General features: G+C 40.4%; 1 protein-coding gene across 7 annotated transcripts; it reads right to left on the reverse strand.

The window, feature by feature from the left end:
• Nucleotides 1-8,200: 8,200 nt before the first annotated feature.
• Nucleotides 8,201-58,407, reverse strand: fign (fidgetin). Of its 7 annotated transcripts, XM_066641155.1 has the most exons (4): nt 57,897-58,229; nt 56,845-57,022; nt 11,539-11,642; nt 8,201-10,868 (listed from the first exon to the last, which is right to left on the reverse strand). In XM_066641155.1, the coding sequence occupies exon 4, from the start codon at nt 10,858-10,860 to the stop codon at nt 8,632-8,634; it is 2,229 nt and encodes a 742-aa protein (XP_066497252.1). In that variant the 5' UTR covers nt 10,861-10,868; nt 11,539-11,642; nt 56,845-57,022; nt 57,897-58,229; the 3' UTR covers nt 8,201-8,631. The 7 variants fall into 7 exon arrangements, 4 of the variants coding, with proteins under 4 accessions (XP_066497252.1, XP_066497253.1, XP_066497251.1 ...); XM_066641156.1 differs by lacking the exons at nt 56,845-57,022; nt 57,897-58,229 and adding an exon at nt 58,313-58,407; XM_066641154.1 differs by lacking the exon at nt 57,897-58,229 and having other exon boundaries at nt 56,845-57,158.
• Between the last annotated feature and the right edge of the window lie 13,682 nt (nt 58,408-72,089).

The following is a 72,089-nucleotide window of genomic DNA, read 5'->3' on the forward strand; positions in this document are numbered from 1 at the left end:
ATTGCACATTTAAGGCTACTTAAGGAAAATTATCACTTTGCATATTTTAATTGTTATGAAGGAAGTGATTTGAGAGAGGTCTGTGGCTCATCCTCTTGAGCGGTGCTGTGTGTGTGTGTGTGTGTGTGTGTTATGATGTGGGCGCTGGGCGCTGTGGTGTCGCAGATAACCCCCAAGTTCACACACATCCACTCGACTTTCATCAGAATGCTAATGAGGAAGCTAACACTAGGACAAGTGGATCTTTGATATTTACAAAATAGGCACTAATAACCAGAGTGTAATTTGTTTGACACAACTTTATTTTCCTCTTTTCTTATCGGGAGCAGATTTTTTATTTTTTTTGTGGTGAGTAAATTGCTTTTGTTCGGAAACAGAATGAAACACAAAGGTCCGTTTATAGACTAGACACATTCTCATTCTCTCTCTCTCTCTCTCTCTCTCTCTCTCTCTCTCTCTTACACACACACACACACTTCAGTGCAGACGAATCAGATAATCAATAACAAAGGAAAGGAAGTAGTCTGTGTCTGTATGAAGCAGACAAACAAAATGAGGTGTAAATAAATACATCCCACAGTAGTTTTCAGTGGGGGTTCTCTTCAGCCAGGTGCTGTTTAGTCTGTGTTTATTGTTTCTCACTCTCAAAGGATTTGCTTTATTTCTCTTCAATATTTGCCCATAAAGCATTTACATTTCCCCTTCATTGCGGGCGTACTGTACGACATGGAAAAGATCCAAATCAGTTGAGTGTAAATCAGTGGGCTGTGTTTGACTGAGCACAAATTTCCATAAGCTCCATATAAACTTAAAACCATCTTCCCCGATTTGGAAATCCTAAGACCTACCATCTTACCATGATTTGTGAGGTCCGGCTTAATGTTGACTTCACCTGTTATTCCAACAGGAAACAGAGGGGGAGCTGTGTGTCAAGACGGTAAGAAACATTAACTGTTTGGAAATGACTTTAGGAAGTTATTATATTAATATGCATAATTTAAAAAAAACAAAGAACAACAGAGGAGAAAGCTCATTTCAAATGGACTGATATTGATTTGAGATATACAAACATTCATTCATTATCTGTAAGCACTTATCCAGTTCAGGGTCACGGTGGGTCCAGAGCCTACCTGGAATCATTGGGCGCAAGGCAGGAATACACCCTGGAGGGGACGCCAGTCCTTCACAGGGCAACACACACACACTCACACACTCACACCTACGGACACTTTTGAGTCACCAATCCACCTACCAACGTGTGTTTTTGGACTGTGGGAGGAAACCAGAGCACTCGGAGGAAACCCACGCAGACACAGAGATAAAACACCACACTCCTCACAGACAGTCACCCGGAGCATATACAACCGCTGATATACAAACACATATTTTACAAATAATAAGTATTGAAGAAATATCTGAGCTGAATTATGATATAAAGAATGTGAAGTTTCCCGCTATTTTTTTAACGCTATGAAAGACTGTAAATGAGGAGTTAAACATCAGGCTCAGAATGACTCAGCAGATGGCAGAGTCAGTGACCAGTGCAGCTGAGCAGTACAGTGTCCAACAAAGTGGACCGAACTGTCAGTACATCATCAGTAAATTCATTTTTTTTTTTTGGCTCAATAAACAGTAAAACAAACATGAATTTTCCTCTGGACTGTGAATGTAGTGTATATTTAAAGTACACTGTTTGACCTTAACCTTTTTGGATCCTTAAGAATAGAGTACCTGTATATTACTATATAATTAAACTGCATACTTTGCTGTTGTCATTTGCTTTGGCGTCCTGCAGAATGTTTATTTGACACGTGTCTTCTTACATGTCCTCTGTTTAAGAACCACGGACAGAAATTCCAAACATGAACACAGGAGGAGGCACTTTGACAAAAAAAAAAAAAAAAAAAAAAAAGTGGGGGGGCGGGGGTGAGGAAGAAAGAAAAATCAACGGTCGTCATCTCTTCATCTCGGGCTCTGATAACCTTTGTCTTTGTGATTCTGTTGGAGTGTGTTGGCGGTGTCTCTGAGGGGAACCCTGTTGAATTGCATCCATTAGGAGAGGCTTCTTTTAATGTGCACAGCCGTGGAAATGACACACAGTTGATCACAAATGAAACGACGATGGGCACCAAATGCACCTAGTTCCCAATGTTAATTGTACAGCAGCATCCTACGCACAAACCATCAACTACATAATTATGCCTTCAACACAGAAAATCTAGAGCATTAATGTCTTATTCACAATGAAATGAAAAGAGATTCTTTTTAAAATATGTGAAATAAAGCAAACTGTATTTAAGAAATGCAGCAATTGCTTTTGGGAAAGCAATAAGGGTCACCTTTCAGGCTGATGATTATTGTGCACTAAAAAGATTACACCGATCGGCCTTCTGAATATATTCATAGTACATTGTAGAAGAACAGAGTGTTGAAGAAGCTGCTGGGTGTGTTTGCAACCTGAGGAACGAGGCTGAGGGATGCTGTCCCCCTATGTTAGTCTTAGTAATAAAGTGCCAGTGAGATGTAGACTGGAATGAAATTTTTGGGGTTCTAGTCACAGTCTGTAAATTAAAGCTGTTGAGGGGTATGTGTGTGTGTGTGTGTGTGTGTGTATATATATATATATATATATATATGATTTGTTTGGTGAATCATACAAAGCACTGATGATGTGGTGGTGGTGGTGTGTTAATGGTATGAGTGGATCAGACACAGCAGAGCTCCTGGAGTTTTGAAACACTGCACGATTATGAAAAGTAAAGATGATAAAATGAGTCAATGTCATTTTAATATTAGGGATGGTAAATGTAGGTGATCTTCAGTGATTCACATCAATGAAGAATATTAGAGCTGTAGGGGGCAGGGGTGGGTGGGGGGCAGTTATTTATCTTGACAGTAGTTAGAGCAGTGATACAAATATATCAAAACCACACATTTTGTTTTAGTTTACAAACAAGAAACGTGTTGACTACTCAACTGTGGTATTGTCAGGGCTTCCTCATGAAGAGCTATGACAGAATTGAAACTCCAGTGTCTAGTTCACATGTTTCTGTATTTTTTTTCTTCTTGAATACATAAATGCTTAGTGCACAGGACGTTTTATACATTATTTTCTCAGAGGCCAAGGACCTTAACACAATAGAATATTTACAGGATGTAAAGCCTTCAGTGTGGTCATTTTTATGAGGGGAACATATGATCTGAACTTTAATGCATGGTACTGTGATGTCATTTTAAATCTTGGTGGAGTGCGTTACTGAGATTGGATGATTGATGCTTGTGTATGCCAATCAGATCATCCCCCACCAGCCTCTCTTCAGATGACTAAGGGTTAAGTGTCTTGCTGAAGGGCACAGCGGCAGTAGGGGAATGTTATCAGTTGGGCTCAAACCCATGACCTTAAAGTTCATGGCCACATTTTCTGACCGTGGGGCTAAAACCGCCCCATTATTACATTACAAATGCTAAATACAGAAGTCCTTCTTAAACAGCAGTTTAGTGGAGTGTGTGTGTGTGTGTGCATAGCCCTCAAGGCTGCAACCAGAGAGCAGAGACTGTTCCATATGTGGTACAATGGTCCATACAGTTTCTTATTTGATTTAGTGCAGATCTGATGCTGAAACTGATTTGGTTGTTAATATCTAGCCTCTAAGTAACAACTGGAACTAGTTTAGTGATAAGAATCATTTCACGGACATTAAGTGTAGTCTCCGGATTTTAGGCTGAAAGCACACACAGATAAATATAGTATACGTGTGTGTGCAAATGATATTTTGTTGATTTTGTGCAAATAAATACACATTTTGCACCGGGCTCAAGCATGTCTTTGGCATTTTCTACATTCATATTCACTAAGCACTAAATAAAATAAAGGGCCAACTGTCACGCCTCGTCTTGTCAGGTCTGTTTTTACCCGTCATGTGCTCTATCTGCACATGGCTTTGTCTGTTATTGGCCTTCTCTCCGCCCTAGTCCCTCCTTTGTTCCGCCTCCTCGTCTGTGTCTCATTTGTTACCCAGCCCTTTCATGTCCCAGGTGCGTCTCGTCTGTGTTTAGTATTTAAGTCCCCTTGTATTCCTTCCTTTTATCGGTTATTTGTATTGTTTGTTCCTTAGTCATGTTGTGTTTTTTGCTATGTTCCGTGTCATGTCGTGTTGTCTCTTTTCCTCTCCTAGTCCAGTCGTTTTGTTTTCAAAGTCATGTTGTGTTGTTTCTTTCCTACTCCGAGTCAAGTCTTTGTCATTCCCAGTCAAGTCGTTTCGTTTTGCTTCCTGTTCTTGTCGTGTTGTTTCTTTGTTTTGATTAAAGTATTTGTGTTTTAGCAAGTGTGTCCGCCTCTGCCAGTCCGCCCCGTGATTCCTGACACCAACCCTTTTGCATAGGCCACATTTATTTATTTATTAATATGTATGCTTTTATTTTGATATAAAATATGCAGAGATGTGTTCTGGTAGAGAATGTGTATGTATTTTTACATAGAAAATCAGCTAAACTTAATTTGACATGACTGTACGTGCTATTACACAGTCACAGTGGGCAAATCACTGCTGATCAAACTCAACTCCGTACATAGCATTGAAAAGGAATGGCGATTTATACCCAGAAGAATTCTTGCCACAGTGAAAGAATTTGATTCCCTTCTCATTCTCTCAGTGTGCATTAATCAACCTGGTGTCTGTAATGTGTTCAGAGCGATATGAAGGTGATATATGTTTTGCGAAAGCTTGAGTGAAGAAAGGATGTGATAAATTATGATTGTGCAGCGTATAGGTCTTTCTCAAGAATTACTTCTCTGATCGTGTTAGCATAAAAAAAAAAGTTTATCAACAAGTTAAATGAATTGTAAATGTAAAGGCTTAACCTTCTAATTAATAACGCACAGATCCTCTCATTAAAACTGTTTTGATGTACCTGGTATGCAGCAGAGAAGGGAAAAAAAAAGCACACACTGCCGTTTCAAAAACATTTTAATGATCTTTTATTGTCCTTTGTCCCTATGAATACATGAAAATACATTTACGTCGACTGTAGTTATGGCAATATTGTACATACACACACATATAAACATGTATGTGGTGCGTTTCAAAATGTTATATCAATAGCAAATGTACATTAAGTACACATATGTGCAAGTGTATCTCATGTACAAATACAGTATATGAAATGCAGGTACATTTCATATAGAATCTTCATATATAAAAATGCACACTTACACACTTAATAATAAGTGCACACACGTTTCACATGCACACTACAATTCACAAAGGAGTAAAGCGATTTATTATAATCCAAAAACTGAATCTGCATTTAGAGACCTTGAAGAAGACCTATACAGCCCACAATATTCTTTACCCATTGTGGTTTTGTAAGTAGATTTCAAAGAGTTTGAAATTTGTCTGTATCTTAAGTAAGTGTGCAATATCTTTGCCTCAGCACTCTCTGGTGCATCTCATCATTTGCGCAGCTACTAAACTGCTCAGTGTAGGGACAGTCTTTCTGAGGTAGACTGCTCAAGTCAAGGACAAGCGTTATCGTTTTTTTTTTTTTTTTTTGTTCTCCACACTTTTATGTTTTTCTACTTTTTTTTTTTCTTTTATACAAATGCATGACATTCAAAAAAGACAGAACATAGGTACTACATGTATGTATGTAGCAATGAGGTAGAAATGGTTTTAAAGAACAATGTTTGAATAGAAAACCGATACAACAGCAACATCTGGAAGAGTGTTGAAAAAACGCAGGACAAAAACCGTATAGGGAGGGAGGAAAAAGGAAAAAAAAAAATAAAAGCACAAAGCAATATTCAAGTGATCTGGGGTTGTTTATGTGCTTTAAACCATTTGTACTTCACAGAGTCAGATACATTTTTTCCACTGAATGCAGTCTTTAACTAAACGCTTTTGTTTGCAGTCATTTCAACAGTTTTCAAGGCCTTCCAAGTCCACACTGGTCCAGAGACAATTCAGGGAGATGTATATGTGAGGGAATGCTGGTGGTCTGTTCACACAGCACAGTGGTATTCAGCAAGCCTTTCACAAATAATGACAGATATGTTATTCACAATACATCAAAGTGGCTCTGTGAATCAGTGCTATTTGGCTTAGGTATACACATAACTTCATTAATCTGTACTGAAAACAAATAGAAACCAATTTAATGCTCTATGCCATTAAATAAGCCTGGGCTAAACTGCTGTCATGTGCCGTATAAATTTAATAAGCCAGTTGAGCAGAGCTTTCGTTTTGGATCAGTCTTGTCTTGAAATAAAATGGCTGCATTTGCTTTGGTGCCAAGAGAAAACCCTTGGCTTTAAAACGAGATTTGAAAAGTGCATTTGACAAATTGCACAATAACATTTCCTTCCTTTTTCGAAATGAAGTGTGTAATTACAGGCCAGACCAATTCAGAGGTGATCTCCTGGACGGACACCAAACATGACTGGCATCTCACGTCACATTAGAAAATGTGGAAAACAAGAACCATTTTACAGCTAATAAAAAGACTAACTGCACAACTGTCAGAAAATGAAGGGCTATGTGCTGATGGCAGTCATATATACATGTAGTGGAGGGAGGGACTGATCGCTTCAGAGGCTAAATAAGCACCATAGATGGGGGGGAAATTGCAGTGCTGAAGAGAAGCATGTCACCAGAGGACGTATAACATCCTCACCAGCAATCCCGGCGCATTATACGGTGGACGAGAGCAGTAAAGGCCTGGGAGAAACAGAGGGCAAACAAGACAAGGCAGTTTCCTCAGAGCGTCTGCAGGATTCTCCTTCACTGGTGTACACTGGCAGCTCTGCACCACTCGGCTAGTGCTTCACAAAAAATAAAACTAGACTTATTAAAAATGCTTTGGAAAACAAAACAAAAAAAGGGTGAGAAAAGAAAACCAAACATACAAAAACATACATTCAAAACACAAGGCCTTCTCTTACTTTTCCTTGTGTGCAGTAAACATAGGTGCGGGCTTCTTTAACCTCCAGTGCTACTGCCTGTGATTAGCTGTTGACTGTTGCTGAAGAATAGACCGGCCAACAATAGAGGCAGGGGACACCAAGAGAGGAGTCCATAGAATGGTGCCCTCAGAGTGCTACACAAAACCCATGAAGCATGTGTATGAAGGGGGTAGTGTGCACTATGTATTGTGGGCAGAAGAATTGCACAGATAGTGTCAGAGTAGCGTCTGTTGATTCTTTTGATCGGGGGGGAAAAAGCAGCTAGTTGTGTAGGACGTCACGCTAGCCTCTTTAATTCTGCTTTCAGAGGAAACAGTGCTAAACTGAGGTAGAAAAAAGAACGGAGGGCACACATGATCCTTCAGGAGAGTTACATGGATGACACACAGCAGCAAAACAAAGTCAAAAACAACAGAAGAACATAAACAACCTCTATATGATAACATCTGGTGGTCTTTTTTTTTTTTTTTTGGAAAAGTTTTGGTTCACCCAAACGCATCTGTCTTTTCTGTCCTTTGACGAGAGACATACACAGTTACAAAACACAAATATTGTGGTCCGCTGCATCTTCTCTTTTGTGGCTAAGGCTTTGAATGAACCTTATCAGCACAATAAACTGTGCTTACCATCTCTAACACAAGAGCTTGCACTATGGAGTCAGTACTGTGCTATGCATGAGGACAGGGTGCTGTAGTCAATACTGGCACACAATTCAGAATTCTTCATCTGTCGACCCTCTACTTCAAGCTGTAGTTGGAATGGAATTACTTTTTTTCTGACGATGTAAAGAAAGTAAACGGAAAATATAAAAGAAATACTTCTCCACTTTTTTTTTTCTCCCAAACAACCCAGAAAATCTCTGGTTACATTCATAGTCATATCCTTGTCATTTTTAATCAATTGAGGTCAACCTTCTTACCTAATGCAATTCAATATCAAACCCAATGTTAACTGCAGTATGTAGTGCTTTGACACAATCTTTTGAGGTACTCTACAAATCACAATCACTTTCCTGAGTTTTTAAAAAAATAATAATAAAAATCAAAAGCAAATGAAGGTTATAAATTAGGGTCCAGATTACAAATGCCACAAGAACTTTCTTGTGCCCGTTTAGGGCCTGCAGATCAGACTTAGTTGAGGAATACTGTTGTTGTTTTTTTTTTTTTTTTCTTTTTTTTTTTTTGACAGAATTGACAAAAAGGCAGAACATGTTCTGTTTTAGTCTCAGGTTAAAGCTTTCTATATTAGCACATGCCACCAATGTAGATTGTGAGGCAAACCAATCAAAATACAAAATAATAAAGCACCACTTTAGGCACTTGATAGCAACAGAATCTCAAAAACAGCAGAATGATATTTACACACAATGAAGTTCATCCTCGCAGTCATCTCAGTGACAGTGCACCTCAGTAAGTGACGCTTGGCTTCACCAGATTTGAGCCACATAGTGGGGGGTTTCTGTCGGACTATGTGCAAAGACCAGACATTGACTTAAGCATAGCTATGCATCATTCAGGTCTATCTGAGTGTCCTTACCGCTGTTCTTTAAGGGTCACCAGCATGTGTAAAACCCACCCTTCATAACTGCATGTTTCACCCAAAGAATTCTGAATTGTATCCTCTCCGTAGAGCAGGAGAGCTTGCCCCCATGTTTCCCATGACCTCCCCTCTTACTGACTACAGCCAAACATTTTATTCCACTCAGTGTATGTGTCCAGTTCCTTCTGCGATATGCTGGGCTGGATTTTGCAAAACACATTCTCAAAGTCTTGGTACGACAGCGGCCTCATCTGCCCCGGCATGATTCCTGAAATGTCCGCACCAGACATGCCATGCAAGGGTCCAACTATGGCCTCCTGGCAGAGCCGGACTACATCCAGCCCTGAGAATCCTTCGGTCCGCTGGACAAGCAGTGCCACCTCTTTATCACTGAGGCAGTAGTTGTGCTGGGAGAGCACCTGGCTTATGAGCTGGTGCCGTGCCGTAGTGTCCGGGAGTGGGATGAGCAACCTCTTAACAAAGTACCTCCTTAGGGCCTCGTCGATCTCCTCCGGCTTGCTTGTGGAACAGATGACCAGCACATGGTCCTCTGGCGAGCTGAGCACCCCGTCCAGCTGCAGGAGCAGCTCACTCTTGATACGGTTCACCGGGCTCTCCTCACTCAGCTGGGCCGACAGAAGCAGATCTACGTCACTGACGAAGACTACAGAAGGCTGCCGGCAACGAGCCACAAGAAATGAGGCTTGTACCACCTTGTCGGCCTCCCCCAGCCACTTAGTTGCCAATGCTGAACCGCTGAGCTGGAGGAACGCAGCACCAAGCTGGCTGGCCATGCAACGGGCAAGCAGCGTCCTTCCCGTGCCCTGAGGCCCAAAGAAGAGAATGCTGCGGGGCAATGGTGCCATGCCACTAAACATGTCTGGTCTAAGGATGGGCCACAATACCTCCTCTTTAATGGTGGCCTTAGCCAGCTCCAGCCCTGCGATGTCGCTCCAGTCCACAGGGGGCATCTGCTGCAGAATCTCTGTGGTTACCATCTCCACCAGGCCAGCGTCACTGTTCTTCAGCTGCTCCTCAGCTGGATGGCCGCTTGACGTCACTGTGCCAATGGAATGGGACATGTGCTGCCTGTGTTCCTCCCCGTGCTCGCTCATTACAGATGAGCCGAACTTACCAAAGGACTCTCCTGATCGCACAGAGCCCATGGATCCTTTGGAAGGCCCATATGATGGAGGGGTGATGGCTCTGCCGGATTGACTGCCAAATTTACGCTGCTGGTCAGTGGACATTGGCTGCTTTGTGGGCTTAAATGGCAGAGATGATGTGTCAGCATTTCTGTCAAACCCATTCCCTCTGCTTGAATCACCGATGCTGTTATCTGGCATTCTATACATGGGACTTTGAGTGGAGCGCTGTTGGCTGTAGCTGAAATTTCCATAACTGGAGTCCATGTCTCCTTGCCCCGTCATGTAAAATGCTTTCCTTTTCAGTGAGTTGGCAGAGCTGCCGTTCAGAGGCGTTGGTGCGATAGGTGCATGGCTATGAGACTGGTAGGAATAACCGGGGAGAGTAGAGGGGGGCAGTGGGGTGGGTGCTGCAATGCCTGAGGGCAGGTAGGCTGAGGGAGGTGGGGCTCCCCCGGGGCTGTAGCCGGGAGCAACAGCAGCCTGGGGGGGATAGCCTGCAGGAGGGTAGTTGTAGCCCGAGAGGTTGGGCGAGCCTGCGTTGTAGCTGGGCACCAGCGTAGGAGGAGGGGGAGGAGGAGGAGGAGGAGGAGGCGGCTGAAGTAGCCCACCGCTGTGCAAAGGGGAGGGGTGTGGAGAGGCCAGAGATGGTGTGCTTTGCCCGCCGCTGTACGTGGAATGCAGGTATGTGCCGTTGTAGCCTCCGGCAAATTCCTGAGAGGGGATTCCCGAGTGAAGGGCCGCAGGTGTGTGGCTCCCACAGCCACTGCTGGAGTAGCTGGGTTCGCTCAGGCTGCTCGGAACCCCTGCAGAGCTGCACACGCTAGCTGCAGATTCTCCTGGAGGCAGAGCAGCAGGAACAACAGCCTTGCTTGCGGATATCACGTCTGCAGCGCAGTTCATAGGGTAGATCCCCTCCTGCCAGGCTTCGCCTTCCGATTTGCGCCCGTTCAAGAGTCCCGTGGCACCTTCTGGGTATGAGCACAGCAGCGCCCTCTCGCCGGGGCCCTCCAGGATGCCCGAGTACTTCTCGGCATACTTCTTCAGGAGGTTGGAGGCGGTGAGCGCTGAGATGTCATCATTGGCCCAGGCGTACTGGTAGGTCCTCTGCAAGTGCCCGCGGTACGCCTCAGCCTTGTGAGCAGGGGAGCGGGTTGTGGAGGAGATGTCGAAGTGCTGCTCTGCCCACTGCGCATGCTCTGGGGTCCACTGCATCTTTAAGCCTAAATATCCCCAAGAAACAAAACAAAACAAACAAACACAGGCATCAGAAACTTGACATAACATTCAGAGAGCACAGGTTCAGCAAATCACCCCCACCCTCTTTTTTTTATTATTTATTTATTTCTATTTATTTTTATTTTATTTTTTTGGCAATCTGCAGAATCAATGATCCAATACATGATTGTTTTAAACAGAGAGAGAAAGAGGGGGAAAAAACAAGAACAACACAAAAATATTACTTTCCATTTCCTACTCTGCAGCTCTCCTGGAGTGCAGGCTACATATCACAGGCCCTGCTGACAGTTAGTATCACAGGAGCAGTGCGGATTTGGGCACCCAGCACCTGGTTAGCACAGTATAATGCACCCTGCACAGAGCGGAGTGACACAGACATCGCAGGTCACTCTATAATCCAACTCTCATCTAAAGCAGTCCCAGACAGTTTCAAATCTGCTTGGAGGAGTGCAGCAAAGCAATCTCCCAGGCAGCGCTCCGCTGCTTTCATCACACAAACCCCACAGCACGGCATGAATTACAACAGCTCTCTGTCTGCCTGCTGCCTCTTGGAGCACTGTGAGCTGGAAAAGGGGAAAAAACATGCCTCTCTTGTCTTTCTGTTTCTCTCTCTCTCTCTCTCTCTCTCTCTCTCTCTCTCTCCCCCTAGCTCACTTGGTTCCTCTCCCTCTCTGGCTCACGCTCTTCTCTTTCCAGCTTCTCTCTTTTATTGCCTCTGGGGCTCAAAAGCCACCATCAAGTTTAATCCAAAACTCCATCTGCAAACACAAGTAGTTACATATGCTGTCATCTTAGACTCAGCATGGGATTATCAAAGAGACATTTACTCGAGAACCAACGGGATGACACAAGCAGTCCACACGCACATGCGCGCACACACACACACATAAACACACACAGTATGGACTACTGATGAGAATGGAAGTCAGTCCTGTTATCCCACAGGCATGTTGTTGTGGAACACACACTTCCTGCTTATCTGGACACACTGAACCTGAACATATACACACACACCAACAAATGTGTGCAAACACACACGTGTAATGCATGAAAAAGAACAAAATTGTAGCTGTTCATGAGCTTTCCTCACTGATCCAGCGTCTGCGTCTTTAAATCCTTATGTACATAGTGAAAACTGGCACTCATATCTTATAATTAGTTCTAAAATCTTCAATATTTTATCTAATTATTCTGCCCCTGACACAGTAATCACAGCCTTAGACTGTAGCAGCCTTAGGTCCATCAATGACATATAATCATAATGGCTCAAAGACAGCAACAGCTTTCTCTCTAGATTTACTGCAGTGTCATAGTAAGGGCCGAATGGAGCATTTCTGTAAAGTTAGAAATACATTATATAGGCCCAGAGTGATAAGAATATCTTATAACTATTACCTGATTTTATTGAGGTAATTCAGATTTTCAGAAATAATACTGTTAACTCAAATAAACAACAATAACACACAGTCTTAAATACTATATGGACAGGATTTTAAGAGGGAGATATATTTACATTACATATATTTAATATTTACAGTGTTGCGCATTGATCTTAGTTCTATCCTGTGGAAAAGGAGTTGTATTTTTGAAGTATGGAGGTACTCCAAAAGCATATTATCACATTACATTATAGCAGAAAAATATAGATATTTATATTAAAAATATAGATCTATATAAGATAGATAGATATATAAAAATATAGATATAGATATTTTCTGTGACGTTGACTGTAAATTCCAGTGCAAATGATGATGCTAATCATTTGGAGTTAATTGCAATTATATATGGTTTGGGTAAACAAAACAATGCCTAACTTAAATATTTTGACATGTCTTTTATTTTGTAACTGAGTGGCTACTTTGGCCTCTGCAATATACAGTGCAATGCTTTATCATGTGTCACTTATTCATTAACATTATAGACGTCCTGAGGAAACAACCCCATAATACTAATCCTGATTTTATAGTAATTTAATTTTTATAGGTTTAAAGACCTTAGCAGTGAAACTAAACGTGTTTTGTGTACTTTTCTTTAAAGGGAACATCTCTGATTGTGGAGAACTACAGTCCTCTCTGTTTTGTTTATGTTCAGAAGCTCTGCGTCTTGTGGAATGGTATATCCAAGTAGAAACACAACTGTTGTTTGTATGTGACAAAAGTTTCATTGTCCTTCCATTTTAGTCAAAGTTTGAATTACCACAGAATTTATTTTATAACTAGAGTTGTTTAGTTTGCAGCACGTTTAATGCAGTTAGTGTGCTCACGAATTTATAGTAAGTTCCTACATAAATAATGTAAAATAAGTAAAAATAAATGAACACTACCAACCTATGGAGCAGGAGTAATCCTCATCACTTTTCATGACTTTCAAAGTGTGGAGAACTCTTTGCCATTGTTCTGCTGTGAGCAGAGAATGGAAGCCTAGCATGTCTGACCGAGCCACTTTGTTTTTAATTGCTTCCTGACACCAGGGCTTCGTAAACACATTGACCGATTTCCAGCACGCAGACAGACTGGAGGGCTAGCAAATGGCGAGAAAACGTCTAAATTTGTAATTACAAATCGTGAATGCTGCCTTTAATTAAAAAAAATAATAAATAAAAAAATTAATGAAAAAAAAAAATAGTCAGGTCTTCTTATGTAGTTAAACTGTGATATAAGGGAGAAAGAAGTTGCCCCATCTTCAGGACGTCAAAAGTCTATAATCAGCACTAGGGATTTTGCTGTGTACATTGTGAGGGTGATTCCTCAGTGTTAATGCTTTTAAGTCTAAGACTGGGTTAAGCCTGTGTGTGCAACACTGACCCATGGTATAAATCTCAGATTCTATTCCAGAAGCCAGTACTGCCAGTACATAGCAGAGCTTTTTATTATTTTTCTTCCCCTACAGTAGCGGTGAAGCATGCGGTTTTCCCCATCAAGCACCTTTCCAGCAGCCTGCCTCCAAAGCATGCACGCACGCGCACACACACAAACACACACACACACACTGAGCGCTAATTAGCAGGATGATGCTGCGCTAATTGTGTTAATTTACAAGGTTTTAGTCAAAGGGATCTGCGCTATGGCTGGCAAGGCTGTCAAGCCTGTGAGCTAATGACTAAGAAAGGCTAAAGACAAAGCGCTGGCATGAACATGGCAGGCATGCCAGGAAGCCCATTAATAACATCAGCAGTAAAAGCTGCACTCCAAACAATGGCAGGAGTCAATACTATTACTCCGATAAATCATACGCGCTTAGATTATTAGGAAATTAATGCCACCTTTTATGCACTTTACAGGAAACTGCTTTTGATTTGCTGTTCCATTGCATTTTGCAGTGTTTTATGTGTGCTCCTGGCCAGCGTGTTACGCATTAGGCTATGCCTGGTTACAGCTGTGGGACATGTGGTATTCCCAGGGCAATCCATTTGAGATGTATGTAAAGATTTATCTCCAATACTAATGTGTACTGAGTGGAGCACATATATTTCTCTTGATCTGAGGATGAGCTTTCATTTCTGTGTGCAGACTATAAACTGTGTGGCGTGTACTCTGGAGCTGTTAAAGATTACCTTGGGAATTTGGAGGCTCAGTTATCTTTGAGCCTCTGTACATCCACTCGTTAATACATTTATTACTCATCTTTCATGTTTCACTTTCAAATATATATATTTATATTCAGTGCCTCTCTGAGAGGTAAGTCTTTATAGAGGACGTGGGTGTTGACTTGTGCTAGAATAAAGTAAGACGTTTGGAGAGGCTGAAATCCTCTACAGCACAGTGGGCACGCAGAGATTTCAAACAATACTCCAGTCCCTCATTCTAATGACTTTTATGGAATGCACCACACGCTAACAAAGGAACAAATTCGACTATAGTCATTTTAACAAGCCTAACAAATTACTAGACTCTTATTATAAGTAGACAGGGATGTCTTCCTCAAACCGTTTAAAGTGTTTAAGGCGGCTAAAATGAGACATCAAGAGATTTAGTTACAGGGGTAGCATGGGGGCAGAGCAAATGCACTGTATTATAGCACAACTAAATCCATATAATGCTCTCTAAGCGACAGTGTTTATGCACATAGTCCTGTCATTCCAGCACATAATGCAGAGCCCCATCTAGGTTATATGCTAGTTTGCATGATCTTAGCCATGCTTGTCGTCCAGATTACACGCTAAAATCTGATCAGGTGATTAACGAGGTGGGATTTGAATACGGCGAAAACTGAACTGCGGAGAAGTAAAGAAGAGGGAAACAGAAAGGATGAGAAAGAGAAAGAAGTGTTAGAAATGGTAGAAAGAAAGCGAGAGAGAAACGGGGGGAGCAGGGGAGCGTGAGAGAGAGTGGACTGCAGAAGATGAATCATCTCCAGTTTAGTTTTAGACTGCACTAAATCAGCTGCGGGTCCTCCATGCTCTTCATGCTTCTTCAGCCTGGCTCTGCTAGCACTGTGACACAACAATAAATAACACACACTGAGACAAACCTCTCTTTCCCCAAATATAAAAATGTCACTCCGGCTGCTCCCATATGCCATATCCTGCCACTGTTTTTGGGGAGAAGGCATAGCGCTGCTCTTTAACGATGAAGTCCTGTTTATTTATATTCTGCATGGTGTAATGTCATCCAACTCGTAACAAATTTTACAACAAACACATGCTTTTATATATCCCATCCCACAATGACTCTGTCCAACACACACTGTTCCAAACAGTACTCTATTCAGCATCTTGACATTTTCTAAACGTATCATGTAGTGTGATATTTAAGAGGCAACGACCAAATGATTCATCAGTACAACCATATAAGCAGTGAGCCCACTTAATATTAGTAAAAATTGTGGTAAATATTAGTAAAAAATGGTGCTGGAATTTGAAGAAAGAAATGTCTACTAGAAGTGGTTAATTTTACTTTTAACTTTAACCCCACATTACAATCTATGAACATGATCCAATAGTACCTTCAGTCTTACTTTCTTGTAGATCTAATAAACCAGCTAATGTTAAACAGCCATAGGTTGCAGTCATGTGATTTTATTTTTATTTATTTTTTGCATGAGCACCATATTGGGTACAGATTGTGTGATTTCACAGCGCAGCACTAATGTAAACAGATGGGAAAGATTGGATAAATTTATATCATACACAGCTCCTCTCCCTGTGCTGGAGTCCACCACCTCTTTGCATCAGGGGTAGGGATCCAACAGTGTTTCATTACGAGGAGAAAAAGAGAGATATCTGCTGTTAGTCATATTAGTATTTTTGTCATAAAATCCAATCCAACTTAGAATAGAAAACTGTTAGCATGTTAGACTCCGGTGCATTTGTCTGCTCATGACTGAATCTGAGTGAGTTGTTCAAACACAGGTCATTTAAAGGCTTCAGTACATTATTTCACTCATGTTTGTTTCAATGTGTGAAGGACTACAATCACCCGCCACTTATTCTTTTGCCTCATTCATTTCCCCCTGTTTACAGGGTAAATAATCTGATCCCGGTGTCTCTGCGCTCTGAGAGTGGAACACGACTGTCTGCCAAAATTATTTCTCTGATTTGGTTTAAAGTTGAGTGAAGTAGATATTATCTGAAAATGTCAGTAATCAGTGTTTTGTTTTAACATCTAAATGAAGAGTAAAATTGTTGAAAGAAACAATAAAATCAACCGTTTATTAAATCAAGTTCATATTTAAGTTGGGTGTTTATGTGTAAGTACTCAGTATGGTGGCTACAATACACAGTGAAGGCACCTCCAACCTAAGTTCTCTCCAATAAGACGAAAATCCAGTGTGGCCACAGCTTCACACTTTACAAACCTGACATTGCCTGTTTTGATTGGACGGAATATAGCTCAATTAATATATTTTCTTTGTTCTGTTATATTTTCTTCATTTGCAGAATATTGTAATGTAAACCTGAGAGAGAACCCATTTCAAGACACATGCTACTCATTACGGATGATCAGGAACACTTCCTACTTATTTGGTTTTAAGATTTTTTTAAACTGTTCTATTCAAAACAGTGTGAAGCATCCAAGACGTTATACACATTGCAGATAAATGTCATTCTGGATGAGTAGTGTATTGAAAATATAATGAACTAAATGGTATTTTTGGGAATAGAACATAAAGAAAGGTGCATCTCAATTAACTAGAATATTAGAATTATTTTAGTAATTAAATTCAAAAAGTGAAACGCATATTTTATATAGATTTGTTACAGATTGAGCTTTTTCAAGTGTTTAGTTCTTTTAATGTTGATGATTATAGCTTACAGCCAATGAAAACTCAAAGTCATTATCTCAGAAACTTTCCTAATCCTTTACAATGGTCCCTTGGTCTGATTCAGTAGGCTGCACAATCATGAGGAAGACTTGACCGATGTCCAGAAGGCAGTCATTGACACCCTCCTGTTGTATCCAAGCACATTAATGGAAACTTGAGTGGAAGGAAAAAGTGTGGTAGATAAAGGTGCACAAGCAACAGGGAAAACCACAGCTTTGAAAGGATTGTCAAGAAAAGGCCATTCAAAAATTTGAGGGAGATTCACAAGGAGTGGACTGCTGCTGGAGTCAGTGCTTCAAGAGCCACCACACACAGACGTGTCCAGGACATTGGCCACGACTGTCACAATCCTTGTGTCAATTTCTTTTTATTTTCCAGCAGGACTTGGCACCTGTCCACACTGCCAAAAGCACCAATACCTGGTTTAATAACCACAGTATCGCTGTTTGATTGGCCTGCGAATTCGCTGAACCTAAACCCCATAGAGAATCTATAGGGTATCGTCAAGAGAAAAAAAGAGACACCAGACCCAACAATGCAGACGAGCTGAAGGCCGCTATCAGAGCAACCTGGGCTTCTACAACACCTCAGCTGTGCCACAGGCTGATCACCGCATTGGTGTATGTACTTTTGAGTAGGCCAACATTTGTGTATTAAAAATTATTTTTTAAATTGTTCTTAAGATAATGACTTTTGGGTTCTCATTGGCTGTAAGCCATAATCATCAACATTACAAGAAATAAACACTTGAAATAGATCACTCGGCTTGTAATGAATCTATGAGTTTCACCTTTGGACTGAATTACTAAAATATATTAAATTTTGAATGACATTCTAATTTACTGAGATGCACCTGTATCATGTTCATTATCTTTCAGTACCTTAAACAATAAGAACAATCTCTCAGTGTTTCAGGTATCTTCACTATGGTATAAGCTTGCAGATAAAATATCAACCACAGCCATTAGACATGATACAGAAATTGAATGACATGATAATTACCTGATGTTTTATCATTTACAAAAATTCTTGCAATATTGTGATAAACTAATCTGCAATTTATTTAATTAACATAAAAAATCTACATTTAAAAAGTGTCAATGCTGATAATATTTTGATGATTTAATATAATTATTTATGAAAATCAACATGTCTCTGCATCTCTAGCACGAGAGAACATTCATAAACACAGAAATGGAATTGCTGGTGTTTCCAGATGTTTGCACACTGAAATAATCCATTTAGTCTATGTCTAAAGACACTGATGAAAACAAAATTAGACACAACAAGCTGTGACCTGCACTCTTGCCTTAGCTGCATTTGGCGTAATTAGTGCTCCTTTCATTAGAAGATGCCTGTAGACAGGCCGAGGACCTCTGCTTAAATTCCACTCATTGGCTCTTTACAAAAGCTCTTTGTTTAATTTACGTGTCTGTGAGGTTACCTTTACAGTACGCCTGGCAAATCTTAGATTACATTCACCATCAGGATTCACTCAGAGCTGAGGTACGAAGGTACACCAGGAACGAAGCAGTTATTGTAAGAGACAAGGATTTATAAGAGCAGTTTAAGTGTTAAAAACAGGTGAGCAATACCAAACAAGAAAATGATTTTGTTTAGAGTAAAATGTGCAAATTACACTGCTGAAAGTCTGTTAGAGCATAAAATATTACAAACAACCACACGAGCATAAGTCACAACCAGCAAAAACGTAGAGTAGTGAAAAAAAATCTGGCTGAAGCGTTAATTGCTCATCCAAATAATTAAAGATGTGCAAGTCCTGCATCAACTTTTATAGGCTGCACTGTCTTCCCCAAGCCTGACAGTAATTATGTATGGTTTGTGCAGGCATCTAATAGGTGTGTTATTAGTGAGAGTGATCAACAGTAAACCCCCGGAGAGGAAGCTCTGCTACAGCGCACTGTTTAATTTCAGACACTGTGATCATGGCCAATGAAACAGAGAAGCTGACCTTTTTGGGAGCTATTAATCTGGCTAGCCTTGGCCGATTTTAAGCAAACAGCAGCGCGCCCGCGCTCTGTCCGTCCAATTTCCCAGTGCGTAAATTGGACTGCCGCTTGCACAATTCTCTATTCATTACTGCGCAGCTGAAAGGAAGCACAGAGGTGGCGGAGTGGTTTTCTTTTCCTTTTTTTTTTTTTTAGTTTGTGTGTGTGTTTGTGTGTGTGTGTGTGTTCACGCGGGTGAGTGTATGAACACGCAATGGCTTCTAGCAGAATTCCCATGCTCTCTCCCTCTTGCTTTTAGGCTTTGGGGGGTGGGGGGGGTGGGGATGCTTTAGGAGGAAGCTGTCGTAATTGAAACGTGGTCTAATCAGACTCATTACCATTTTGGCCAATTTGCACCACCAAAGATGCTTATTAGGTAACTGTGTTTAATAAAGCGCTCTTTAGAAAGCTAACTGTAATGAGCTCTTTAGAGTCAGGTCCGAGCGTGATTATGCCAGTGGAAGTGTTTAGCCGGGCTCAGGCAGACGGCTACATTTAGTCATGTACAATGTCATAATTAAAGCACACAACCTGCTTTCCCCAGCGCACAATGAACGCGGCTGCAACCGGAGAAACTCTGAAAAATATTTATAATTACTGATCATTACAGCTCAGGGATTTTTTATCTGTGGATGTAAACATAATTATGAGAGCCTCTTCCTTTCATAATGCACGCACAGCACACTCAACATGACAAGCGTGCGAATACTGTGGACAGACATTAATTACATTTATAAATAAAAACAAGCTCATATTCCTCTTCTAATGCACTGTGTGAGATGTGCTCCTCTCCCTCTTGTTTTCTCTCTCTCTCTCTCTCGCTCTCTGCCCCCCTCTAGGTGGGGGGATGGGATACAGTTCTAATTCAATCTCTGCTGGTAATCGTTATGGCAACAGAAGGCCATTCATCTTACATATCAACTTAAAACCATTTAAAGTCAATTTGGAAATCCATGTCCCACTCATTCTGATGGGTCCGGGAGACCAGAGGGCATCATTAAGCTCCTAATTTAGCCAAGAAATTCAGTCAGTGTCCCTTTTCCTGCTGTACAGCACATGTTAAGACTCCCAGCACCTAGCCGCTGGATATGATGGAGGAGAGATCGTGCGGTCCGATGCGTGACCACACAACAAACGACGTTTTAAAAAAAGGAAAGAGAAAACCTGCATAGTCACCCTACCTCCAGGGTACAGTAATTTAATTAAGCATTCTAAACATAATTAATCAACTAATTAGCCTTAAATGCATGTCACAGGATGAAGTCCACCCCATTTAGTGACTTGGCTAATTGTGATCTTGAGCTACCCTATGAGAGGAAAATTATGATAATGTAAACATCCATAAACACACTCAATGGGGGACTTTAGTTCTGTTTGACATTTATGAGGCAGATACATATACTCAGAACGTCGGATTATAATGTAGAATTTGTAGGTCTGCATGTCTGAGCTACCTCAATGTAAACTGACAGGATCCACACTATATCTCATCCCATTTTAACAATAATCAGTTTGATATTTCACCATAAAAACTATTTGAAAAAAAAGCATTTTATATTTTATGAATGAACGCTGGCCTCGTTCATTTTCCATTATATAATACTTTGATTAATATTCACTTATTTGATGCCCTAATGTAATATTCACTTGTTTGATGCCGAGTTACGATGTTTCTTGGCTACAACCCATCTCCCATTTACTGTATAAAGCCTTGTTTCGACTTAAGTGGTAATGCGTCGTAAACGTCGTAACGTGAACTTCGTGTTTGGTGTGTGCGGCGTGATGGAAGAATACACGGTTACGCGGCTCGGGACCGAGGAGGATGGGTGTTAGGATAGGATAAGTGCGTACAGTATGTTATGTACGTATGTTCCGACTTACACCAAAAATCGGTTTACGACGCAACGTAGGAACGGATCAACGTAGTAAGTCAAGGACCCCTGTATAAGCAAACACAGTGTTCTACCCCATGTTAGTGTTTCATACCTTTGGGAAACACTGCAGTGTCACTCTCCCCTGCTACACAAAAACAAGTCATCGATAATACTTTAAGTGTCAGATAACATTTGATTTAAGATTAGTTCAATGCAGTTAAGGTTGTAAATGCAGTTTTATGCACATCTGTTATGATTCCGCTGCATATAATTAACTGTGTACGTTTTGGTCTCTGCAGTGTTTTTCACTCATCTTGCTTACATTCCACACAAAGCTGAACTACTGAAACATTCCATCTCTAAAAAACCGCACCAACATTGTTAGTGGAGCTAGCCTGCCTGAAAACATTACAATGACAACTCTCATAGTGAATCGGTCAATGACATATTTGCAGTTTAACAGTTTTGGTCCAGTTATGCGGCACAGTGGTTAAGTGGCAACGTCCAGCCGTCTGTTCTCAAAGTGATAATCATGACACACAGCAGCAGCTAAATGAACGATTCTGCTGCTCAGTCCCAAGCACAGCAGTGAAAGTGAATAAAAACGGCAAATACGTAAATCTACTTTGGAATTGCCAGTTAAAAGTTTTTAGGCAAAAAAAAAAAAAATCCAAGTAAATGTAACTAAATAATAAATTCAAATATGTAATCCACCCCTGCAGAGGGTCCTGAGTGAGTGTACGTACAGACACTATGCGAAACACTGATTTTTCATTTCTTCAGCCCATCACAGCTTGAGGCTTTCTCTACCCTGTCTGTTTGAATTTCCAATGCCAATGTCTTAAGAACATGTGAACAAACCCTCGGCTTAAAAAGTCCCCTCGTATTAACGATAACATTTACAGCCATGAAATGGAACAGTATTAGGAGGGATAACTGCGACAGTAAATTCAGTAATTCAGTGCGCTTCTCTAATAAGATTATACCTGCATTTAATATTTTGACCATAAGAACGCAATTAAGTCAGTTCCTATTTCTAATGACATCTTGCTGTTTTCACATTTTAAAGGCAGTACACTGAAGGCAGAACTTATTTTATATAGGGCTGGACAATAATTAATTATCAATATATATTGCAATATAAAATGTATATATAATAAAACTTTGTTTTTGAATAAACTGGAACAAACCACAATCATTCAAAAGAAATACATTTATTTCAATGTATTATTTCCATCCAACTATCACCTAAGGGATGAGTTCTAATGTACTGCATGTGACTCAGAGACCCGTAGATGACCACAGTTTTCTCCGGAGCTCCACTGCAGTGTAAGTCAGTTGCTCAAGCCGAGTGTATTCCAAAGTAAATGGCTACATATGTGCTACGGATCAAACAGTGTAATATATAGCACAGAGAGGAAGAAACTAAAAAGTTGAAAATAAAACACAAAGCCATTTCAGAATCTGAAATGTCTACAGCAATAAAATATTGTTTTATGCACTTTTCCCCCGAACGGATCTAGTGTTGACTTCACGAAGCTCAACAACACTTCCATCTTAATATCATTTGGCTGAGTATAGAAGCCAGACGCTTTCTTGGAGCTCAGTCAGTCAAGCTGTCAGTTAGACACTTCTGCACACTGCTGTATGCGGAGAGAGTACCTGGAGGAGGTTAATAAGGTGATTTACTTCTAATGCGCCATCTGCTTTTGTCTCAGCGCCACTGTCAGCATGCTACAACTTAACTCCCTGTATGCAAGCGTACTTCTCACAGCAGCCGCCGGAGGTCTGTGATGGAGCAGCCCCATTACCGAAAGGATGCTCGCTTGCTAAAGACAAATACAACGACGGGCCAGGACACTTTTGGTAGAAGAGAGGTGGAGCCAAAAGCCAGCAGATGCACACCGTATGTTAAGAGTTGGGTGTGAATTTATATGGGGCACTTATCTTTAATGTAGTTTGCATGTCAGTCAAGCAGTCAATTTTCCCAAGACAAGGCCACTCTTTGTAACTGGGCGTAATATTCATGATTGTGTTGGAAGAGAAGACGCGGCACGCTCACTGCCTGCTGTGACAAAGCTGTAATCATTTCAATCTGCTAAACACCGATTATGCCTCTCAAAGTGGCTGACTGTTTCACTGATGCAATGCTCTCTCCCTCTCCTCTCCCTCTGTTGTCCTGCCCCTCCTCTCCTCTTCTCATCTGTTCCTCGTCCAATTCTTCCTTCTTGCCCTCTCCTCCTCTGCTTTCTCTCTTCTTTCCACTCTTCCACCACACAGGTGAACTCTAAAGCACAGAGGAGTTCTGCCTGTGTGTCATTCAGAAGAAATCGTATTTCGTACGCACCTTAAAACATACACACAGTTGTTTTTTACTACAGGTCTATTTATATGTTTTGCAAAAACAAGGATTTTGGGTCGTTAGGGGTTTGCTTTCAGTATGGATGGATTAATGGGTTTGATGAATAGATGCAATACTGTGCAAAAGTCAAGGATCACTTTTCATTTAGTCTCCAGTTAAAGCAGCCTTCAGGTTATTGATGATTCGGGTGATATTTCTACAATTATAAATGTTATAACCAAATCAAAATAGTGCTTAAAGCTCCACTCTTAAAAAATCCACAGGTGTTTCTGTCCATTCTTCTACATCGAGACTTCCATGCTATAGATCTGAAAGGATATGTAGCTGTTACATGTAACTGATAAAGGGAAATGAACAAAAAATGTGCACATGAAACAAAAAAGCTGCTTATGTGACCAGCCCAGAGGCCACATCGCAACTTCATGGAACATGTCTGATCATGAAAATATAACCCATTTCCAAAGTCTGAATCTGGAGCTCCTCTTAAAAAAAAAAAGGCAAAGTTAAGGCATATGTGTGTGTGTGTGTATATATACACACACAAACGTTTGCACAGCTCTGTATTTAAATGTATAAAAAGTTAATTAATGCAGAGATAATGTGTGAATTAATGCAGAGATGTACATTAAGAGACATTACCAATATTTACATTGGACTATAATGATGAACATTCAGGCTTGGCAGACTGCCAGATGTTTTGTTCGCCTCACTGTATACCATATATGTGAAATAAGGCATTTTACTAGGCTTCTAATGCGCACCCCCCACCCCCTCTTACTAGGACACTAACTCCACCCCTTCATCGCTGTCATCCATCAGTCCTAACACAATGAGCTAATTATTTAGCCAATAACTGCTCCACGACGCACATTACACTGAGGTAATTATAAATCATTACACATGCTATGCTTTCTGATATTAAGTGGCTGGTAAGTACGGTGGATGCATCATATTTCAAGAGCAGACAATATACGTGAACATGACAGCAGGGAGAATAATGAGTATCCATTATCTTATATTGCTTGCAATAATAATTTTCAAGACCCTCATTTCATGAAGGGTGGTCCATCAGATGCTTAGCACAAAGACTTACCTACGTAATCCAAAATGGATCTTTAAAGGTCATTAGCAGAAATGAGGTAACACAGAATCCATGAGAGACCTCCCCCTCCCCTTTTCACTCCCATGTTTATCTGTTTCTTTCCACTTCAAATAAGGCACCAATAATAAGAAAACCAGTGTATAAAATATAACTCACTCACACACACACACATACATAGTGTTCATTTACACAACCACGCATGGTCTGTAGGTTATATTTTTTAATGCCATGAGAGTAAAATAAGCTGGAGTTTGCTGAAAATACAGCAGAAACTTAAGAGGTATTCTTTGCAATTTATTTTTCGAGTTAACTCTGTTCTCTAGCTGGAACACAACCAATTTTCAGTGCTCAGGTTAAATACAAACCACATGTCTAATCCAACACATGGCAATTGGGTGAAAATACATAAGTGTATAATGGTTAAGTATAAAACATAGCTGTGTAAATATGAGCCTCAGTTTGGATAAATTGCAGACGGTTGAGTCTCCCATGTAAGTGGTCTATCAGACAGGGTCTCCTCAATTCTTAGAAGTGAATTCATGCATGTGAAGAAACGTATGCCCGTAAGAGTCTGTCAGTCATTTATAACTCGGAGATAAAGAGTATACTTGGGGATGGCATTGGCTATTACTCATATTTGTGAGAGGGAGAGAAAGAGAGCCAGACAGAAAGAGTGAGAACCTTCTCAAACTCATACTCAACTTAATGAAAAACAGCTAAATATTAAAATAAATATTTGCAATGTTAATGCATAACAAGGCTTGAAAGTACGTGTATAGGGCCAGTCTCTGATGAACAAGTAGGAAGATTAGCAACAGAAACACCTTTTGTATATAACCAAGGTACGGTAGGATGAACAGTGTTGTGAAGAGCACTTGACCTTGTTCCTAACAAAGCTTTCTTTTGTAAGTACAGAAAATAGCTTATTGACTACGGACATGAAGTTCCTTTGGCGTTTAGCAACCCTTTGAATTAAGTGAATGAATTCAATTCTTTAAAACTTCATTTCCAAAACTTAGTAATTTAATTTCAATAAAGGAAACAGAAATGCTGAAGTGAAGAGTGTTCCAAGGACAGAGAACTGTCGGAAGCACTTTGAATGAAAAATATCTTTATATGGTCTTCTATAGAGGGGAGTAAGCACAGCCAGCAGACAAAAGACAGATCCATGTTGATAGAGTTCTGCTGAAACAATTAAATAACAAAGAAGGAAGAATAAAAACCTCCCCTAATGACCGATAATAACTTATTAAATGTGTAACAAGACCTTTTAACAAGAATTCCCTAATAACAAATACATAATTAAAAACAAAATGGAGTGGTTGGTGTTGCTAAGGTGACTTGTCCGTATACATTAATATGATGGAGCATGTGGTTATGTTTCTGGCCAATTTGACTTACTAATCTCCAAGAGCCATTAAATTTGCTTTATATGATTATGCAAATAAATACATATCATTTGAATACTCATACGCCTTGAATATTTTATCCGGTTTATGTATTCATTTAACATAATAATTTGTTTGGCAAGAAGTACCATATATAACCATAAGTAAATATCAATAATTACATTTTATAACTGAATTAATTACTACAGAATAAATATTGACTCTCTTTTATATACAAGATGCATAACACCATCAGGGAAAACAATAAATAGCTAATAACTGTTAGCAAATGCCCCAGTCAAAACAAAATATTAAACATGTTCTTCATATCACTGGCTTAGTGCTTTTCAATGCAAAGCTCAACATAAAATTTTCCAAAGGAGAACTTGCTTTAAAATCCTCAGGTGCTTTGAAGACTTCTAACAGAGCTCCCAGCAACAGGGCTGAGAAGTTGAATATTAAGGGCTTATGGACTTCAGATAATTCAAACACAATTCAAAAGTATTGTATCAGTGTGATTTGCACTGGTACAACAGCATCAGACATGTCGATACTAGGGGCGTCACTATACACATAGTAATATTCATTATTTTCGATACAGGTGTTTCGATGCGATACGAGCTATGAATCGAATACATTAAGATATTATTTTAAAAACCATCTGAGACGTTTGTCAATCTGCGTTAACGAGTTGCAACCATCTGCAGGAGCAGGACATAGTTCTGAGGCGTGCTGTAGTTTCATGCGACATCCAGTGGCACGGTGTGTAATAGGAATGCTGTGTTACTATGACGACGCCGGAGAAGTGTTTAGAGCTACTGGGGAAACACCATGCTATTGTTGTGGTTAGCTTGTTGGACGATTAGCTAGATGTGAAATGGCTAGCGGAGAGAGCAAGACTGGGCTGGAACTAGTGTTGCCAACCATCACATAAATACAGAATCGTCCCGTACTTGGACACGATTTGAACCGATACAGGACATGTTTTGTTCTGTATTTACGAGGTCACATTGTTATGACGATGGTTTGAGACAGAAACACGTAGCTCTCTCTCACCCGGAGCAAGGTGCAAATACTCCACGGCTCCTAAACAGAGAATGCACTTCTCATTGGTTGTCACCGTTATTTAGCCAATCAGCAACCAATGGAGTCACAATCCCTCCTACAGGGGGTTGTTTTGCTATGGCGCTGAGAGCAGCAGGTCTGTGCTGGAAAACTGGGAATTTAAATCTCTGCTTTTAGATGGAACTTACGTTAGCAGCATGTGCCTATTTTTTATATATTTTTTATTTTTCTACGAAAATGTCTGGTACCAGTCATCCTTTCCAAAAATACTGTTGTGCCTCTTTGACCTCTACATCAAAAAATATCAGGGGAAATTAAAATCATGTTCTTTCTCCATATTGTATCGAAAATGTATTGTATTGTGGAGCAAAAGCAGCAATATATATTATATTGTGAAATTTGTTTATCGTTGTACCCCTAGTCATTACAGTACTGAGAATGATTCCCTACACTAATACTTCCCTAATACTTGCTCTGATTTTTTTATATATATATATATATATATATATAAACACTACACCATTATGACCACCTGCTTGTTTCTCCATTCACTGTCCATTATCTCAGCTCCACTGACCACACAGCAGCAGTTTGTAGTTCTACTATTACAAACTGTAGCCAGTCTGTACCTCTGCATGCTATTTGCTCTCTTTTCACCCTTGTTTTTTAATTGGTCAGGATACCCACAGCTCCACCACAGAGCAGGTACGGTTTGGGTGGCGGATCATACTCAATGCTGCAGTGACACTGCACGTTTTTAAACCCCTCAGTGTCATGGCCTCTAGTGTCCAGTATCCAGCCAACAGCATCCTGTGGGCAGCATCCAGTGACCACTGAATAAGGTCTGACACAAACCGTGCAGCAACAGGTGAGCTCCTGTGTCTGGCTTTACATCTACAAAGTGGACCAACTCAGTACGTAAGTCTAACAGAGTGGACAGTGTGTGGACACCGTGTTTAAACTCCAGCAGCACTGCTCTAAACAACGCACACTAACACATCTCCACGTCAGTGTCACTGCAGTGCTGAGAATGATCCACCACTGCATTGCTGTGAATGATCCTGACTACTGAAGAACAGAGTGAAAGGGGCACAGCAACAGATGGACTACAGTCTGTAAGTGCAGAACAGCAAAGTGCTCCTGTACGGTCAGTGGAGCCGAGAATGGATAGTGAACGAGGTGATGATAATGTTATGGTTTATCGGTGCATGTACGTGTGTCTGTTATTATCAGTGTTCTAAATTTCTAGGCTCTCCACTGCATCTGAATTGGAGACAAAAATGTACAGATTAAATCTATCTGCAATGACAACAAATGTGAGGCAAGAAAACGTAACACACAACTCTGCTTCACCACAAATGACAATTTATTTCATAAGGATTTTGTATGTGAGTTACGGGTTAAATCTTTATGGGACTAGAACAACCGAACGTAGGTGTCGAAGTTGGATCTGACAGTATGAGTTACAAAGGAACATCTTGTATAGATAAAATGAACCAGCTCTATAGAGAAGCACTCTACTGAAGCACTTAAGCACTAAATGAATCAGCAACATTATGCAAATCATTAGCACATAATGCTTTTGGTCCTTCACGGTCAGATATTGGATATAAATAGCCTGTTTTCAACTTGGAGACTTTTTGCAAGCGACGATAACAGTTCTGTAAAAGTTCTGTGACACCAAGGGACATTTTGATCTTGTTCTTAAAAAGAAACAGTCAGTCATAGTGTTCAGCTAAATCTTAGAGAGATGCCATGTTAAGGCCTCGCCGCTGGCAAAGGCACACGCACACACCCAAGCAGGGCTTCCTCTCCATGAGTGTGAAAGTGATCTATCAGTAAGACCTGCATGGAGCTGAACTGGTTTTGGCGAGCGAGCTTCCAGCACTGGCTCGAGTTTGTCCGCAGATCAGAGCAGGCAGCTTGTGTTCAGCTGCTGCATATGAAAGTGAGCTGGCCCCGACTCAAACTCTCCCCGCAGTCCATGTGTTGAATAATGTATTTCGAGGTGTCACAAGGGCCTCTGCAGCCTTTTCTGAGCCAGATTTAAATGTTTACACTCAATTGAGTACAGCTATGATACATACACTCAGCTATTATACACACTACACACACACACACACACACTCATGCAAACAAACATGAACACATATAATCTGAATTCTGCTGTGTACGGAGCTTGAGGAACAAACTGAAGCAGATCAGAGACTTTATGTATTTGTATGGACATATTAGTGCCATATGTAAGGCACCATATGTAAAAAATAATAATAATAATAATACAAAATAAAAAAGGCTACTTTTATTTGCTTATTCAGTGGCATTAGCAAACACAGTGAGTGACTTTGGAAATATTCAGACTTTATTCATAGACAGTAGAGTGTTTGTATATAAATAAATAAATACCCACCCACCCCTGAATATATATTGTCAAACAAATACCATCTAACTGTGTGTACATCTCCGCTTGGGTTAGTGCCTATGGTAATAGCAAAATATGTACACAATCAGAATCATAGAATAATCAGGCATACTAAATCAAACGGATCACATATGTGCAAATTTGCCCAGAATTATTTTTATTTATTTATTTATTTGAATTCTGACGAAAACACGCAATGTTAAAATGTTTCATGTGACATCAGATTATTTCACCTGGGAGAGCTGAAATGCGTAAGTAATATTTAAGATTAGTGCAGTGCTGTTTTTACCTGCCTTTTACAAAACAAATCAATACTTGTAATGTTCCAAAATATTTCACACAAAAAAAGTGTGGATGCCTGATAAAATTGGAATGACACTGACATCAGCAGATAAATGCTTTAATAATATAACTGGACAGATGTTTGTATTTGTTTGATGATATATTTATTGTGTATATATTGGACCTTTGATGATAATATTTAGGCTTGGTTAATGTGATTAATTTCATCTGTTTTTTTTACTGCATGTGCAACTCTCTACAATTGTTTCTTTAATCTGTAGTAATCAGGCAGTAACATATGTTGATATACAGGCAATGTCAGACATTTTATTAGCTTAATCAGCTTAATCAAGTCAAGACATAAAGATAAGTCAGCTGCAACACACTTATTCGCGAGACTTGCTCCAAGATGGCTTTAAAAAACCGACAACAAAAAACATGCATGGGCTAGTCTTTCGGTGAACAAATATAATAATACACATCACATCACACCAAATTCTTCATTACACTGTTAAATGTACTTGCATGTCAGCATTCAAATGCAAATTTAAACGTTCCAACCTTTCCACATAATCATAGATGATTTCAGAGCGGATGAGCTGCTGGTGTTGACAGAGCTGCCTGCGCAGACTAATAGCCCATGATGGCGTTCCGTCTGCCTAGTGCTTGGCTGGCGAAAGAGACAAGTATTTCACATTTGGCATTTTCTTATGCAAAGCAATAATTCACGGGGTCCTGGGCATATGTGGAGCGCCATTGTTCTGTCCAAGCGATGCTCATTAAGGCATGACACCAGAGGCCAAAAGACTACCGAGCCCGTCTCGCCACTCAAGAGCTCTAAAGCGCACTAAGCACAGCCAGAGCCACCGGAAGGACCTGATTCACTACTACAGAGAGATTAGCACCCAATGGTCTCTCTGTATCTCTCCCTCACACACTCGCACAAACACAGGAGGGCAGTGTGTGGAGGCCCTTTTTATCAATATGACAGCAGCATGATCTAATGTGGTCAAATACATGGCTGTGTCTATATGTGCGTGAAAGTTCAGCTCCAGAAAGGAGCTGACTGGTAACGTAATGATACATGACAAGTCGGTAAGAAGCTGTAACTTTGGCAGCGGCTCCTGTGGAGAATCCCTCAGTCTCAGATTGGTGTTTGAACTGGCTCAGAGCGGTGGCGTGGGTGACAGTCAACTTGGTCAAAGGATTCTCTCTCCCTCTTTCACACGTTCTCTCTCTCTAGTCTGACACAAACTCGCTCTCTCCCTCATGGAAGCGCTAAGTCTCAGGGGATCACTTACACACTTCAAAGGAGAGGAGCCCAAGACTGCGACCTTGCTACATGAAGCCTCATTGACCGAACCCCTCTCCCATCCCCAGACAGACCCAGTCCCAAAGCCATAATCCCCTCAAGGATGGCTCCACAGCACCGCCCCAAATTACTGGTTCCAGAAAACTATGCCAAACTGCAGTTAAAGAAAACAGATCCAAACAAAACAAATAAACAGCAAACCAGGGCTCGAACACGAAGCGGGTGCAATTTGACCAAATCAAATATAATCACGATAGTTCATATTCATAACATACACACAGCGATGTATAGATTCTGTGAGGTTTGATAACCTGTATATGCCAGAAACCTCAGTGGTGCTAAATCAATTAAAACTATTTAAATTTCCTGTTTTTGTTTTTTTTTAAATCATACTTGACTGGATTTTCATCTCGCAATTTTTAAAAACATTGCTGCTTTAAATACACACAATATCTACATTCGGAATTTACATGTACTAAGTGCGAATAACATATCATTGACTAATATACGGTCTACAGTAAATTATGTAAATGTAACTACTATTTTTTTGACATTGGAATACATAATTAGAGCCTGAACCGATTTATAATTTATGAATTTATAGCGTGTATAATGTGAATGTGTAGCAAAAATGTACAAAATTTCAATAATGAACATATTTTTGATCAGTATGATCTCTGAAAATCCACACTGTTGTGACCCTAGCGTATACGCTTCTAAATTTGCAGACTCTCATCCTGATTTACCCAAAATGTGCACACTATACACAATATATTGATACAAGCAAAAAGAGGCTCTGCAAGACCCCATATCTCAAGGACAAGTGCATTATACAAGCTTGCAAATGTAACTTTAGTACTATGTAGGAAGAGAAATAGATCTGCAGGTACCATGTACATAGAAAGAGTTCAGAAAGAACAGCAGGTACTATACTGCAAATGTGACGTAAACAACCCAACCTAAACACTTCACAGGGTTTTTTCTTTCACGTCTGGGAATACAGCAGCACAGTGATGAGGTGAGCAAAGATGCTGCTGGGTGTGTGTGTGTGTGTGTGTGTATTGCTGTCTTACGCTGTGTCTGTAAATGTGAAGGCAGCAGGCAGTCATTTGAATTACAAACCAAACAGGCCTGGGCCGCTGCAAATGAGCACATTACCTCGTTCAGTGGTCCGATTCAGGCCTGTGATTACTTCACACTCACCCTCCATTACACACACCGCAACAAAAGTGATTGTGAAGTGGAAAAATAAACCTGGCTCTGGATAATCTGATTCCTGTTAACATGTTGTTGATGTAATTAATAAAACTATTCCAGTGCCTCTGTGCTGTTTGTGCACATCTTGTTTACAGAGGAACTCGAAGCTTGCACTGAGAACAACTGGAGACAGACAAACTCTTTCTGACACAATATAAATGACACACGTCTGACACAAATGACATTTACATCTGACCCATGTGACTGTGCAAGAGTAAACATCTGAAACAGCAAGTAATAGCAGAATAACACCTATTAACCCATTTCATTCCAGATATTTCACAGCCGTGTACGTCCAAGAACTTAGTGCCCAGACCGGTCAGAATCTAAAGTTTATAAAAGTGTGTTTTTTTGTAACTATTCTGTCACTATATTTGTCACTATGATGACTCTCGTGTTTACACCTACTTTGAGCATATTTATAAATTGATAGCTTAAATAATACAATCAAGACACCCATAAGAATTTAGTAATTTAATGTTAAATAATTTAATAATACTACACATTTTTGAATGAAAATCCACCAGTCTGTCTATCCATACATCTATCCTTCCCCATCCAGAATCATCCTCTGTTTCCTCAGTGACGTGTGCAGCGTATAATGCGCGCTACTGCCAGTGCTAAGCTTTACTAAAATGTGATCTCCGCTGCTTATTGCTCATCAAACAGAAGCACACTCAGCCAGTGAAACGCAACCCTTCACAGGCAGGCCTGTCGCCTCTGCTCCTCACAGACTCCCTAACAATACCCCACAGTCCATCACCCTCCTGTTCTCCCTCTCTCCTGCTCTCCCTCTCATTCTCTCAAACACACCGTAAAGTAGGACTTTAATGTGAGTCTAAATTTAGCCGAGAGGAACCCTCAGTTCGGAGTTAATTTGCAGGTGCAGGGCTGAGTTAGAGGAGTGCAGTCCCTCCCTAAACCTCCACACAGAAAACACACAGACAGCTGCACTCAGACCTGCACCTCCTGCTATTTAAATAAACATTATGCTCCACCTAAAGGTTTTACCCAAAATGGACTATGCGGCTATAATGCACCACAGCAGATGCTCCAAGCATATGACCCACTGCAGTCTCCTCATTATGATCACAGAAAACTTTCAGCTGAGCATGTGAGAGCTGCTCAACTTAAGCAGTGTCCTCAAATATAACATACTGCCTTTTTTTTAACTGTTGTTTAAACACCATGCAGATTCCTATATAACGTCATACACGATCTGCTAAAACAGACTGCAGTGAAAAATTAAAACACGGACTAAAACAACAAATACCCACCCATCAATCAAATCCTTAACAGATTTTCACAATGTAAAACCATGCTTAATAATAATAATAACAATTATAATATTACCATTGTTGTTGTTGTTGTTGTTATTATTAATCTAATTAAAATGTACAGCCTTTTTATTCATACGTCAGTGTCTGCTGGTTAATCATGGATAGGATTCATTGGTTGGTTTTAAAATACCACAGTCAACATTGATTCTGTAAATCTATCCTTAAATATCAGGATAAATATGACTATATCTTATATGGATGCTGTTAATATGTCAATTCACTGCTTCCCTGTGATGGACCAGTGCAATGAAACAGAGAGACGGAATTAAAGCAAAATAGAAAAATAAACGTACATGAAAAACTTTATTTTATTTTTTACTAGCAGCACTTTTAATATTAACTACAGTTAAATAAAACGACTGCCCAATTTATGTGTTTAAAATAGCCCAACTATTTTACTGATTAATAACATGTTTTAATATATTTTACTAAAAATAATAAAAAAGCCATTTTCTTGCTTCATTAAAGATGGAACGATTTCAACACAGAATCAAAAAGTCAAATAATTACCATTTGAAACAGTATGTCTAAAGTAATACTAAGTAATTGAAACACCCTTTTTGGTTTAGAGGAAGGGCTTAATGCTACGAACACCCATGCTCATTAATGTCAGGGCAATTTTCTGAAGTCGCTTACAAGTATTGGAGTATTGGCACACCCTTAATTATGATGCATCAGGGTATTTTTGTGCTCCTAATGCATCCTGATACAGCCAGCACTGACATCATCCATACAGTCCTCAGTTCCTTTGATAAGTACTGTATTTAAATATTATGCTTTTATGTTTTATTATTAGCAAGTAACCTGACCTTTCTCTGCTTAAGGCTTAGCAGCAGTTTGCATGTTGTGTTAAATCATTTAAGGTCATGTAAATGTATTGTGCGTTTTATGGTAGTACATCTGTGCCTACACCCTGGCAAGTTGTCTTGATCTGTTGCAGTTTTCATCACTATTGTTCTGTCAGTTGTGTGGTCCTCTTGCTCTACTTTGCTACTGATGAGCAGACCAATGGGATCCTGCTGTCAAACAGATGATTTTGCCATCACTAATGCTTTTACTCTGTCACTGTTAAATGCCACCTTTTTGGTTATGGTGATATTCTGGCAGCAGACACTGATATCAAATGCAAATAGCAGATCTAGAATCAACTCTAGAGTTTTCATTAGCACTCCGGCATAAACACGAGTGCAGATGGGCAAACAAAATAACTGATCAACTTCTTGTCCAATTACACATGGTCCCTTAAAATAGGAAAGTGTTACAATGGACTGAATTTCACTGAATTAACAATTTAGAAAATGTGTTATGTTTTAATTATAACTTGCATTGCTCTCAGCTGTCTTAAGCGGAAAGATTAAACTTAATGCTCAGATCAGTACCTGGCAGTGGCACTGAAATATTAATCAGCTTTAAAACAAAATCAAAATGGAAAGAGTGCAGTTTTCACACGAGAAGAGCTCCAACTTTAAACATATTCCTTATTATGTGCTGACATCTTAAGAGTTAAGTGAAGAAACGACAATGAGCCTGTGAACTTTTTGTAGATGTGTTAGTCCAGTTAGAAACAACATGGAACTACATGCTGTGTACACGATGATACAACCACACTTAACTAGCAGCATCCACGCTTAAAGCCAGAACAAGCATATAAGCTGATTATAAGAGGCCTGGATAATTGTAAATCAATTTAAACTGTTGTCACACCACTGGTTAACAAAAAAATCATGATTGTATAGTTTCTTGACATTGATCAGCCCTCACTGGCAATCTGCCACACACTATATTCAGTGTTCTAACCTCAAGCCCAGTAACTGGATGTGCTAGTCTTCCCAACAGTACAATCCTGGACCTTAATGTAAAGAAAACAAATACAATATTGCAATATTGGCTGAAACAAATCACAATTATATTTCCCCAACAGCTTTAGGAACTATGTATAAAATGACAGAGTGAATGGTATTAAAATTCCTGCTTGGGTTCGCTCAGGATAGGTGTGAATACCCTTGAAATTAAAGCTGACATTCTGCACTCAGAATCACTGTTTCATTTTCATCATATTTTCATCAAATTGTATTCAATTACTTTTAGATTAACTAATGCCATTCATACAGTTTTTTATTATTATACCTTCCCCACCCCTCCCCTTGCTAAAAACTGAAAGATGTGGTGACTGACCAGCCCAGTGGCTTATGAAAAATGTAGAGCTTTGTGGCTACTGGATATCTGAATGAAATTTAAAGAGCCTCAGCGGTACGGCAAAGCTCCAAACTACCTTCCCTTGGCTGTCTACTGATCACTAGAAGAGAGAGAGAGAGAGAGACAGAGAGAGCGACAGACACTCGGGGCCCATTTGATCAGTCTTGAGCAGATCAGAAAATCAGTTTGGATTCATATTATATTGATTTCTAAGTCTCTCCTGATGGAAAATCCTTTTTTAAGTGCAGAACTAGGTTTAGTCTGCCTCTGGGAAACCGAAGTTGTATATTTCACAGAAACCTAAGATATCTCAAATGTCCTATGAGTTAACCAACTTTTAATGGAACAAGTTTCACTTCACTAAAGCTGTGGGAGAAGGGACACTATGGAAGATCAATATATGCAAATAAAAAAAGGGTCATTTGCATATTTTACATTTTAAAGGCAGGCTCATATCTAAGAGGATATTCAGTGTACTGTACATCGAGGTCCTACTCAAGCTCTTCACTACACACTGTAGGCGTTAGGAGCAGACAATTGTCACTTATACATGAACACAGCTCTTCAAACTCCCTTTGGTTTGAGCAGCGAGGGGGATGTTTTTTCAGGACGTGCCTGCAGAAAGTAATTACAGCCACTGACCATACATCACAATGACACTGTTTTCTTACCATTAACACACAAGTCTGCGTACAGTGGATTAACAAATAGAACACTTCTGGTACAAATGTCCAGCAAGTGACCTGTGTGCCTGGTGCTTTTGCAGTTAATGTGATCGAGCCAAAGGTGCACAACACAAAACAGGCTCCAAGACATCATGAGCCACAACTTAATGCAAGGCATAACAGAGCACTGATTTTACATGTAGTTTATCGGGTTTAAGTCACCTACTCATATCCCCATAGCAACATCATCTGTGAATTCCTACAGCTGGTCCACAGGTGTTTCTTGAGATTCATCTTTTTTGCCAATAAAGTAACTTTCTTAATTATGATGTTAATTACTTAGTTGTGCGTTAAAGTGACAGAATACACACTAATATTATTTTAAACCTAGTGGATATAACATGCACTGTTTTGACACATAACTTACTCACGGCAAGAGTTATGGCGGACTAAATGGGGGTATGTATTAAATGTCCTCTCTTTTGTAGATTGGGTTCTTTGGGTTTCCAACAAAAGCAATGTGAACATCTAATTTATAAATGTCTATAGAGTAAGATCTATTTTTTCACACTTTCAGCTAAATTGTCAAAAAATGCTTAAAATGCTTAGTTTTAATTGTAGAGAGATTTGCCATTTGACTGTATGCGATATTATTAATGTTGTCCAAATATTATTATAATTTTTTTGTAATAACTAATAAAACAAATCCGTGAAAACTAATAAATAAAGCAATAAAACAGGAATGATGTAAGTGTAGGTAGGCTTCCCATGCATTGTTCTTTCAACACTGTACAAACAGACTGCAATTAAGAATCCCAATAAAGCTTTAATTGAACGATTAAGCTTTAAGAGCAGGAGACAAAAGGGACGAACGGCGTGGTGGTCAGCTGTAAATAGCATTGCTCCGTCTGGAGCCCCTGGTGTTCAGCGGTCACTATTGACTGCAGTGGCCGGGGAAGGTCAGCTGTGGAACACGAGCTGCTCAAAAGGTGGAATGAGGCAACTGAAGCAATCTTTGGTCAATATGAAATAGAAATCTCTGGACTGTACTGCACCAAAGTTACTGGAGTGAGGTAGCCCTGCTGCACAAGGAACTTTCCCAAGTGGAGGAGGGGTGGTGGTGTGGGGGGGGGTGTTATGGGAAATTGGCTCACCCACCGGCACGCTGTAGCATGACTCAAATAGAGGAACATGCTGAACACATCAGAGAATACAGATCTGAGCTCAGAGCCACCCTTTATTTTGCACACAGTGCGCAGCCGAGTGTGCCTCTGCACTGTAGAAAACTTCTGAGTGATTCATCAGTCAACAAGCTTATCCCCCAGGCCAACGGGTACACCATTTAACTGGTGCAGTTGTCTCACCACATAAATAAACATACACACTGTCCCATTACAGGCAGTTAACCCAACACACACACCTGAATAGTTACTTAACACTTAAAATTAATAAATAGCTTTTGTCGTGTACACTCTAGAAAAAAAACACCAAAATGAGAGAGGAAGTGGGAGAAAAATTTCAGGACATTTTTGAAAATATGTCTTGATTTATAATTAAATAAATAAATTTGTCCATACCGACAACATATTCAAAAATCTCTTTGTCCAGTGCAGCTGGGATAGGTCATTGTTGTTATTTATGTATCTGATGAGCTTCAAAATCATCAGCCCGTAGCTTTAGGCTGTGTATTGTTTTTTAATATGTTCTGGGCAACAACATTTCTTTGATGTCAATTTTATTTTTTAAGTAGTAAATTAAAATCAGGGAGAAATCAATATCACACAAGAATTTATATTGTTTTTAGTTTACAGGTATTGATAAAAAAAGGCGCATTAGAGCCACAATATTCTTTCTAACAAAGCAGCAATGCCTCCGATGGTACACCAGCTATAACACAATGCTTATGCTTTAATTCTGTGTTATTAAAAAAAATAAGTAAATAAATAAATAAATACATTTCTTAATGAACATCACTTATTCAAACAAATATAAAAAAAATGGAAATTGAAACATTTTTTTGTTTCAAAACCACAAAATGTGTTTCACATGTGTAGCTCAGGTTTAGTAAATTAATTCTATCCTTTTACTACCACTTTTCCCACCTTGAGTTTCTTTCAGACTCGTACACAGTGCTACTCTGACCGAGTCTCTGTCTTCTCTTCTCTCTCTAAGCAACAGGTCTGTGGCCAACACTGATCCATCTCTATCTCTCTCTATCTCTCTCTCTCTCTCTCTCTCTCTCTCTCTCTCTGAGAGAGTGATACCTTACTGCAAGGCTTCGTCTGTCATCCCTGTATCGATTTGACAAGAGACAGAAAACAGAGAAAAAAGGTATAACTCACAGCTAATGCAGGTGTGAAGACGCTCAGCTGAGCAAAAAGCACACCCAGCCTACACACACACACACACACACACACACACGACCTCACATCTCTCTAAACGGCGAGAACACTGTTCCAAGAAATAGTATGAGAATTAAGAGATATATAAGAATATGAAGATATGAAAATGAAAGAGACTCATAACAAACATGCAAGACCCGCCCGGTAAACACACACAAGTGTCACTGTCAGTTAAACAGTAAAAACAAGTTGCACCCTTGCATCAGTGTAATAAAACGGTACACTTTGGATCCAAAAGAACATACAGCTGCTGAGAAGCTGTTTCTAGGGAAAAAGAAAATACACAAAAACAATTTGCAAATTAAACAAAGAAGCTGGTGTTCTCCGAACAGGCTTGAAGAGCCCAGTCCTCAACATCACTGCGGTTACAGAGAGACAGAGGAATAAAACCAGCTTCTAAGACTGAACTTCAGAAGAGTGTTTGCTGTTTTGACTGGTTTTAAACTCCTAAAGAGTGGTCTCTGACTTTGGCACAGTACTGTACATGATGCACTGAATCCAATCTTTAAAAGGACTTAAAATAACCCCTTACATTTTAAACAACAATTCTGAAATATGGCCTATAATAACACTATAATAAAAAGCATGTACTGTGTTCAGCTCATGAAGTGATGTGTAAATAATATATATTTAAAATGACTGCAAAGTACTGGGATGCATCCGTCAGAGACTGTCTGTACGGATCTGTGTGACTGCTACGTCAGAGTGTCTAACCTTCGATGCCACAGCTGGGTAGTCCATCAAGAGCACAATAAATCAAATGGCCAAACAAAAATGCTGCTTTTAACCTCCCGGCCCAGAGTGTTAATAAATATTAATAGCTTTCATTTGCACGCCACTTTCAGCTCTATTTAAGAGCCATAAAGGCATCGTCAGTGCGCGTTCACAGCAGCGCTCAGATCCTAGCCACGTGGCACAAAACGCCGGCTGACAGCACTACTGCACTTCTAAGTGGATGAATATTAAATTGACATTTTGCGCTCTCCTCTGATCAAGCACAGTATTTCTTCCTGTGCGGAAAACGGATCGCAAATAAAGCCACTTGGCTCATGGTCCTGGTGCTCTCTCCCAGATAGAGTGGGAGACGGAGGCAAAGCGGGTTTACGGCAGCTGAGGCGGCTCACTGACTGTCTTAATGGCTGTAAATTGAAAGCATTAGCTAGAGTGAGGCCTGAAGGACAGCTAGGGAGAGAGAACCCGAGACAAAAAAGATACCGCAAAAGAGACAGGAAAAGCTGTGATGCAGAAATAATAGCCATGATTAAGAAATAAAGTAAAGCACAGCCACTGAATACAACAGGTGCTTTGTCCCAAACCGAGTAAGCGTATAAACACACATCCCTGCAGGATTTCAGCTATAATAATCCTTAGCTACTGTTGACAGCTGATAATTATCATTAGCATACACTAATGTCTGAACTCCTATTCGCTAATGTTTGAACTCCTCTGGTCAAATGACATGCTTTGTTATTTGAACCTGAATTTCCTCTAGAGCAAATTTCAGTAAAGATATTTTAATGTTTCATTAATGTTTTGCTTATACATGTATATTGTTATAATATTTATAATAATACTTCAATAAAACAAATATGTAACATGGAAAAAATGTAATATGTGCCTTATTTAATATTTTTCCAATATGACAGATTTAGCAAATACACAGAAGAATTAAAAAAACAGGGTACCCAAACTTTTGGCAATGCTCCTATCTCTCAGGGCATGTGGTGAAACTCTAATATTTAAAATATTAATTAAATCTATATGTTCTTTTGATGTCAGTGTTTAATTATAAAGCAGTTATCTACAGGTACCAACAATATTCTGATCCCACTGTGCACCACTCCGACTGCAAACTGTGCTTAAGGCACACAATAGTAACTTAATTATATCAGAAACAATAGATAATATTGTCAAAAAATTATTACTAACCCTAACCCTAGTTTAGATTTGGATGATGTATCCAACAAAACATTTGCTTAAGTATTTATTGTTAAACAGAGCTTTTAAAATATGCTTTTGTAACCCTTCAAAAAATGTTACATTTTATTATAATACTATTATATTTTCTGCATTGCATAAATGTTTACAATGTTGACTCTGTGAGATGTGTATATTAATAATATTGGCTATTGTCATTGAACCATAAATACTGTATCAGGGCATCCTTAACTGTGGGGACTACAATAATTCATTTACAAGAATAACAGTAATCTGCAGTTAAACAATGTAATGAAATGTACAAAGATGTGCTGCTATTGAATAGGCTTTAACTTAACGTTCACTGGCATTCTGCTGGTCCACTGAGCGTAATGAGTTTGTGTAGAGCAGAACATGAGTCCCTAACTAACAGAGAGAGAGAGAGAGAGAGAGAGAGAGAGAGAGAGAGGTACTGATCACCAGCTCAAATAAACCACAAAAGGCCTTCAAGAACGGGCACCTTCCATTAAGAGCAAATGAATGTACAATTATTTATGCAGTTAAGAAACGAGTGAATGTGAATGTGCTGTATTTGCATGTTCTGTATTCTCTCAATTAAAAGCTAATTAATTAGATACAATTCTATTAAGGAACAAATCCCACTCATCAATAAACACAACCTGGGGTCAGTCGCTGCTCAAATGAGAATCGTTTTCTTGTGCTGCAAGCCGCTAAAAATAACATAATTCTCTGACACTAAAACTAGAAAAGGAAAAAAAAAAAAACATTGCAGACATGCAGCGATGAACCCTGGACCCCTTAACCATGAACACACATTAACAATAGTTATTAATGCTAGTTATTAATATATTGAAAAAGTAAAGAATGTTTCGCCAATTTCTTTTTGGTGAACTTATCAATCCTATTTTTCACAGCAGAAGCCAAACAGATGAGTGAAAAAATGTCCAGAAGACCAACGAAGATACAGTAGTTCATTTTACACAACCTGCCAAGTCTGAAATATATAATATAATCTTCATTACTTGGTTCCAGCAAAGTAATTTGAAAGGAGGTTAGGCGATATTAAACAATACATCAAAATCTATCAAATGGAAGCTAAAAGTAAATTAAGCAACAAACAAAATTAATGACAAATTAGCCACTAAAACTACAAGATAACAGTTATTTTCAACACTATTATACTGCATTTGGTCCATAAAATCCCTTTAATGCCTGTCATTATATACTACACTGCATTAATGGTGGCCTCTCTTGTCTGTGAAAGACATTTACAGTCTATTGACAGTGAAGGGTGAATTAAAAAGAAAATCCAAAAAGTTCAGAAGCAACCTGCTAGGAAATTTTTGATTTAAAACCAATGTTTTTTTAAGTGACATAATTACAGGGTCTATGAAAAAATAATTGTAGGGGAAAGCTAATGAGAATTTTGGGATGATTATTATACCTGTCATATTATACATATCTGATAAGACAACATTTACCAAATTTAAAAATTAACACACAGAGAAAGATAATTTATTTTTGTTGGGCTACGAATGCAGTGCAATAAACATAATTATATTATCAGATGCACCAGTTCGGTGTTGTGTAAATGCTCTAATTTTCTAGTGACCAATGAATACAATCATTAAATAGTGTTAATAATTTCCTGTTTGTTTTCTGAGAATTTTCTTCAAATAATGGTATTCATTGTGATGTCATCACCGAGGCCAAGACCAGTTTTGTTTGTTTTAAGCTTCTACTTCATATTTCTAATCAAACTGGGCTTACAGCAGTGTTGAGTCAAAGTGAGCACTCTCTATACCTCTCTGTCTGTACTCACAAAGTGAAGAGAATCTTTATTCTTTTCACAGAAGTGAGAGAAGAAACGTTACATATTATGTGACATCATTCAACATAAACAGATGCTATTCTTGAGAAAGTTCAGTATAGTGCCACCCTGTCAAACACGCTCTTTCCCTCTTTCCTTCTACCACATGCAGGAAATTTGTGTTCCTTTTAACCCAAACACTTGAGTGAAATGAGCTAAAATACAAACACACAGACACACACACACACACACACACACAGCCTGCAGGCAGAACGGAGGTTGTGTTCCATGGTGCTGGAGGTGGTATGACGTTGCAGGTTCCATTTCCAGAGAGAGGGTTGAAGTGAGGCTGCGGAGAGTGTAACACTGACCCCCGTGACCTTTGACCCAGAAACACTGCCCGAGGCTCCTGCTCGCCAAATCCTCATTCGTTTGCAATTACCACCGTGGCCCTTTTCTCACGAGAGAGCTCTGCCTAAACCTGTGTGCCGGTAAGCAAGATTTTAGTCAGAACTGGCTTTGAATCAGGGCCACGCTGTGAGGGTGGGTGGGTGATATGGCAAAATATATCATCACTAAACTTGACATTTCACAGTGCACGATATGACTTTTCACAGTGCACGATATGTCTTTATCAATATTTACAGTGCATACAAATTGATATGAACGAATTGCCCAAACAAACTCCAGTTCCACAATTTGAACAAAGACATGGAAATACTATGAATATGAAGTTTAATACGTACTGCCGATGATGATTTTTTAACAGCCAAATTAGCCAAAGGACATTTTTTTCATATTTCGTTTCTATTTGCCTCTTTTCCCACACAAACAGGATTACAGTGTGTGGTTTAAGTAAATACAGGAAAACAACAAGCCCATTTCTAGTACTTTCTGTTAGTTACCACACAATCAATATGATTTTCTTTCATTTGCCAAACTGCCATTTTGTATTCCTAAAAAAGCTATTGATTTTTTTAAAAATATGACTGTGAATAAGTGCTACAATGAGTTCTATATAATTATTACAGTGTTTAAGTGTATGTACAGTGGCAGAACACAGATACACCATGAGTACATTTTACAGACTCATAATATTTCACGGTCTTGCTTTTTTTCAGTCATGCACCACCGAATACATTGTGTTTGTTTAAAAAAAAAAACATAACCTCTTTAAGAAAGATAAAAGCAGCAAAATAACATAAGATGATCCTATTAGTGGTTAACCTCCAGTCTGCTACTTGATGGATACAATTTCTGAGACGTATTGATTAACAATTAATATTTGTTGTGATAATGAGCTAATATATTGATAATATATTGCCATATCATGCACCACTAATGAGAGCATAATATCATATAGCCTACCCTCAAGCACTGTGTGTGTGCGTGTGTTTGTTTTTGTGTGTGCTTGAGAAATGCACCAGGGCTTCACTGTTTTGTTTGGCTGTCAGTGCTCTAGTTGCATGTGAAGGAAGATGAGAAGCAGAATTTTGCTCAGTCGCTGGATCCTGCAGCCTGCGTGTCTGCGCTCATCTGTCACTGCTTTACATACATGCAGTGACACCTCCAGTCTCGGTGGGCAGGCGTGTCAGCGCTGCCCTGCTAAAGGCAGCCAGGCCGGGGACGCCTCTCCTCCAGGTAGCCCTCCAGAGAGGCATTAGGACTCAGTGACAGCATGACAGGCCCGCACACACAAACGCGCACGCACAAGAAGCCTGCCGCACACACATGAGCGTGCTCAGACCTCCTACACAACCCCCACACTCTCCCAAGGCAGAGCAGGGTTTTTTTGCATAAAGCGCTGACTTAGCTCCACATAAATTTCCTCAGACACAAAATTATTTCTCACCCCCCCCTGGCCTCCAAGCTACATAACTTTTGGAATGAATAATGGAAACAAAGAGGTAAAAGGCTTTTGGGAACATTAAAAATATGTGGGGGATGAAATGTCAAAAGGGTAGGGAATGGGAAGGAGGAGGGGGGGGAAATCCCTCTATGGGACAGCTCTCCTAAAACTAAAGTTAGGAGGGGAAGAGAAAAGCTAGAAATCCAACATTAATGCTCCAAACAAGTCTTCAGTCACCTCTGCCTCATCATTAACATGAAATATGGGATTCATAAGAGGGTACAACCTATACGTAGTTTTCTTGACTACTGATTTTAAAAGACTGGTAACTAATATCAGCTTAAGTGATGTTCTATTTAAAACACTTATTTTATTTCTATGCCCCAGATGTATTAGTAAAGCACTGTTTAATGCCTGACACCATTATCCCACTTCTTAAACCTAGTTACCCAGTATATCGTTTGGTTTGGGATTTTGTAACGTTTCATTGGTTCTTTATTGAAAAAGCTGTAGAGTGTAAGTGATGTCATACAATTAAACCTGCAGTTAGGGTTGGGTCACAGTGATCAAAGTCAAACCCAATATTTTCTAAATGCGTTCGGCTTTTATTTTTTTTTACTGCTCAGATCTGAGATGTTAATTAGACATAAAACATATTGACAGAATATGAAATTATATAAACTGTATTGATTTAAAGCCGATCTCTTAAAACAATCTGAAGCTCCCAGCAAATTACAAACATTTCATATAACACCGAAAAGCAATATACTGATAAGTCAATGCAGTGATATACTACTGAGACTCTTATTTGGCTCCTAAGTGGCTCAGTTGGCCTTATCATTGAGAGATCACGATTTTAAATCCCAATAATGCTACAACGTCAAGTGGAACATTCTAATCAATACCGATAAGTCTATGTGTCATCAGTATCATCCAGTCGATATATTGGTAGGGCTCTAATTCATAGCAGTAATCTAGATCCAGCCTCCACCTGCAGCCTCTCCCTGTCTGGCTCTCGAGGACAGAGTGAAGCAGGTGAACACTGGAGCTGCTATTTTGGATGGTGCAAAGTCAACATTACTCCCCGAGGTGTTCTGCTGATAATGAGCACAAAGGAGGCGTCAGCCCTCATAAACCTTGGGGATGATGCTGAACTCCTTATGAGCACTCCATTTTTTTTCATTCTCTCTTTGTCTTTTAAATTAATCTAATTCCACGTGGACACTTAAAGGAACAGTCATATAGGGCACATTTAAAACAAGCTTTTTTATTGCTTGCTAGCTGCTTCTTAAAGGGGACGACACTCTTCCGTGTGGCATCTTAAAGGGCAAAAGGGACTGAATAATTAATAAATATCTTACTTGCATATTGAAGTTGAGTGATATTATATTTTCAGTGGGTGACTAGGTGACACAGTCTGATGAAGACCACAAAAATATGTTTCTCTAAAAAGTCCATTTTCTTTGTCTTCATCCATTTCGATAAATTATGAACTACACGTTTTAATGTTTAATGTCTAAGTGTCACCTTCGGTATTTGTGCTGTTTAAGTTTATCTCTTTGCTGGATGTGTATTCCTTGTTATTATTTTCAAGGTCTCATGTAACACCAAAGCTTAAGACGGTTTCATTTCATTTCTGTTGTATTCACAAGCACAACAGGTATTACAAAGTAGATCACTAGTTATTAGTTAGTTGAATGGCAACTTTACAAACTCTAGAAAATTAATTTGATACAAACTGCATTGTCCTTTCTAATTATTAAAGAAGTAATCTTAGCTTAAATGGCTAAATCTTACTGTCACAACTCAATGTGAATCTAGAACTAATAGCAAGCAGTTTCAGATCTTCTGGAAAAGAGAGGGCGATTAGTGAGAATTGAGCTAATATAAAAATAAAGGTAAAAAAGGAAATTACATAAAACCATTTGAAAATGGACTACCTAATAAGAACATTTTAAATTCAAGGTCTGGAAAACTACTTAATAACAATAAAAACAATAGTGCAAGCTAAACCTATTTAATACAAATTATTTCAACTGTGTTTAAATATATATTTCTATGATGAGAAGCAAACCAAATACTTAGACTGATTATATATACATATATATAAATTTTTTTTTTGTAAAATATATATATAATATAATACACACACACACACACACACTTTTCAGCATTTTATCCATATCACTGAGACCTAATATAGTGGTTTGTACCAGAATCTCATTAAGAGAAACCTTGAGGCTCATTCGAAATCAAATTGGCTTGACTTTCGAACATGGAAGCAGGGTCATTTCCAGCAATTCTTTGAAAGAGGCAGAGAAAGAGAAAAAGAAGACAGGAAAGAGAAAGAAGACACATGAGAAAGAAAAGGATCAGGAAAGACAAGACAGAAGAACCTGGAGAGTCAGAGAAAGAGAAAAAGACGGGAAAAAAAGGAGAGGAAAGAGGAAAAGGGCGGTGGTGCTGCTGGGCGAGGGGGCTGCTGGGTGGGGTGAAGCAGTTTTTCTGACATTCGGAAAAATAAAAACACATCCATGACCCCAGGGAATGGTCATTATGTCCCTGCACACCTCAGCCTCTAAGCCCTAGATGTTAGTGACATTAATCAGCTGACCCTCAAACTGATACCCCATTGTTTAGCAACAATTAATATATGGTTAAGAAATTAACAGCTTGCATTAATGTAAGTGTTTCACTGCAGGTTGCTACAACGTTGCTACAGTGTGCTCCAGCTGACACTGCCATCGCTTATGCAGCAGCAGTGTGAGGGTGGACAGTCTGTACAACAGCCTGCTTCATCCCTAATGCAGAATTAATCAGAATATTTAGATATACAAAAAAATGCGTGCAGGGCACTTCCAACAATTAAATTCATCAAATGCACATTTACTTTGTAATTACCTCAGTTGGAGGACATGCATGAAGGGCACTTCTCAAGCACACACAGACAGGCAGCTTATGTGGCATTCTCCTATGCAGATTTGCTTTAATAATTTATGGGGTATTAGCACATGCAAATATATTGAACAAATTCCCATTGTTTTTATATGAATACTATGTACAGTTGTTATACTTAAGTAAGACAGGTTTAAATGTAAAACCTGGGGACTATATCTATCCTGGTCAATTGGCTTGTTTAAATTTAGGCAGAACACACTTCTGGAAATAGTGGGAAAATTTGGCACAAGGTATGGCATTTAGTAGGTTCACCTTAGGAACTGTGCTCTAATATTTGCATAACAATGTCAGGATGTTAACCTTGTGATTTTCACAAATTTTCAACATTTAGTTTCCTGTTTGAATTTTTTGCATAAAATGAAAGTGTTTTTGAACTAAAGAATGTCACACGGATCGACCATTTAAAAAGATTATTACGATTTTAACAGCTATCGTTTGGGGAGACAACATTAAATTACGTTAGCAGATGCATTGTGAGGAGAAGTGAAGGCTCACCGTAGCTCAGATGCAGAAATAAATTTTATTTCTCTACAATATTAAAGTTACACTTTTTCTATTTTAACACCGTGCCAAGAAATGCAGCTACCCATGTGACCAGAGGAAAGCCTGTAATACAACTGACACACAAGACATACAACTCCTCCTTACTGCTCCATTAAAGTACCTTCTACAATGTAGTAATCACAGAGCCTCAAAAAAGCCAGGGATAGTATAAACTGCATGCAATTTATTACACATCTGATATAAAAGCGGCTTTCCGGATCCTGACACAAACAGGAATATAAGCCATAGGCCCGAATAGCACCACAGAGGGCGCATATTAAGGCGGCTCTGGCGAGGCGGCAGGGTAATGCCGGGGAGAGAGGAGGGGGGCAGTAAAAAGCAGGGGTGAGCCGGGGTCAGCGGTGTGCCGGTGAGCACGACAGCTGAAAAGTGCTGCTCCGCAGACGGCTGAGATGAGATAATTACATTACGGCCCATCATTAGTGCCGGCCGTCTCCCTACCAGCCAGCATTAGAAGCCTCCAGTCCGAGCTGCCAGCCAGATGACTAGCCCACAGTCATCTACAATACTCCTTGGCCTCCAAACATATACCCTAAAAAACTACAAGGGTTCTTTAGAAAAGCCATGGTTCTTTTTAGATGTATACACACACACGTGCAGTCAGATAGTTCTTTGTCTGGTTGCATGGTTCTTCTCTGGAGCACTCAAATACTGTAAAGCATGTGATCGCTTGTATATTGAGCTTCTATTAATTTAAACACATCTTTTTGAAATCAAATGGTAGGTTGTGTGCAGGGACAAACCAATATAGGAATATATCAGAGGTTCATTAATGCAAATACAAACATAAAATGTAGCAAATAAAGTATGTAGTGTATTTGTATATAGTTACAAACACAATATTACAGTGTACATATATATATCTTAAATAGATTTAACATTTTTAAAATACTTTTTAACACACACACAGTGATACCATATATGAAATCAATATCCCTGTGCATCTCTAGCTTCCATACCCTCGCCTTTTACATTTTACTATTAATTCATAGACTACAAATAGTCCGGGACAGCATCCAGAAGCCAGTATACAGTTGTCTAAAGGTTCTGCCGGGCCCCCGAGCCCTAGCCGTCTACCACAAGCTTGGAGTGGTGGAGTACCGGTGGTGTACGCTAAAGGCTAACCTCCCTCTGAGGCTCCAGATGCTTCAGGCAGCCCTCCCTCTACAGGCCTGACACCTTAAACCTACATGGCACTTTACCAAGGCTCTCTCTACCTCTCTCTCACTCTCTGTCTTTCTCTCCCTCTGCCTCCAACCCTTTTGCAAGCCGGCATGCACCCTGCCTTCAGTCCTTCAGATGAGCCTCACACGGCCTCTCCACCGCACCCCGGCTTCTCTCCTCCGTCAATCCCTGGCACTTCGCCAATCTGTCAGCCAGCCGGGATGAATGGAGAGCTGGGAAGTTAGCGCGCCGCGGCAAGCGGCAGATAGCACACATCTCCCTATGATCATCATCCTAATTAAGATCTGACTGCTTTTATGTGATCTTTAGTAGTACATCAAAATATCAATTTGAGACAATTAGCTGCTGAACGTGAAGACTCAATTCATCATTCCTGAAGGATTTCTTTTTGCCAATGAGGAACGAGTGTGTGTGAGTGTGTGTGTGTGTGTGTGTGTGGTGGGGGGGGTGTAGCCAAAATATTGGCACTCACATTCAAGCACATGAATGTTTTCTGTCATGCATATCAATGGACAATTTTTCTCAGAGGCTAATTTCAATACATTAATTACAATTTTATGTTCTCATTAGATGATATAATTCGCTCTCAAAGCTCAGCTCAGAACGACTGTGATCTTCTAAAGCCATGTTTTTCCCCGGCTTAGTGTAATTTACAAGGCTTCCGATGAATTTAAATGTCAAGAAACATCAAATAAATGAATAGCAGCGGAGGGTTTTTAGCACCCTGTAATAAAGGCTAGTGCTGCTTGTTGGAAGGAGCCAGGCGACTTTTTGCACTGCACCCTTTAGGCATTAACAGACATGAACTATTTTACAATTTCTCATCAGTTAAAACCCTCTAAATGTTCACATTTCCGGACAAATGCCGGGTTCCAGCATTACCTGACCAAGAAGAGAGCCCACAGGGGAAAACTGGGAGTGGGGGGGGCACCTTCTCAATGAAGTCTACCAGATAACTGGGTAAAGCCTTGTAGAAGCTTGTGTCAACAGGAAACCAGACGTGCTGTATAGCCACTGAGGCCAGAGACTTTCCAGCCATTATAATGTTTTTTTTTTTTTTTTTTGGTGGGGGTGGGGGGGCAGTCATTTCTTACTTCTTACATATCCAGGCACTTCAGCTGCCATAGAAATCCTTCCTGGAGTGCACAGCAAAACACCTTGAAGGAGGACTGAAAATGCATGTCTCATTTTTTCAAGGTTGTTCAATGATAAAAGCACGTATTCCTGCAGTGGCAGACGGCCACGGACAATCCATCTGCGCCCCTGATATTCTGCACTCTATAGAAACTGTTGCTCTGCTGTGGGGCAGGTCCTGGTGGAGTTGTGATCAAGTCATTCAATTTCACATTTCAGAGGAGCTCCAAACAAGCAGCAAACAGAAACAACATTTCCACAAACTGCTGGGAACAGCTTCAAATGGCAAAGACCAGGATGAGACGAGGGTTAAAAGAAACCCTATCTTAGCGAGAGCACAGACAGAAATTCAAACTGCCCTCTGATCAGCCCCTGAAACAGCTTTGATTTCACTTGCCGGCTATTAGAAAATTTTGTGATTAGCTGCCAATGTCATTCTCAAAGCCTAATTCAGAAAACCTTAGCACACTGGTATTCATCATAGGCAGAACCCACTGCATTTCTGGCCATGCATCAAAAGCATATTCAAAAAACCACTAGACTTGCACTCTAGGTCAATGCAGAAATAATGATTTTGATCTGAGAAATATTTAAAAAATAATAATAAACACTTTTTTTTTTTTTGTGGGCAAGCAGAGCCTTGCAAACACACAAAAAAATAAAAGCCCCCCCCCTCTCTCTCTCTCTCTCTCCTCTGCTTTCCCTTGAAATAAAGGGGATAAAACCACCCTTCATAAAGGCCATTAAGAATCAAAAGTTTATAATGTCTAATTAGGATGTAAACAGACAAATGAAGACATCGGTGATTTAGGTAGCCGTCTCAGCTCCGCCACTGGGGGTATGCTAATTGCTCCCACAAAGCTGGGAATGCAGGAGTCTCTTAGAGAAGGCCAGATTAAAAGTATTACTGCTAAACCTAGTTTTGCCCACCTGGGGATTGGCTATTCTGAACCAATCCCCAACAGGCGCTGTACTGTCTCTTTGCTTTATGGGCAGTGAGACGGCTCCAGTGAGAACCAGCTCATTGTTTGAGATGGCAGGAAAAAAAGAACAACGGTGCTGAGGTCTTCCCTTATGCTCAGTTCTAATGGGGTACAACACTAGTGTCCAGAACATGGACTGCATTTACAACTTCTCCCCATGCATTAAATACATCAAAGGACTATTTTTTTTTCAGTACTTGCCTAGTCCATTACTATAGATGTCTCTCTGTGGAATATATAACCCAGAACAAAACATGGCGGTTTACATTCCACAGCAGAGCCGTGCTCTTACAGTTTCAGATGATTATTTTTTTTTTTCCAAATAAAAATGAAGCTAACGTCATGTGATTATCTCAAAATAAAAACAACACAGCAGCATTTTTTTCAGATGCTCTCCTGGTCTTTGTCAAATTCCATTGTTGAGATGAGAGAAAAAAAATAAAAATCCCAACCAGGAATGTGAGGAGCTGAAATCTTGATGTCAGCTTAATGTGATTGCTGTGGTTATGATGCTGTTAGATCGAGCTGCTTCTGCCATGCGTTGTAATGAATGGAAATCCAGTGCAGACAGGAACACATTTACAGCAAACTGTCAATCATAGTTACTGCTACACATTGCAGTGCTGCTCTCAACACACTCATACACCACATATAGATCAATCTGCTGATTTTAAAAAATCAAAAATACAGCGCACTTTTTTAAAATTCTCAAAATAAAACCCTGTATTCATTAACAGTTTAAAAAGACAAAAAATAGGGAGGAAAGTGTGGAAAAGTGCAATAAGTGTTTTGCTGGGAGTTATGCATGCTGACAAATAAAATGGCAGAGCTATCACACTATAATCAACTCTACCATGTGCAAGAAATCCATTTTACAAGTTTACAAGTCTGTCTGTAAAAAAAAATAAATAAATAAAATTCAGTGAAAGATCTTACCAATTAAAAATATGTATGACCACTAATTCACAGATTTCTGAGGGGAAGTGAGCTTGTATCTCAGCCAGTTTCACACCAGGCCATTCCATTTTGGCGCAAGTGTACCAGGCGTTGCATGCGTTTTTCTGTTATTATGAAATGAAGTTTCCAGCACTGCTTGGAAATTTTTATCTATGGGTTCTGGAGCCAGGAAAACCGTTAGTAGCTAATAATTTCTAATAGAGTAATGAATTACTGCATGCAATGCTAGAATACATGCTATATCGACAAAGCAGGCTGCCGTTTCTTTTCTATATAAATGTGATAATATTTTGAAATAATCTGCTTTCATAAATTCTACTGTAATTCATAACTGATACATCAGGGTGCCACTGTTTGCTAACAACCATTTAGAGCACCTGCATGGTTTATGAATGAGCGCTGGGCCAGAAACAGTGGAAGAAAATTCCCCTCGGCTCCACGACTCAGGAGATTATCTGTGATCCGACAGCAGAACAGCATGCAAACAGCAGCCAGAGCAAGGCAATATAGCTCAAATAATGGACAATATGCATTTAAAAAACATCCATCCTGTATGCTGTCAGTCATAGAGAGGATGGAGGAAAAAATACGAGCCGAGCCAACAGACAGTGTGTGTCTAAATGAGCGTGTGTGTGTGTGTGTGTGTGTGTGTTGGGGGAGGGGGGAGCAGAGAGAGCATGTCAAGGATTCGAGGTCCTTCATCTTTGCAGCAGAGCATACACACATTACACACACACACACACACACATCTCTCAGTATAGCAACAGACAGCTGCAACCACTTTCTAATGCGCCCCAACTTAGATCAGTGAGAGAACTGACAGCGGACTCAGAAACGCACAAAGATAACACAGCCAGCTGCCACAGGAGAGAAAGAGAGAAGGAGAGGGAGAAAGGTTGGGGGGGCTCTCTCTCTCTCTCTGTAGAAATGGGATTTGTATTAGCATGAGTCTCTCTCCCTTGGGGCTTTCCTCCATTTTCAGATGAAAAGCACACAAGACAACACTTAACATATTTGCTTAAAGATGACAACCCGGTACTGATTTCATTTGAGCTGGGCTTTGTCTGGAATGAAGATAGGGGGGAACTGAAAGAGATTTGTTACAGAGACTGACAAATGTATCCGTCTGTATGGATGAGTGTTTCATCAATTTGAAACAGCCCCCGAGATCCCCCAAGGTGCTCGTCCGCCGGCGAGCCGACTTAGTCTGAAGCTTCCTTTAATTGTCACCATTAGATTGAGATAAAAACTGTCAGTCTCATTTACACAAACAATCCCGAGAGGACAGCGCTGGTTAGACGGCAAACACACACAGCACACGGTGTCGGATTTTTCTAACGCTGAGGATTCAGTCAAACTACTGACAAACCAATACAAAAGAAAACAGCCACGGCACGCAACCGCCTGCATTAAATTAACTCCTGCAAGACTTACAGCTGACGCCGGAGGAGTTAAGCTCACACTGTTTGTGTGTGTGTGTGTGTCACACTGTACTTGTGAATGGGTAAAATGTCAAAGGGATCTGAGAAGCAAACACTAACAAATAAATAGATAAAATACAGACAGCATTATATTATAATTATCTTCCTTATGAACCTTGAAACCCAGAACCAAACAATACCTCAAAAAAAAAAAAGCACAATGATGTAAATTAAGTAATACACATTTAATGGCTGTAAACAGAATTATCAAGAGTCTAAGCTTTCCGTTTTGTTTATTTGTGTGTGTAAATACTGAAAGATCTCGCTATGACAATTATATTGATATTCTAATTTACAAACCATCACTGCATAAATTCCCTTGGCAATAATTTTATCTACATAACATATAATAATAAAAGAATCAATTAAACAGGTAACGTACAGATCCATTATCGTCAACTTTTACCGTAATCCACCAGCTCGCTAATAAACAAAACATATGTATGATGCAAATTTGCAACGTGGCGTGAGAGAGTGTAAATAAGGGGAATATTATATATATATTCACATTTATATTAATGCACTTGCGTCAGCCCCTGTAATAATTTAGAAACAGTGATTCAACAGTTTTCCAGAGACAAATAACGTGGATACTTAGGCATTCAAGCATGCAATTGTATTGGGTGAGCTGTAATATAAAATAAGCATAACTTGGAACAGCCAGGACATTTTCATTCTATTGTGAATTTATAGAGTGTTCATTAAATCCTGATGTGAAGTGTTTTAAATATGAACAGTTCTCAGTCCACACCAACACCTATAAAAACAAAACCACGGTTTCCTTTTTTCTCACAGTACATCATTCTTTATTAATTTCTAAAATGGTTTAAATGTATAATACATATACATTTATAATATTACTATGAATATTAATACGTGAAAAACAGATGTTGCCTAAATTAGCGGATTATAAACAAACAAACAAACAAAAATCACAATTAAAAGCTGATTCTCACAGGACATGTTTCACGCTGTCAAACTTTCACACAACAAAACCATTAACACACTGTGGAAGCATCAGCGAGTCTGGCTGTGCCGTGTGTGTGTGTGCGGTAGTGTGTGTTCCATAGGTGTGTATCCCCAAGGCTGCTCTAGCATGTCAACACGAGACACATCAAGCAAAGAGGGTGCTGAAAAGGGGAGGGGTCAGCATCTGTCATCAAGCACAGCACAAAACTCAACATGAGCTTTCATGTCAACACACACACACACACACACACACACACAATCAGAAGTAAGCGGCAGTGTCATGTTGTTTAACATGCTGATAAAGCTGGGCCTGGGGTTAAATCAGGACTAAGCCCGACCTGAGCCAGCACCACAGCTGCTTTAACAAACACATCCTCTGCTCGCTGTATTAAATAAGCAGCAACACTGCAGCCTACAACCCTCCGCATCCTACTACCTGCCCAACAGCACTTCACAGAGCACTACAAACACTGCCAAGGATTCAAACTAACATCTATCCAAAATAGGTTTTACTCCTATTAACAGACTGTAGCTGGTCAGAGAACGTTCATGCACTTCACAGCAGCTTCAATTAGGCCACTAGGTCCTACACAGCTAATACCTATGAAAACCGATTGTGGATCTACTTTAATAGCTCAGGTATCATACATCTAATGGCTTGAGAGAGAGAGAGAGCTGCAGCAAAACACTTCAACATAATAAAAAAGCTTGTGTAAATGTAAATGTACATTTCTCTATTGAGGGATCCTCAGAGCTGAAGAGGACTGGAAAACACTCTTGAGTTCCATGCCTGATGATTTTAATTGTGTGGTTAAATAACAAAATGCAAATGCTATTGATGTGCAAGTTGGACTTTTTCATATTCGCTTAAGACTAATATTCTTTCAGGGATTTTTTTTAAATGGTTTTAACCTACGCATGTATGCTGATACCTGGTTAACAACCCCACGCTCCGCAATTGCTCCAACAAGTACTTTTAAAAGTAAATGTCGCATCTGATTTATAGCTTGTTAAAAAACAAATTGAACTTGTGTAATTCAGGTGTAACAACTGTGGCACAATTGTGAACAGGATCATGTCTGAGCTCTAACACATTAAAGAGTAAGTGGCAGAAAATGTCAGTAAAAAGCACATATACCTTTCTTTCAGCAAGGTTTAGGCAAGAAAAGAAAAATGCCTCAGAAACTGAGTGAGAGTTGTAGAAGTCCACGGTGGTGTATATTGCTTTTTGCACAGCTCTGCCCTGCTCTGCACGTTTGATGGATGAAGCAACACGGCCAGACTGAATAATGCATGCGTCCACATTCAGTAAACAGTTCTACTAACTTTTCCCCGCTTGCAGTACGAGTGTTGTGAGCGTGCACGGAACATTTCTAACGCTGGACAAATGCGGAGACAGTATCTACATGGAATCATCACCTACAAAAAGCACATACTGCAAAGTAATCTGTCTGATGCGCACACATAAACAATACACAACCCAACAGAGAGAGACACATTCCATCGCACACATGCTTCTCCTTCTGTTGACTGCAGTTTAAAATATGCACGTACATATTTAAAAAAAAAATAAGGTTACAGCTAATTTAGCGTGGTTTATCCTGATTCGTGTTCTCCGGATCCTGATGGAAGTGTATTAAGTCGTGAGGCCTGCATGCTTTAAAACAGAAAGAGCTCTGTGAACATTACAGCATTTATCCCTTTTCTGTCTACGCCATGCCTTTATTTATTCCATGCACTGTTGTAACACTTTCTAGAAGATGTATGTGAGTGGGATATTATGGCAGGACTACAGACTATTATAGATGGATATTTAAAAAAAATAAATACTGACATTTAACAGGTCACCTTCCCTAAACTATCGTGAAAATGTCTGACAATATGCACCAAGTGTGTTATGACTAATGTGCCCTAATGCAATAAATGCAGTGGAACTAAGTGAGACTAAGCCCCGGCACTTATTACACAGAACACAAGATTTACTCTGTAAATACTTCCCAGTCCTAAAACCTGCGTACAAAGCATTCAAACAGGTAGGCTAGCTATCACTGGCGTTCAAACACACACACACACACACACACACACACACACACACACATACACACAGTAAATAAACCCTTAATAAAACCAAGCATTTACAGGAAAGATAAGAGTCTCAGAGTGAAATAGGAGACAAAAAAAATGACACGTACCATACACACCGGTGCTACTGATCATCTCTGCCACGCTAAAACAAGGGAGGAAAGGGGGAAATCAGCAGAATGGGAAGAATTCCAAAGGTTGGCTTTCAATACGGCCACTTTTCCTCTCCGCTATCGCATTTCAGCGCCGTGAGACGGTGGGGGGGCTTTCGTCAGGTATTCATTTAACCTACATGCATATAATTAAGGAGAAGGTAAAAAAGCAACAAAAGCTCTTGTATAACGTGGAAGAGTAGAAGACCGTGGAGGAAGAGAGAGGGGGAGTGGAGAGAGAGAGAGAGAGAGAGAGAGAGAGGTGGTGGTGGTAGGGGGGGGAGGGAACACATGACCACGACAGCAAGCTCGTGTCAGTTTTTCTCCCACCGTCTGCTTACGGACTGCCGTTAAACGGTCACAGACCAAATAACAACAAAAACAACAACGCCACGAACTCCTGCTCTAACGGCTCGATGTCCTCGGCTTTTAAAATTCGCTTCCAGTGTTGCTGCTGCACTCAAATAGCCCTGAAGCGACCAAAAAACACACGTTTGCCAAAAGGGAAACTGAGGGAAAGTTTTTCAGAGAGCTAAATTTGCAGCTCTTTGCCAAGAAAGTTAGTTTGGAGCAGCCTTCAAACACCCCCACCCCCCGCCCCCCACCTCACGCTCACCACCCACCCCTCCCAAGCAAAAGAGAGCCCCTTCAAAAAAAAACCAAAAAAAACAACAAAAAAAAAACGTAAAGGCTGGATTGCAACACCAGCAGCGAGGTCAAACTTCACGTACCCGGACACTCTCCGGCATTTCCCCGCACTCCGGGCTCTCAGAGCGGGGCTCGGCTCGGTTCGGTTCAGCGAGATGTTGCAGCTGGAGCTGGGAGCGCGGAGAACCGTTTTACGCAGAGCGATAAAAGAAGAAGGAAAGAATAGCACACAAGGCGCAGCGCTCTTCCTCCTGTACTCCAGCGGCTCTTGCTCGTCTTCTCTTTTTCCTCTCTTCTCTCTCTCTCTCTCTCTCCCCCTCTCCTAAACTGTTATGGTGGAAAAGAGCCGGATTAACTCTTACCTGTGTGTGTGGCGGGGAGAGCTCAGGGCTTTAGGGCGACATCGATGCGCGCAGACTCGCCGACGGACGCGTGTTTGGGGCTCAGGCGCAGATGCTCGCGATTTGAAACCATTCCAAGTTAGTGAGGGGAAGAAGACTGACCGCTGCCTCTGCCATGTTGGAATTTCAAACCCCAAACAGCTGCTGCACGGAGGAGCCAGCGCGCCGCCCACTGCGCATGCGCCCCGCCGAGGAGCCAAATTCAAAAGCGCGCACGAGCCTCGCTTAAGCACACACACACACACAGGGGTCAGTGCACGGAGGGTCCATCACGCACTTACACACACCATACAGTAAAACACAAACAGAACAGAACTACAACCAGCAGTGTTACATTCACAAAAGTCAGTACGGGAATTTCAATAAACTTCACTTACCTTTCAATTTAAAACTCGCATTATGTCAACAATATTGAGCTAATTTTCATGAATAATATCAGTTGTAATGCACATTTAACTTTACACTGATCACTCATTGGGCCCTTTTATTACACCAGGGATAAGATCAGCTCCTATAGTGGGTACTTACCACTAACAGGAACACCCCACACAATATGCCATTGTGGAAACTCTGACCTAAACAACTGATCAGCACAATTGTGACATCACAAAAGACTCTTTTCCTGTTTCCAATACATCAACTTCAAGAACTGACTGTTCACTTACTGTCAAATATATCCCACCCCCTGGCAGGTGCCACGGCAACAAGATCAACGTTCACCTGTCAGTGGTGTTAATCTTGTCATTGATTGTTTTATGCTACATGATTAGGATGAAAATAATAGTTTGCTCTTCTAATATTCTTGGTTGTCCCTCACAATTTATTAATGTCCTACTGCAGTGGGACATAGGCTTCACTGCAGAATTTGGGCTTTGACATGTAAATTAATCCCAATCATGCCTTGAATAGCAGTAAAGGGATTATTCAATCTGTTGTTGTTGTTGTGTAATTTAGTTTTTTAGTTTGCTTAGTTAAGCTTTAAAATTTTTTGGGTGCAAAAACAGAGATTTTGTAGAGTTTATTAGTCTACTTTTCATACCGGGAATCAAAAATGCGCATATATATATATATATATATATATATATATATATATATATATATATATACAGTACATTTATTTCTAGTCTTTTTTTAATATTTTAAACTAAACCTTAACATTGAAAATTTATGATTATTTGGGTTAACACCTAGTTGAAATTTGAAAAATTGTCAAAAATGGGAGGTTTTATACGCGCACACACACACACACACACAAACACACAATAAATAATTATAAAATGAAATGAAATGACAGTACAGCACTGAAACCCGCTTCCAAATTTTGAATTTAGCTTCGTATTAATCAACCTTTTAAAATTTCCTTCTTAATTTTTCAGTTATTCAGCAGGTATATTCTAGTTTCTTATTCAGATCTATGTGATCCATCCTAAACAGAAAGTGCTAAAGCTGGATATTGTTAAAAGTGAGAGATGACTGAGTTTATGAAGCATAAATGCTAACATCTTTAAAGGCAACGTTCATGGTTGTAAAAAAAAGGACATTAATAAAATTAGTTGATGCTTCCTCACCATTTGAAACTGGACTAATGTCTTTACGAAGCACTGAACACCTCAAGTTACAAATGAGTTTCTGTTGTTAAAGCTGTTAAAATTCAGCTGTGTACAAAGAGCCGTGGTTTTTCCCTTCTCAAACATACCATTCACCATACCATTCCACGAAACGTTTAGCACATGATGTTGATTGGCTGCTGCTGGTGAGTCCTCATTTGCATACATTTGAGAAAAAGCTCAAATTTTCATTGCTGTCTGGCAACTTCACCCTGCTCTCATTCCCACAGTCCTCTGCTGCCTGTCTCTACACTATTTAAGGAGAGGTTACACAGCCTAGCTCCACTGCAGTGTAAATGCGTTCACACAGCGGAGTGGATTCCCCAGAAAATCTGCTTGGAAACTGCAATCTGCATTTGACATCATTTACCAGTGGAGAAAGAGCAGAGCAGATTTCCCTGGCTGATGTTTATGTGCAGGACGTTCAACACCAGATCACTAGACAATGACCAGACGACAGAAATGAGCATTTATTGTGTAGCTTTTCATTGTGTCCAATAGGTTATAATGATAAAGTCCTTAAGTGACTTTAAAACCATTATAAATAAATAAATAAATAAATAAACAAATAAATAAATAAATACACCCTGCTGTAGGCTAATCATGCTACATGGCAGTGGTAAATCTTTCAAATGTAATTTTCAACATTACAGACTGGTTACACACTGTTGATGAGCAGAGCTAATCATTTTTAATGAGTGTCTGTAAAGACATAAATGATCTGTGGCTGAAAGCCTCAAGGTACAATGGAATTTCAAGCAGAATTCGCTCCAGTGTCTAAACAAAGTGTTTTCAGTTCAACATTAAATAGTGCAGGATGTATCTGATGTAACAGTTTATTTCAATTGTCCGCTACCAGCTTAAATTACAGTGCATGTACATTGTGGCACCTGTGCAGTTGAAGGTCTTTTAGGTTGGATGTCGATAGTATGTATGACACAGGGTTAATTGTGATACCTTCATCAATTATACATTTTATTTTGAAGCTAGCTGTAAGCTCTAAACTTCCAAACAAGGTCTGATTTGTAGCTAATGAAGTAATTAAACAGAGAAAGCATGTAATAAAAGAAAACACGTGACTTCCCTTTCCCCTGTATGTAAGCGAAGTCACCATAACAGCCACTACCACAGAGAAACACACAGGTTTAATAGCCATATATTCTTCGTAACATAGTGCAAAGATTTTATAAAGCTCATCTTTGTCTCAAGATTTGCGTATATCTTTTATTGCTCATATCTTGTGCAGGCTTCTGCATGTGACAGTGTCTCACCTTCGTGCCACTGACTGGTGGCACTAGACAAGTTCTCGTCAACACAAGTAGACAACTCAGAACATGCTCAGAACATGTTGTAAACTACCGTGCACTCATTATAACTCTATAATAACTAATATTACTGTATTACACTGCTCTTTGTTTGTTTTGTTCTGGTGTCGACCAAAGGAGGATGGGTTCCCCTTTTGAATCCTGGCTCCTCTCATGGTTTCTTCCTTATGTTCTGAGGAATGTTATCATTGCTACTGTGACATCAGCTTGGTCACTTGGGGTTAGGACCAAGAGTTGTGTAATGAATTAAAGAAAAAAAGTGGATTCTGGTTTATCATTGGTGCTTTTTTTACTTGCTAAATAAACGTAGTGCTAAAATAAACAGCTTAAATTGATATTCTTGGCTGCCTCCCATTTTACACCGTACTGTACGTGTTTTGTTCATTTGAAGCGGTTTACACTGAAGATGTGTGAGCTCATTCCTGCCACTGAGGGAGCCTCCAGGGAATTAGGAAATCTGTTTCTTCACTAAAATAATAGAATTAGCCCTTTTATGATATTCATACTGCTCTCGGTTGACGTCTGCTCACTTACTGTGTTGCTGTGTCTTGTCTAGAGTTATACTGAGTTATATCACTGTCGCAGAAAAAAGGTGTACCTCTACTTTTTAGTCATTTTTCATGATTTGAATACTTCAGCTGCTCTTTATACTGTTTCTTTCATGACCATCAGTCAAAGTGAAATGGTCCAGAAGTGCTTCTAAAGTCAGGATGTTTTCCTTTCCCCTGAAATGTTACTATTTTGTAGATGCCAGTCTTTCTGATCTGACCATGGCTACATTTAGCTTTAACGGTCATAAGGGAGAGATCGTACATCACGCCCGGACACTCAACAATTCTCTCTCTCTGTGTTTCCCCTGTAGAGGACTCCAGTGTCTTCGTGAACAGATCGGAGTGGACAAAGGACTCAGTTTGGACACATGCTGTGGTGAGCATCACCCATGTTCCCTCGTGCCTCTTCCTCTCTTCATGCCGGAGCCTTGGAGTGATGCATTGATCCGGCCCTGAGCGCTCCCCGGTGAGCTCACTGCCCATTTCCAGCTCAGCCTTCAAAACCTAAGAGTATTCCTGCCCGCCGGGCACCCACCTCCACTCAGCTCTGCCTCTTCTAACAAATGACCGCCCGCCTCACTCCAAGGTAATAATTATCGTCCCGGTCCTGACCGTGTCCGGCCGCTGCAGCTGGACCCTCGTCTCCTCTGTCTCTCGCTGCTGTAGCTAATCTTCATTTAATTGAGTCCCACCCCACCGCCACCACCTCACTTTTTTTGGCTCATAGGAGGGTGTTCATTATTCTGGAACAATGTGGATGCGATGATCTGAAAAGGCAATGTAGCACAAGGGACACTTAAAGGAGCCTTTCAAATTACAATCAGCATCAAGCAGTAAACTAGACTGTACAAGAGAGAGAGCGCAGAAATAGAGGCAGAGGGAAAAGAAAGACAAGAGACGAGGGGTAAAGAAATAAAAGAGCAAGAGATTTAAAGAATGAGAGAAAGATAGAGAGAATCTGCGAAATGTAACGGTGTGAAATGGAGGAAGAGGAAGTAATAATGAGAGAAGGATTAAATGTGGAGAAATGAGATGAAAATAACGTTTTAAGATAAAGAAACAGGGAAAGAGACAAAAAGCAAAACAGAAAGAGGGAAAGGTGTGAGAAAGAGAGAGACAGGAGACTGTTAATAGATAGAATATATAGAAAAATAGAATCAGAGAGAGAAGGAAAAAGAAAGTGTGAGAGATGGAGAGAGCAGAGAAAGTGAGTGAGTGAGTGATGGAGCGTCAGAGAAAAAGAGGTTGAAGGATTTACAGAATGAGTATAAGAGATGAAAAGTAAGAGTGTCATGAATAGTAAAAGAGAGAGAAAACCAGAAGAAAGAAGGAGAAGCAGAGATAATCACTGAGAATCATAGATGGAGGCATAGACAGAGGGAGTGAGAGGGTTAATGAAAGATTGAGAGAGAGAGACAGAGGAAGGATGGATGAGAGAGGGAAGCAGAGAAAGGAGAAAACAGAGAGAGAGAGTGGGAGAGAAAAAAGGGAAAGAGTAGGTAGAAAGGAGGGAATAAATGGAAAGGCAAGATGAAGAGAAAAAAAGGAGGGAGGGAGATGGAATAAGAGTGTGTGTGTGTGTGTGTGTGTGTGTGTGTGTGAGAGAGAGAGAGAGAGAGAGAGAGAGAGAGAGAGAGAGGACAAGCGGTAGATGTAATCAGGACAGTTATTAATCTCCTGGTTGAGGTGTTGGCTGTGGAGGAAAGTGCTGCTGGTCAGTGCTGTGCTGAATTGCTGAGCTGCGTGCTGGAGGAATGCTGGAGCGGCCGGCCGGCTGTCCACTGCCTCCAACCATCACTCTGAGGACGAGAGGTCAGCGAGAAAACAACCGCTGTGTAGTCTGCAGCCCGAGCCGCCGCCATTGTCTCGCCGCCACATATGAGAAAGTTCTCCCTGTGCCTTTTGTCCTTGTGTCAGCAGGCAGGACATTCTAAATTATTTTGCTCAGCTGCCTCCCTGAACTCTTGCTACGGCACGTCAACACACACATCATCTGGACACACATACACACTCATATTTCCACGGAATTTGTGCGTGTGTGTATATGTGTGCCTCCTCTGTCCTGGCGTCTACCACAAACCCGTGCGCGCACACACACAAACACACTCAGATGCACATGCACAGACACAGACACAGCTTCTGTTTATTTGTGAAGTTATTCCTTTTGTCTGCACGACTGAAACATCTCTAGCCTGCAATGAGGCTGTGTATAGATACGTACAACACGTAGCACATCTGCGCAGGGCAAAAAGGCAAAAGCTAAATTGTTAAACAATAAAATATATTGTCTGTAAAATATCTATTCAGAGCTAAATTACACAGAATATATCTAGCTACCATTCTTTAGCAGACTTCTGAATTATAAGCTGGTTACATTTCCTGCATTTGAAGTAATTCTGAACACTCTTCTGTTACAGCTTCTTGACAGCTACACATCCTTACAGACCCACAGAGCTGATCTGTCCTCCAGAACAATGGATAGAAATATCAGATTTGTTTTCAGGTAAGACATAAAAGTGTGTTTTTTTTCCGTGTCTCAAAGATCAGTGTTTGAGAGGTTTATGTGACTGAGTGAATTTTAATTATTTATTTGACCCTTGGTTTTGAAAAGTGCTGTTTGTTGTGTTAGTGTTGCATCTATTTGACTCTTTTCTGTGTGTATTATCTTGTGTCATCTCGTCCTGGAAAAGGGTAAGTCGTATTTAGCGGAACAGACACTAAACTGAAGAACTGTCACCCTCTTACGTAACTAGTTCGGAAATCTGAATAAAGAGCGGTGCTGTGGTCGGGTCTGCGTGTAAGTTTCCACATGATGGAAGCATAACAAAGCTGGAAAAGTGAAGCTTAAGCAGTGTCTGTTTGCTGCAGTTGCGTAGCAGACTCCAAAGCTGTGATTAAGAACAGCATTTATCTAAATGGATTTCAACTGATTAACCAGTTAAGCAATAATGATCAGGGGCTGTGTACACGCCGCATCAGGCTCTAATTTGATAGGAATGTGTTGCCATGGTTGTTCTCTCAGACTCCCCCTTCCAACCCAACCCCCCCTCCTCCTCCCCCCCATGCTGAAACTGTCCGTTTCCTCAGGAACAAGGTTAGGGGTTTACCCAGTCACGTGATGTGCTGTTTTTTAACCTTCTGCCTGCAGACTCCTCTGTCATCTCCCATCACTTCATCCGGGCTTGGACTAGGGTCTTTTTTTTTCTGCTGTGGAAAACACATGCTTCGGAGGGAAAAAAAAAAACAGAAGCAACGTCTGCTCACAAAAGCCTGACGTACGATTTGTGATGTTTAATCTAATTCGTTCCAATGTAGTGTCTAACGCTTTAGATCAGTGCCCCATGGAGGAAATAAAGCACGCCTTGTTCTTCATTCAGAATGAAAATGCTTTGATTCTCTATCATTCTCCCTTTGAATCAAGCATCAAATGTATTTTAATTGTGCAACAGGCCTGGGATTTGATACTGCTGTCACACAGATCAGATATATAGTTTAATATGTAAAGGATGCACCACTGGAAGTGAGATAGGAGTGGGAGGATGCTGTTCGGCTGATTTTCCGTTTTCGTTTTATCGTCGCTGTTTTAGTGATGCAACAGTTTTGTTTAATCCAGGGACTATGAAAGCAACAGTGCACTGCACATCAAAATATAAAAATGTTACATCAACATAATTCTTCCCAGAAGAAGAAAAGTGAAAGGCAGCACTTGTCTTGTACACACCAGCTCTTGACACGATGTACATTACACAATGTAAATTCAGACCAGGGTTTGTTTCAGTGTCAGAAATGTGATGAGTGTTTTGTTTTTATTCACATCCTTCGGTGTATTCTGTGGAAGACACATTTTCATTTTACTCATTCTGGAAATAAAATATTAATCTAGCGGTCTCCTGGGTAACATCTCGTTTTATATCACTCAGATTTTGTAGGCAGTAATTGGAGACGCTGTTGTCGCTTCTTATTCGAGAGGTAACAACAGTCATAACATTTTATGCCCCCCACCCCAGGAAAAAAAAATAAAAGAGAGAGATTCAGCGTTATGTTCTGTTCTGACACATCTGTATAAATAACACAGGAGCAAACAGCCAAGGTCCATTAATAGAAATAAAGGAAACACTGATAGTGACAATCCGCAAGGGGGAGGCTGCAGCCGTTTCGGAGTCCAGCGGTAAGACTCTTAGCAATTGCTAAAGAATAGGCTTAAAGCAGGAATAAAAGGCAGGCAACAAAAGGGAGGAGAGGAAGAAAGGAAGGTGGAGAGAGAGAGTGAGAGTGAAGGACAGAGAGAGGAAACAGAAATAGAGGGAGAGAAATGAAAGGTTTGGTTTCACATTCTATGATGATGTGTAGCCAAGTCCCTTTATGGTCCGAGGCTAACATCCTAATGGGGACAAGCTCGAAGTGAATGGAGCCCACCGAGGATAAGCTACTAAATCTTGCAATAAAAGCAATGTGATTTACAGTAAATTCCAGGCGGCTGACAGCGGCAGAGCTGAGGGCATAAACAGGCCTTTCAGCACGGCTCCTTCCCCTCTCCCTCTCTCTGCTGAGAACAACAATCGCACAGCCAGGCAGCCTGGCTCACCAGCAATGACTTTGATAAATAACCAGGAAGTCCCACTGTTGGCTTAAAACTAGAAGTTGTTCAGTTGCAATTCTGCATTTGTCCTCCTTTAATGGGTATGGAAGTGGCTTTAGCTGTAATCTGGCATTGATTGATTAGGTCTCACTATAGCTCCCACTCTCTGGTCCTGGCTTTGCTCGGCGGGGTAGGCGCTCGGCCGCAGCTGGGCTCCAGCCTGCATTAGGGCCCTGCACGGCTTATTTACCTGCAACACAAACACAGTTAATTCCACCTGGGTGGACGCACGCAGCGGTGGACTCCAATAAAAGCAGAAACCAGAAGTGACATGTTCTTGTTGGTGCTGAAGACATCCAGAGAGGAGATGGAGGGGAAAATAAGCTTGGATTCATAAAGCAGTGGAGAGTGTCCACAGTTTATCCCCAACCCACACACACACACACACAAACTCTCTATTAAAGCTGTCTACAGACTTTCAGTTTACACTGAGAGGTACACTGTTTTCTGTTCCTCAGCTGAGTTCAAATAAACACTGCACGGATTAGCATTAGCTCATCTTCTGGAGCAGCTTTTGCAGCGTTACTGTCCTGGAGCGTGGACTGTTTATGTGTATTTAAAGACAGCGTAGAGTCAGAAATCATGAGGAGTTCTCTGTTTTTCTCCTGTGATAGTTTTGGGTGTATAATTCTGAGTGAACCACTGTAGCGGTATGTTTTTTGGCTAATATTTGGCTAATGTTTTCCCCACCCATTGGTGTATGGTGATGTAATAACAAAAGGTTTTGTTTTAAATCTCTAATTTGTATCTCAATCATTGCAGTGCTTTCTGCCCTTGTGTGGTGGCACCATGTCGGTTAACGTCGCAACCGGGTCCTGCAGGAACATTGTCTCGTTTCTCCGAGTTCTTGTATATGGCTGAGATGACTATAAAGCCTCTTGACTTGACTTGACTTTTACCGCAAAGGAATGCTTTGTGGAGTCTGGTTTCATTCAGTCCGATTGTTTAAGACATGCTGCGGTTCCACACAGTTCCTGGTGATGGCTTCTTTAAAAATACATGACCTCTACATCAGGGACAACTGGTAAAGTGTCTGCGGACTACAATTGATATTAAAACCTAGACGTTTTTGACTTTCTTATTTTATTAACTGCACCAATGGCGGAGTTTAAACCTTCACCTCAGAGACAATAGCTTCCAGAATACTTTAAAAGTGGCATTGTTATCTTCCCAACGTTTACATTCTAAAACCGTAAAGCCTCATTGTAGAAATTAAAAAAAAAAAAAAAGCAAGGAGCTATTACATGTATGAACATTGGCATCCTGAACCCCGTAACCCCATCAAGAATCCTTTAATAACTCCTACTTTAGAGTTTCACCTTAGGAACCCCATGGCCCTTTTCTTTAGGTGTTACATTGTCCATACTGAATGGCCCATTCTCTATTTGGCCACAAAACCTGCCTGAGCACATTGGAGTCTCTATTATACGCCACACATACACTTCTATGTCAGGTATCATAAGTTCTGAGAACAGCTGAATTAAAACATCACAAAGCAATGACCATGAAGAGAACAAGACTTTCTGGACGATGTCGGTTATAATGAAATAGTGATGTTTATTTTGAATGAGGCGCAGAAGGTTGGAAATGCAATTTAGACAGAAAGCTGGTTATTGATTGTGTTTTACCAGCAGATCCATTTTAATTAAATATTAAATAAGAATGTGGGGAACATGGGAGCTACAAGTTGTTTTCAACTGATCATCAGGCGTCTTCTCAGAAATCATAATCGGTGTGGACAAGCTATTCTTTAATCAAGTATTTAAATCAGGCTTGGGCTGAAATGCAATTCATTTGACATGCAAAGAATACTCTAGTTATTTTTAACAGGAGGTCTGGCCATGAAATTCGTGTATGAATTTTAATGGAGACACTTAAATGGTAATTATTCTACTCCGGCTCAAATGCAGGTAACAAATGGAATTCAATCAGTGGCCGTGCATAATGACCGTCATTAGGAGAAAGAAAATAATAATGACATCCTATCTGCATTAGAGTCGTATGCTCTCCACACCCCGATCCCATAGCCATTATTGATCGCCATGGAGATAAGCAATTGTCACTTTACCACAGCATTGAGCATGAATGTTAAATACAGCGGGGTATTTTTTTTTCCTTGTGTGTGTCTGTGTGTTTCAGCAGCATGATAATTTCACAAAGCATATTGAGTTCCAAATGTGTGAAATGTTCATGCGAGTCTATTGTGTTGAATACAAACTTAAAACGTAAAATATGTATGCATTTCTGCACATCTGTTGCTCTGCATACTTTGTCACCTCATTTCACCCTGTTCTTCAAAACTCCACAGAACAGATCTGATTTGGGTGGTCAGCGCTTCAGTGACAACATTGTGCCCACTCACAGTCCACTCTGTTAGACACCTACGTCTTTGGCTCACCTTAGATGTAAAGTCAAAGACAGTAGCTCATCGGTTGGGCACGGTGTGTGTTGGTCATCCTCTAGTCCTTCACCAGTGGTCGCTGAACCCTGATCACAGGATGCTGTGAATATGAGGTCTTTAAAAACTCAAGCTGCCCTGCTGTGTCTGATCCACTTCTAGCAGCACAACGATGGTAGTTTACTACATCATTTGACCACAACACCTCGTGTGGACATTTCATGACAAAGGAACCAAAAGTACTTTGGATTAAAGCTACTATTTTGGAAATACATGTTTCTCTTTGGGTGTTCTCCCTGTGTCCGCGTGGGTTTCCTCCAGGTGCTCTGGTTTCCTCCCACGGTCCAAAAACACGTTGGTGGGTGGATTGGGGACTCAAACGTGTCCATAGGTGAGAGTGTGCGAGTGACTGTGTGAGTGTGTGTCGCCCTGTGAAGGACTGGCACCCCCTCCAGGGTGTGTTCCAGCCTTGCGCCCAATGATTCCGGGTAGGCTCCGGATCCACCGCGACCCTGAAATTGATAAGCGGTTACAGACAATGAATGAATGACTTAAACAGTCAACGTCACAGGCAGTTTTTAATCGGGAGGTGTTTTTGTGGCTGGTGGAGGGTGTGTGTGTGAGAAATGTGACTAATGTTTCAGTTAGTTGACGGAGCTCAGACACAGAAATTAATTTTGCAGTTGCACTGATGGAAGGATTTGTTTCTTGGCGTGAATATTCTGTACATTAAACCTCATGTTGTGTAAATCTGCATAGTGTGGTTTAAAGGCACGACCTGTTGAAGTTTATTGAAGTTCCCTCGCTTCAGAAGACCACAGAAAAGTGCTTGTTATTGAGGTGGTCAGTGTAAAGTTATTGTAATTGCACGTCAGGCTGCTGCTGGGGAAGGTGAAGGACAATGGTGTTGAGTGTAGTCTGGCCTCGTGCCAGCGGACAGCACGCTACACCCCCCCTCCCATCCACCTCTCTCTCTCTCTCTCTCTCCCCCCTCACTTTTTGTCTCTCTCCTTCACACTATCTGTTTTTTCTAACACGCAATCTCTCTCTCTCTCTCTCTCTCTCTCTCTCTCCCTCTCCCTCTGTCTCTCTCTGCTGCAGACACTCAGTAGTGTGTGTACGAGCCCACCCCAGGTGAGACAGGCTCTGCTGCTTTGATGGATCTGCCATTTCAGCCCTGTTCTGTCGGACAGCAGGAGTCAGGCCTTCACCCTCTCTCTCTCTCTCTCTCTCTCTCCCTCCCCTCTCCCTTCCCTTCCCTTCTCCGCTCCCCACCCCACCCCACTCCTCCCCTCTCTGCTCATCTCTTAATCTCTGAAAAAAATATATATCCTATATCTCACAGATATACACCCCCAGAGGTGGCTAGAAAAGCACACACCAGGAATGCAGACAGGCACGACATTATTTATTTAATGGGCTGAGAGAGAGGAAGAGAGAGAGAGGGAGAGAGAAAGAGAGAGGGAGAGGAAACAAACAGCAGCAGTGGAGAGGCTAGAGGCATTGAGCTATGCTGAAGAGTTTGGAGTAATTAGTGTCATACAATGGGAAAGTGCAGAGATTCCTAACGCTCCTCATTCCTCTTGTGAAGTATTTGTTTCTGATTATGTTGTACATTTTCTCACAAGGACACGTTATTGTGGAGCACTAAGGCTTGTGAAGCAGGCACTATGAATATGCAGCCACGCTGGACGTGGTCAGACGGGTGTCTGGTGGTCAGGTGAAATGCATCTAGACCGACACATTTCGCTGCCACTCTTTTGTGGGTTTCAGACATGCTCAGTATAGCCCATTATATTTAAACCTCTCCAGGAGCACAGCTGAAGAAGGTCACAACTGTTAACCAGAAAATGTCATTTCCAGCAACATTGGTCAGTATTCAGGGAGACATGGTCAAAGCCTGAAATTTTAAAATGCCTACTAAAACACAATTTTCCTTTCCTCTCTTTCCATGCTGAAGTGGATCTCTTCGTGAAAAGCCACCCATGCCAAGGTCGTTCAATTAACGCTTTTCTCTTTCATTGAATGTGGGGAGGAGGAGCGATTGTGAGAGGGAGATTCTCACCCCGTCATCATACAGAGCCATACCCACGGCGAAGGCCCACTGCCATTAACCCACAGCCTTTTTATGGTTCCAGATACATAGTACACACAGATTAAAAGGTGCTACCAAGATGCAAACAAAGATTACCTACAGATAACAGATTAATGCATAAAACACGTTTATTCAAATAACTGAATTATATTTAAATGTGCAATTATTTGTCTTTGTACAAAGAATTGTGGCAGTGAACACAAACACACACACACACTAGTGCACTAGGAGCTGTGAACACACACAGCCAATCCTGGGGATCGAACCAGCAACCTTCCAGTACCAAGCCCCGCCCTCTAACCATTAGGTCAAGGTCTAATGTTCCATTGTTTCATGTGATGGCACCAACGGTCTCTGTGGTTTTAATGAAATGTCTGTGACATACTTTGTTCAAAATACCACAAGGATCAAACACCACAGCACTTTTCTGAACAGCGCTGTCCAGAGCAGCCAGTTTCAGTGCCTGTTCTTTTATATAAGAATAAGCCGCAGTTCTGTGAGACGCAGGGACAAGCTCTGGTTTTAGCCATTTTTACTTGGTTCTCTTTCTTCTCCAATCAGTTTTTGTGCTCTCTGATTAACGCGGGTCCAGCCCTGTGACTAGAGAGTCTCGGGTCAGGAGGTAGGACTAGTCTAAAAAGTCTGTGCTCTAGGTTAGATGCAGCACAAAATCTAAACACCTCATTTTGTGGGTTGATTTATTTCACTGTTTGATGGTTGGAGCTCCAGATCCCAAATTAATCGGCTAATTCGTTCAAGTGATTTTAATCATTATATCCCTCTTTTAATAAAGTACTTAAGAATAGCTCAGCCAGTTTAGGTTGTATTTGAGTGTATTCTGTGTAGTTATGGAATAATAAAGCCCTGAATGTAATATGCCTGGTATTTTAACTGATTAAAAATATTTTAACAGGGGCAATGAACGACTTAATAACGATAGTCTTAATAGCGTAATGTGAGTCAGTGTGGTTGGAGGAGTGTGTGATTGTTTAGTAATTTTGTAAATGTGTGTGTGTGTGTGCTCATGTGCCCGTGTATGTGTTTGAGGCAAAATGTTCTGTTCCATCACAATTAAAGTGTTGCACAAACATGGTTGGTAGCTGACCCTTCGGTCAAGGTCATTAGTGCAAGCCGAAACAAACATTTTATAGTTGGGAAATACTTGAATTTAGAATCTCTCAAATCCACTCTGAGCATTTGAAACATGTCGAATGGTTCAGATAGAGATGGATAGAGCGGGTAATTGGGTGAATTCTCACTGAGCCAGTAACGTTTTGTGTTGCTTACAGTAGTCTATCATTTATAAACATACATTATAAGCACACTTTTTTGCTTGCAGTGCCACAGTGACACTGACGTGATGGTGGTGTGTTAGTGTATAATATGCTGGCACAAGTGGATCAGACTCAGCAGTGCTGCTGGAGTTTTTAAACACAGTCCCCATGCACTCGCTGTCCAATTAATTAGACACACATTAATTGTTGGTCTGCACTGTAGATGTAAAGACAGAAACAGTAGCTCATCTATGGCTGCAGTTTG

This window comes from Hoplias malabaricus, chromosome 12 (genome assembly GCF_029633855.1).
Source record: "Hoplias malabaricus isolate fHopMal1 chromosome 12, fHopMal1.hap1, whole genome shotgun sequence".
Taxonomy (NCBI): Eukaryota; Metazoa; Chordata; class Actinopteri; order Characiformes; family Erythrinidae; genus Hoplias; species Hoplias malabaricus.

Coding starts and splice junctions, on each gene's coding strand:
- fign (XM_066641156.1), bottom strand. CDS start 10,860: ATGCAGTGGACCCCAGAGCATGCGCAGTGGGCAGAGCAGCACTTCGAC.